This window comes from Camellia sinensis, chromosome 14 (assembly GCF_055761805.1).
Source record: "Camellia sinensis isolate YWXY chromosome 14, ASM5576180v1, whole genome shotgun sequence".
NCBI lineage: Eukaryota > Viridiplantae > Streptophyta > Magnoliopsida > Ericales > Theaceae > Camellia > Camellia sinensis.
Window position 1 is genome coordinate 12,095,089 of NC_138974.1, and position 70,312 is coordinate 12,165,400.

The 70,312-nt window shown below is 34.5% G+C and overlaps 7 protein-coding genes, 1 long non-coding RNA gene and 1 pseudogene across 10 annotated transcripts in view; all 9 read left to right on the forward strand.

Moving 5' to 3' along the window:
* The first annotated feature begins 1,697 nt into the window (after positions 1-1,697).
* On the forward strand, positions 1,698-3,406 carry LOC114299573 (glyceraldehyde-3-phosphate dehydrogenase, cytosolic). Its single transcript, XM_082906982.1, has 7 exons — positions 1,698-1,840; positions 1,940-2,000; positions 2,087-2,200; positions 2,389-2,527; positions 2,741-2,824; positions 2,939-3,028; positions 3,112-3,406. The coding sequence occupies exons 1-7, from the start codon at positions 1,742-1,744 to the stop codon at positions 3,158-3,160; spliced, it is 636 nt and encodes a 211-aa protein (XP_082763108.1). The 5' UTR covers positions 1,698-1,741; the 3' UTR covers positions 3,161-3,406.
* A 5,500-nt stretch (positions 3,407-8,906) lies between these two features.
* Positions 8,907-20,140, forward strand: LOC145807930 (histone-lysine N-methyltransferase ATXR3-like). Its single transcript, XM_082906975.1, has 16 exons — positions 8,907-9,045; positions 9,521-9,615; positions 9,701-9,836; positions 11,091-11,201; positions 11,312-11,412; positions 14,467-14,566; positions 14,689-14,784; positions 15,286-15,453; positions 15,542-15,667; positions 15,836-15,889; positions 18,308-18,436; positions 18,804-18,900; positions 19,028-19,076; positions 19,203-19,278; positions 19,383-19,439; positions 19,836-20,140. The coding sequence occupies exons 2-13, from the start codon at positions 9,539-9,541 to the stop codon at positions 19,045-19,047; spliced, it is 1,215 nt and encodes a 404-aa protein (XP_082763101.1). The 5' UTR covers positions 8,907-9,045; positions 9,521-9,538; the 3' UTR covers positions 19,048-19,076; positions 19,203-19,278; positions 19,383-19,439; positions 19,836-20,140.
* A 5,695-nt stretch (positions 20,141-25,835) lies between these two features.
* On the forward strand, positions 25,836-28,416 carry LOC145807932 (glyceraldehyde-3-phosphate dehydrogenase, cytosolic-like). Its single transcript, XM_082906979.1, has 5 exons — positions 25,836-25,908; positions 25,992-26,024; positions 26,114-26,214; positions 27,929-28,044; positions 28,139-28,416. Exons 1-5 carry the CDS (start codon positions 25,905-25,907, stop codon positions 28,248-28,250), a joined length of 366 nt encoding a protein of 121 aa, XP_082763105.1. The 5' UTR covers positions 25,836-25,904; the 3' UTR covers positions 28,251-28,416.
* A 702-nt stretch (positions 28,417-29,118) lies between these two features.
* Positions 29,119-40,225, forward strand: LOC114299574 (uncharacterized; annotated as a pseudogene).
* A 4,401-nt stretch (positions 40,226-44,626) lies between these two features.
* Positions 44,627-45,826, forward strand: LOC145807935 (glyceraldehyde-3-phosphate dehydrogenase, cytosolic-like). Its single transcript, XM_082906983.1, has 5 exons — positions 44,627-44,769; positions 44,869-44,929; positions 45,016-45,129; positions 45,318-45,456; positions 45,670-45,826. Exons 1-5 carry the CDS (start codon positions 44,671-44,673, stop codon positions 45,755-45,757), a joined length of 501 nt encoding a protein of 166 aa, XP_082763109.1. The 5' UTR covers positions 44,627-44,670; the 3' UTR covers positions 45,758-45,826.
* A 41-nt stretch (positions 45,827-45,867) lies between these two features.
* LOC145807936 (uncharacterized) lies at positions 45,868-46,335 on the forward strand. Its single transcript, XR_014351368.1, has 2 exons — positions 45,868-45,957; positions 46,041-46,335. It is a non-coding gene; the product is annotated as an uncharacterized LOC145807936 (long non-coding RNA).
* A 5,502-nt stretch (positions 46,336-51,837) lies between these two features.
* Positions 51,838-57,648, forward strand: LOC145807931 (histone-lysine N-methyltransferase ATXR3-like). Of its 3 annotated transcripts, none has more exons than XM_082906976.1 (7): positions 51,838-51,976; positions 52,453-52,547; positions 52,633-52,768; positions 54,023-54,133; positions 54,244-54,344; positions 57,386-57,485; positions 57,608-57,648. In XM_082906976.1, exons 2-7 carry the CDS (start codon positions 52,471-52,473, stop codon positions 57,635-57,637), a joined length of 555 nt encoding a protein of 184 aa, XP_082763102.1. In that variant the 5' UTR covers positions 51,838-51,976; positions 52,453-52,470; the 3' UTR covers positions 57,638-57,648. The 3 variants fall into 3 exon arrangements, with proteins under 3 accessions (XP_082763102.1, XP_082763103.1, XP_082763104.1); XM_082906977.1 differs by having other exon boundaries at positions 51,841-51,976; positions 52,391-52,547; XM_082906978.1 differs by lacking the exon at positions 52,453-52,547 and having other exon boundaries at positions 51,849-51,976; positions 52,596-52,768.
* On the forward strand, positions 57,638-63,056 carry LOC145806802 (histone-lysine N-methyltransferase ATXR3-like; the record flags this gene model as incomplete). The annotated part of the gene is made up of 10 exons (XM_082904615.1): positions 57,638-57,703; positions 58,205-58,372; positions 58,461-58,586; positions 58,755-58,808; positions 61,225-61,353; positions 61,721-61,817; positions 61,945-61,993; positions 62,120-62,195; positions 62,300-62,356; positions 62,752-63,056. Coding segments are annotated over 7 exons (660 nt in total), but the record flags the coding sequence as incomplete, so codon positions are not given.
* A 5,437-nt stretch (positions 63,057-68,493) lies between these two features.
* LOC145808006 (glyceraldehyde-3-phosphate dehydrogenase, cytosolic-like) overlaps positions 68,494-70,312 on the forward strand; it is a 2,437-nt gene continuing 618 nt past the window's right edge. Inside the window, exons 1-3 of the mRNA XM_082907289.1 lie at positions 68,494-68,570; positions 68,654-68,686; positions 68,782-68,882. Coding sequence (XP_082763415.1) covers positions 68,567-68,570; positions 68,654-68,686; positions 68,782-68,882 — 138 coding nt within the window. The 5' untranslated portion in view covers positions 68,494-68,566. The remainder of the gene's footprint in view (positions 68,571-68,653; positions 68,687-68,781; positions 68,883-70,312) is intronic.

Here is a 70,312-nt window from a genome sequence, read left to right on the forward strand (position 1 = left end):
GTTCCAGCGATTGAAAACGCGCCCCTACCATCAGGCTTCCTTCAGCCAAAATTCACTACATATGAAGGAAAGACGGACCCCTACTCACACTTGAGCCACTTTCGCCAAGTCATGGCTGTATACAGGCGAAACGAGGCCTTAATGTGCATACTCTTCCCGTCTAGCCTTGGCGACCTAGGCTTGATTTGGTTCGAGAAACTTCCTGAGGGCAGTATAGCCTCTTGGGCGCAATTGGCAGAAGCCTTCGTGACAAGGTTCCGAACTAACACTAAAACCCCGGTGGAGATCGATCAGCTACTCAAGTAGGTGTTGCATTGAAGTAGATTAATTCCACCTTTTTCTCTTTTTAAATTTGATTTTTCTCTTGAGCTTCTTATGGCCTAGATTTAGTAGCAAACTATTGAGATCTTGAATTTTTGCTAATTTTTCATTATGACATTGCTTTTATGGGACCATTGAATTATCTTATTAATTTTGGAAATGTTTTGTTGATGTTTTAAATTTCTTGATCATTTCTTAATACCTCAAGAAATATTTTTTTCCATGAGTCGTTGGTTTTTGTACTTATGTGAAGTTTACTTTGTCATGCAGACAAAAAATGCAACATGATTAGTTGCTCCAGCTATTGCCGCGAGTTTTGGTGCCTTAACACATACATTGGGCATCCTCGTCCCTGTGATAGGAGCAAGTGGATTATGTGTAGTTTTAGATAATCTCTTAATAGTAGTTAATATGTTTAGAAAGTTAGATACGCATAGTTTTGGATGGTTTAAACTTTTTGTACAATTTAGAACTTAAGGATGTAGTTTTCGAATGTTTAGAATGTATAGACAATTGTTGAATGTTTATAATTTATGGATATAGTTTCCTTTTAATGTTTCAAACAATATTTTTGTGGTTGATTGATATTATGTGATGCTTGTTTGTAATATTTGTTAGATTGTGCAAAATTGGTCAAATCGAACCTGTTGAATTTAAAAATAAAAAAATAAAAACTGCATATTCTACGGCAGGCATAATAAGTCGTATTACATATTTTACGGTGCGCAATCAGCGTCGTTATTTGTCTCACCAATTAACGGCGTGCAAAAGTAGTCGAAAAAATAACGACGACGTACAAAATCTGTCGTTAAATAGTTTTTAACGACGTACTCTAGCATGTCGTAAAAAAAGTAACAACGACGCATAAAATCTGTCGTTAAATAGTTTTTAACGGCGTACGAAGCATGTCGTTGAAAGTGAATGAATTTCCATGACTGGTCATAATATGACGCGTGTTGCAAGTCGTAGAAGGGTTTTAACGGCGTGCATTGCGCGCCGTAGAAACCTTTTTTTTTTGTAGTGTATGTTCCAAATGCAAGACATTTTGAACTTACTTCCCAAATTCAAATCGTTTTGAAAAGTCGTGTTTTGAGTTCTGGTTTGAAATCTTGTTTTGAAAACACGATTTCAAAATTTTTTACAATAAGTTAATCAAATCAGTAGATTACAATTCGAAAACATGACTCTGAGTTTGAAGTCGTGTTTTCATGTTATCAAAACACGAGTTCTCAAAACAATAAAGCAAGATAGATTTGAAAAGTAAGTTCAAAACTACTTCAGAGTTTTGGAAATGGCATGAATTTAGTAAAAATAATCCGGCTATTCGTTATACTGTTTCTGGTCAATGGGCTAAACTGTTTGGTGTAATTAGGGTGGTGCAAAGAAGGTGACCATTTCCGCCCCAAGTAAGGATGCCCCTATGTTTGTTGTGGGTGTTAATGAGAAGGAATACAAGCCCGATCTTGACATCGTCTCCAATGCTAGCTGCATTACAAACTGTCTTGCTCCCCTCGCCAAGGTTACACTGACACCAATTTAGAATCGGCTAGAATTGTTGGCTTAGTTAAAATTGGTGCATTGCTTTGCTTAAAATTTTCTATTTCAACAATTTTGCCAGGTTATTCATGATAGGTTTGGCATTGTTGAGGGTCTTATGACTACTGTTCACTCCATCACTGGTAAGTGCTTACATGGTTAGGTTGTTGCTTCGGGATATGATTTGTGATATCTTTTTCAATTTTCTCTCTTGTAAATCGTCACCCAGCCACTCAGAAGACTGTTGATGGGCCATCAAGCAAGGATTGGAGGGGTGGAAGAGCTGCTTCCTTCAATATCATTCCCAGCAACACTGGTGCTGCAAAGGTAGTCAGCAAATTATGTAAATGACACTGTCCTTATGTGTGAAAATTGTTGCCTGTATTTGATTTGATATCAATATCATTTGAGACGCGGAGTGTCAATGTGGTACTGTATTTTGTTCTGTTTTGTTCACTTTCATATTCTTATGGTGTTGAACTTTTTGATTAATTTGCATGTGTGTTTGCTTTCTTCTACTCTAACATGCAGTCGGAAAAGTTCTGCCAGCACTGAATGGCAAGTTGACTGGAATGGCTTTTCGAGTTCCGACAGTGGATATTTCAGTTGTGGATCTCACTGTGAGGCTTGAGAAAGGAGCTTCTTACCAGCAAATCAAAGATGCGATCAAGTGAGCGTTTATAGTATTCCTTCAAACTAGCTGCATTGTTTTATGTATTAGACAATCAAACTGAGATGCCTAGTAGATTTGTTTGATTGTATTTGTTTTTCAGAACAATAACACTTTAGTATGAAGTTTCTTTAACTGCCAATTCTCGTTTAGTGGTTGGGTTTTACTTCTGTTTTTTTCTGATCTTTGATTCTGTTTCTTGGTTAATTTCAGGGAGGAGTCAGGGGGCAAACTCAAGGGGATTATGGGGTACACTGAAGATGACGTTGTCTCAACAGACTTTGTGGGTGACAGCAGGTAGATTGTCCTACTGTTCTTTCCTTCCTAATGTTCTGGCTGATTAGGTTTGTGGGCAACACTCAGTGGATGTGATCTCATGAAATTGTTATTGAATTTGTGTGTTTTATGTAGGTCATGCATCTTTGATGCCAAGGCTGGGATTGCTTTGAATGAACATTTCGTGAAACTTATTGCTTGGTATGACAATGAATGGGGTTACAGGTAATTTCAGTACTCTATTTTACTCGCGTCGCTTGCACACAACGTTGCGTCGTCCCTTGACACAATCTTCTATGCTTTTGCAGTTCACGTGTGGTTGTCTTGATTGTGCACATGGCTTCTGTTCAAGCCTGATGCTAATCTCATGAGATGATAGAGGGTGACTTTGTTTTGCTTGTGTCGTACTGGTTAGTGTTTTAGGTCCCCTGAGGTTTTGGTTTGGAATAAACTGCGCAAGAGTCTTGTGTAGTCTTGTTTTGGATGTTTACTTATGGAGTCTTTGTGTTATCTTTGTTTCCCTTGTGTTCATAGGAAAAATAATCGAAAATTCTATAATATATGAAAAGTTGGTATAATATATTTGAGGAGTGTTTATTATAATCAATTGTTATTTTCCTGTAAAAGCTTTATTTACTATAGTTTTAGGATATGAGTTGGGTTTGGAATGATATTGAAATTTTCATATTCAATGATAACAATTTTTTGTGAGCTTTTGTGCCTTTCTGTATGCTCGGCTAGAGGACCACCAAAGGTTAAGCCTTCATATGAAATGTTAAGAAGGTTACAAGCTTATTGATGTATTCTCTACACATCTAAACTTTTTTTGTATGGTTCTGATGTGTAATCCATACCATCATGTCTTCGGTGGCGTGGTTTTAAGCATAGAAAGGATTGAGTTGGATTTTGTTCGATTTATTAGTTAACTTTTGCTGGTAAAAAAAGCAGGGAAGAAGAGGGAGAGTTAATTCAGTTGTGGTCAAAATGTTGTTTTACATTGTGTGAAAAGTGTGGTTTTACATTGTGTGAATTGGTTAACAAATTCATTTTCACACCCACCTTACTCTTTATTTTCTTCTTCTGTTTGATTGATGTCCGTGAAGCTGGATGGTGCAAAGGGTCTATTTGGTATAGCTTATACCTTCTTGCAAGGTGGACGTTGATAATTAAAAAGTAAAGAGCAAAGTTAGAAATATCATTCTCTCATTTTTTTTTAATAATTAGCTTTTTAAGTTATTTTTACTTAATTGCACAAAGCACTAGAACACAAAGTTTTAAATAAATAAATAAAAATTACAAGCAGTCTTTGTTGCACCAAATAGAGATTAACATTTTATCAAATAGAAATCAACATTTGTTTGCACGATCATAAAAACGGAAAATTATTTGATACTTTAGGATTGTTATGTGTCAGTGTTTCTAATTAATCATCAATTGTCATGCCTCATGTTACTCTCCTCATTGATAGAAATCAGTGAATTTCACTCTTTCCATCAATCACATTCAATTTAGGGTACCACATAGTGACACTTGAAACACCAAATGACTTCTCACAAGATATTGAATGCAACGTTTTGAAAAATGAATCAAACTAGCCAATTATGGTTATTAAACAAACTTCCCATTGTCCACCTTAGCAGTCTTATCATGGAGAAATCCTTGACAGCTGGAAAGGCCACACATGCTTTTCAAAAAATATAAAAAAATTTAAGGTAAATTACAAACACAATATCTGAGATTAGATTGAAATACGAATTACTTCCTATAGTTTTAAAAATTACATTCTAACTTCTGAAATTTCTAATTTCATAACAAATTACCCCTTTTATTAATAAATCATCAAGTCAATTAATAGTTTTTAATGGTGTTAAAAATATGTTTCTATTAATAATTCAGGTAATTTTATTATTATACAGGAGAGCAATTATAAATTTCATTTTTTTAATTAATCCTGTTAAATAAAAAATTCTAATAAGGGGGTATTTGTAATTTTTCAAACCACAGGGAACAATTTGTATTTTAAGCAAATTTCAGGAGTGTATTTGTAATTTACCCAAAAATTTAATGCCATAAGAAAAAATTACAAAACTAACTTGTATAAAAACTAACTGTGGTACTACATGTATCAATTAGTGTATCAACTAGTGTACTAACACTAGTTATGACATTATTATTAGCCTCACTCATTATACAAATTACAAGTACCAAAAATCTCTTAAATTATGCTATATCATCAATTGGTACATTAATTAGTACACAATTGATGCATATAGTATTATTCAAAAACTAATGACGCTGAAGTGAATTTATCAAAGTAAATAATATACCGAGATGATTGTTAATTGTAAAAATATTACCCTATATTATTTTAGTGAGAGATTCTTTATGAATTTTCTATAACAATTTTTTCTCTTTTAAAATTTTGCATTCGCTTAATATATCAAAAATGAGACAGTAAAAATTGACAACCCAAAATTATTAATAAAACCGAAATTGTAAGGCTAATTTCAAATTTCATGTAAAAAAAATCAATGGATCAAAAACATTTTTTTATTCTTTTGTTATTTTTACTTTGGATCAATATGCTAATCTCGTTGATTTTGTAATACAATTGATTTGGGAAAAGTCATTTTTTAAAGCCAAATTAATGTTCCTAAATTTTATTGCTTTAAATAGAGCCTTCAATAGTTTGTTATTAGAGCTGCTTAATATAACAATTTTGGTGCAAAAGTGATTCTTCAATAATTTGCCATTGGAGCTGTTAAATTTGGCAAATGCCAAATGTGTCAAATCATCCAAAACGAACTGTATCCTTCCTTTTTTTTCTTTTTTCCCTTCCTTTTTCATCCTTCCCAGCAAACCAACCGCGGTTGACAAGCTCTCTGTTTCTGCATAACTCAGCAAAATTTCATCCACCGGTCGACCACCCGGTCTTTCGGTTGATCGACCAGCCAAGACAGTTGTCCAACCTCGGCTTCAGTTGGGATTTGTCAAAAAGGCTTTGTATCATTGGAGCACTATTGCTATAATTTGACAATTTGCTATTATAGTATGTCTTTGGATATGCTATAATAACATTTACCATTAGAGATGCTCTTAGATTTAGTATTTATGTAAAATTGTGAAAAATACAAATTTTTGCACCTTTTTTTTTTCTTTTTATTTATTTATTTATTTTTTGTACTCAGACTTAGGATGGCCAATTATTTTGAGCTTCAAATTGTATGAAATTGTGTGCATTTGCCAAAGTTCATCTCAAATTTAATACGGACTTTTAAAATTTTCTCCAATTATACACAAAATTTGAAAATATGTTATTTAAATTTTAAAAACATTCCATCTGTGTTTGAGTTGCTCGGATTAGATCTGCCTAAATTTAACTCCTACATGTATAGAATGATTTGCTGGTGATTATTGATATATATGGTTTGATATAAATTTTTTTATTTTTTTATTTTTTTTATTTTAGGGTTTAGGATTTAGGATTTAATTTTTAAAATTTAATTTTTTTATTTTAGAGTTTAGGTTTAATTCTTAAATTATTTATTTATTTTTTGATATTTTTGCTACCAAAACAAGCTTATAGTATGGGTCGGAAGCTCAGGCTCAACAGGCTGATTTATAATTGGGCCATATTTTTAGTCCAATCTCCTTCCTTGTGATTTTGTGAAAAAAATGTATTTATAAACTTCTCATTCAATGATCGATTTTAGAACTCCATTTGTTTATTATTACATGTAATCGGGACGGTTTAATGCGGTTTATCTTAATTGATTATACTTTTTTTTATTCTAAAAGTTTTTGACAAATTATTTGATTAAACTTTTTCTTTTAATTTATTATGTAAAAATAATTTAAACTAAGAAATGAATACTTTAATTTTTATTTTTGATTATCAATTTTTAATTTATAATAAGTTGCACTGAACAAATTCGTGTTGTTTCATTTTGAGCTCATGTTTGATATATGACATGTCGAAAATATATATATGGTTTAGAAATATAAAGTATATGAATATATATATGGTTTGATATAAATTTTTTTATTTTTTTATTTTTTTATTTTAGGGTTTAGGATTTAGGGTTTAATTTTTAAATTTTTTTATTTTTTATTTTAGAGTTTAGGTTTAACTCTTAAATTATTTATTTATTTTTTAATATTTTAGAGTTTAAAAAAACATAGTAACAACATGAGAGAAAAAAAAAAAAAAAAAAAAAAATGGTGAAACTGTGCCGTTTTACGGCACAGCAGGATCAGCAGGAAGGGGGTGAACTGACTAAGGAAAAGAATCAAGTCGCGGCGATGATGCCGCCAATCACCATGAAATCCGCGACGTATGAGGCTTCCTTCCATCTCAGCTTCCCGCCGTCTGGTATAGTTGAGCCATACGGAGGTAATTTTGAATTTATTTTTATTTTTATTTTTATTTTCTGAGTTTCATATATAGGGGAGGGGAGGGGAGGGGAGGCAGCGATTGAAAGGGGAGGGGGAGGGGGAGGGAGCTTTGATACAGAGGGAGGGGGAGGGAGCTTTCATAACGCCACCGCCAATACCTCCTCCACCACCACCACCACCACCACCACCACCACCAACTCCTCCAATAGCACCACCACTACCTACACCACCACCGATACCCCCGCCAGTACCTATACCACCACCAACGGCCTCCTCCAACACCACCACTACCACCTATGCCCCCACCAATACCACCACCGCCACCACCAATACCTCCTCCAACACCACCACCACCACCTATACCACCACCAACGCCTCCTCCAACACCACCACCACCACCACCACCAACACCTCCTCCAACACCACCAACACCTCCCCCTATTCCACCACCAATACCCCTGCCACCACCTATACCACCACCAACACCTCCCCTTATTCCACCACCACCACCACCACCACCACCACTCAGCGAGGGGAGTGGAGTGAGGGGAGGGGAGTGACGTGAGTGAGGGGAGTGACGGGAGGGGAGGAGAGGGGAGTGACGCGAGTGACGGGAGGGGAGTGACGGGAGGACGCAAGTGAGGGGAGTGACGGGAGGGGAGGGAAGGGGAGTGACGTGAGTGAGGGGAGTGATGGGAGTGACGTGAGGGGAGTGACGTGAGGGGAGGGGAGTGACGGGAGTGTCGTGAGGGGAGGGGAGTGATGTGAGGGGAGGGGAGGGGAGTGAGGGGAGTGACGGGAGTGACGTGAGGGGAGGGGAGTGACTGGTGTGACGTGAGGGGAGTGAGGGGAGAGGAAGGGAGTGACGGGTGTGACGTGAGGGGAGGGAAGTGTCGGGAGTGACGTGAGGGGAGGGAAGTGTCGGGAGTGACGTGAGGGGAGGGAAGGGGAGTGACGTGAGTGAGGGGAGTGATGGGAGTGACGTGAGGGGAGTGACGGGAGGGGAGGGGAGTGACGTGAGGGGAGGGGAGTGAGGGGAGTGACGTGAGTGACGTGAGGGGAGGGGAGTGTCGGGAGTGACGTGAGGGGAGGGGAGTGACGGGTGTGACGTGAGGGGAGTGAGGGGAGAGGAGGGGAGTGACGGGTGTGACGTGAGGGGAGTGACGTGAGGGGAGGGGAGTGTCGGGAGTGACGTGAGGGGACGGGAGTGACGGGTGTGACGTGAGGGGAGTGAGGGGAGAGGAGGGGAGTGACGGGTGTGACGTGAGGGGAGTGACGGGAGTGACGTGAGGGGAGGGGAGGGGAGTGACGGGAGTGACGAGAGTGACGTGAGGGGAGTGAGAGGAGGGGAGGGGAGTGACGGGTGTGACGTGAGTGACGAGAGGGGAGTGAGGGAAGGGGAGGGAAGTGACGTGTGTGACGGGAGTGACGTGTGTGACGGGAGTGACGGGTGTGACGGGTGTGACGGGTGTGACATGTGTGACGGGAGTGACGGGAGTGACGGGTGTGACGGGAGTGACGTGTGTGACGGGAGTGACGGGTGTGACGTGTGTGACGGGAGTGACGTGTGTGACGTGTGTGACGGGAGTGACGTGTGTGACGGGAGTGACGTGTGTGACGTGAGGGGTGGGTTGGGGGGGTGGGGGGGTTGGGTTGGGGGGGCGGGGCGGGGGGGGCGGGGGGGCTGGGGGGTTGGGTTGGGGGGGGCGGGGGGGGTTGGGAGGATACAATTAGCAAGGGCAATTTTGCATGCTAGGTTTGTCTTGTGAACCGACAAATGATATCCTGCAACTCAAATCAAGTTAGTTCAAGGTGGCATTCACGATGGTACCTCATTCTATGACACGGTGAGCAGTCAGAGTGCAGTTTTTTTTTTTTTTTGGATATGCTATGGAGAAATATTACTGAACAGAGTAAGACAAGAAACACAAGAAAAAGGGAGGACAATGAATCCACCAAAAAGAAATGTGGAGAGCAAATTACAAATAACAAATAACAAATGGCTCTCCAATCTCTAGAAATAAAACACAAAGGTATCCTTTTGAAAGGAGATGACACCAAGGCCCAAAACAAAGATAAATGGCACTGGGAGTGCAGTCCACATGTAGTTTTGGGAATATGATACATTTTCTTAGTTTCAAAACTAGTTTTTTCGGAATATTTTCCATGTATTTTCTTATGCTTTATCCTATTACCCTAGAGAAGAGATTTGTATAACTTTGATGGAGCCATTTTCATTCTTTTATTATTATTTTTGTAGAACAAATATGGATTGAAATGCATTCACATATCTTCTAACTGGAGCTGGTTGCTTTGTACTAGAGTTCCTTAAAAAGTTTTATGTCGGAGGTGTCAGTGAAGGAGAGGGGTGTTTTTGCCATTGCTTTGTCAGGCGGTTCTCTCATTGGCTTGATGGGGTATTAATACTTTTGTTCCCCATTTTGTTTGGTTTTTCTTTTCTGCAGTCTTATGAGTTTGGTTTGTATATATGGTTGGGAGCAGAAAACTATGTGAAGCTCCTTATAACAAGACTGTTGATTGGGCGAAGTGGTACATATTTTGGGCAGACGAGCATGTTGTGGCTAAAAATCATGCTGACAGCAATTATAAGCTGGCCAAGGATGGCCTTCTATTAAAGGTATTTTTAGTCTCAATATATCCTCATTAGCTCAATTTATTTTTCTTTATGACTGAATGAGCAATCTTAAGGTATTATTATTATTTTATTTTATTTTTTTAAAGATGGCCTTGGGCTGTGATTGAATGAAAGCCACCCATGAATTGTTTTTGTCTGATTCAATTTCTTATGTTTGCTTACGTATATAGCTAGTCCCAGTATTTGTTTAGTACCACTGTGCAAATGAAGTTCTTTCTTTTGATCTGGTGATTTTTTTTTTGGCATTTGTTACGATTTCACATCGGTCAACAAAAGCCTTGGTTGTGTGCGTATAAGCCTCTTCAAGACCCTCTCCCTGCAAGTCAGTTTTCAATGGTGAGTTGTTCCCAAGTGGTTTGTATCATTTGGTATCAGAGTCAGCCACCACGTCAAGTATGAGATCGGATGCACCTATGCAGCATCTTGGGTGTCCTCCCCTTGCAAGACGGTTTTCAAGGGTGAGTTCTACCCAAGTAATTTGTGTCAGTACCTGATTTGGTGGTTTGTCAAAAATGCAGTATGAATCTGTATGTTCCCCTTTAGTCGAAGGGCTGTAAGTTCTTATTATTCTAGATAACTAACTCTTTGGTCCACAAAGTAGATACTGGGGAGATTCTTCACTGTTGCAGCATTTACCGAGTCCTCAATTCCAGGTTGCATATCATAGTAGGACAGTTTCTAGAGTATACATCACCATAGTTTTTCTAGTGAACTCATTTAACTAACTCCCCTTTTGTGCTTCAACCTTGATTGGGAACCTTTCTGTTGTGAATTTGGGGCTACTTATTGATTATATCTTGTCAGTGCCCTCAATTTCGGGGGCCAGAATGGGGAAGGCCTTTTTTGGCAAGTTTCTATTATGTAGAAAGTATGTGCTCCATTCTAATGATATCAGTTTCAGGCCTATCTTTTATATAGTTCTGCTATAGTTTGATGTGGATATTCAGTTTGATAAATTTGTCTACTAGTAAATATTGTTATTGTTGTTGTATTAAAATTACTTAGATTAACATTAGCTTTGAGGATGAACCATCAATAGAGCATTTTTTATTGTCGTTCATTGGACAGTTACACTTGAATTGCCCTGGCAAGCAAACAGCTTAGGCCTTTGGCTGATAGTCATTCCTTCTTCATGTTCCCCTTTTTCAAAAGCAAAAAGTGCTTCTTGAGTTACGTAGTAGCTAGGAAACCTAGTTTGATTGGGGAAGCAAATACTTTTCCTTTTTATGGTTATAGGTTTGTCCTGGTTGGAAATGGTTTGAGAAGCAAGATGGGATTCGTTCTTTGCAAAAAAGTTCTAAAGATCCAGCGCCAGAGTTCTACAACATTTATCTTGAGCGGCCAAAGGTGCACTTTATGCTTTACTTGAACAAATTTTGTGCTTGAGTTGTTACGACCTTGTGTTTCTTCTTGATTGTTTGAACTTGTTCATTTGATCGTGTGCTCTTATTTGCCAGGGTGATGCTGATGGGTATGATTTAGTTGTTGTTGATGCGATGCACAAAGCAAACTACGCAAGTCGAATTTGTCATTCATGTCGCCCTAATTGTGAAGCAAAGTAAGTGATATATACTTGTATTCATGTCCCCTCTCTGTGAAATGCATGGCTGTATGATTGCTTATCCACGAATTTTTGATGGTGTTTTTTGTTGCACACATTATTAGAAAGTGTATCTCCAAAGAGGAAAAATACAAAATTTTAGAAGTAACTATTCAACTTATCAATAGTGAGCATGTATATATTGTTGCTTAAAATGAACTTGAAGTTTTGTCTCCAATTACACCCATTAAAAGCCGGTCTAAACCTGTCCAAATTCATAAATGGGTTGCATTTTACAAACCCAATTAAAATTGGGCTTAAATGGGTTGGACATGGTATCCGTTTAAACCATTTAAACGGATACCACTTCCTCCACCACACCAACACTATCATCTCCATTACAACTCCACCACCACTGTCGCTGCCACTCCACCAGCACCAGCACCAGCACCAGCACCAACACCACCATTGCTGCTGCCACCGCTACTCCACCTCCCCCAGCAGCACCAGCACCAGCACCAGCACCAGCACCAGCACCAGCACCACATAGTCTGAGAATAGCTTGAGAACCTGAAGACAAACCCAGTAAATCCTATAATGAAGCAGAGGATCGAGAAAGAAGTAGAGGGAGAGCAACCTTAAGCAATGTAGAACACCCAATCTATTAGCTCGGAGAATAACATCCTCTATGTTCTTGTTGATTTAATCTAGAGCCTGTGTTTCCATTTTTTCATTGTTCATTTTTGCTGTAATATTCTCAAAAAGTAAAAATAGCAAGAAGTTTGCAAAGATTAATTATTTTTATATTATTATTATTTATATGAAAATCTTTTTAAAAAAATCAAAATAAGTTGTTTTTTTATTTTTATTTTTTTATTATTTAAAATTCACTGAATAAATTTGTTGTAATTTTTGAAATAAAAATTAATGAAGTAAATGTGTTGTTCATGTTCATTTGTTCAGTCCAAAGCAACCCGTTTAAGCCCGTTTATTATATGGGCAGATTTGGGCTGAGTTGTTTTAAATGCATAACCTATTTTGACCGGCCTAAACCTGCCTGTTTGGCTCCTCTAATATGTAATCGGTTGTACACTACTTGAAAACGACTCTTTTGCTTGGAAACAAAATGTTCTTGGAAATTCTTGCTCCCATTGGACCATTTGTGTGTTGAATAGCATTAAAACATCATCTTTGCGTTCGTGTTGTGGGTGGCTAAGAAGCACGGACACTTCTAAAAATGTGGCGTGTTCGTGTGGGACACTTCTTGGCGTGTCTGACACTCATCCAAATGGGTCTTAGTTTTTTTTAAAAAAAATTTAGTCCCATACACTCTTGGGACACTTGGAGGACACACGTTTCCATTATTTAAACACACGCGTTCATTGGTTAGACACATGAAACTAATTATAAGTTTAAACAAAATAACTTAGAATATGATGATAAAAAGAAAAACAATGTCAATTTATAGAAATTAGTGTTATATTATATTTGTTTATTTTCTTGGAATGATATTTTCATATATATATGACATATAACAAATATGTAAAATTTTATATTTTGTGCGCACATGCCCGTGTTTTGCATTTTTTGAAAAACATTTTTTGAAAATTTCCGTGTCCGTGATTCTTAGTGGGTGTATGCTTTTGTTGGTATTCAAAAAATTTATACAGGTAACCCCTAGGAGAGATAAAAACTAAAAATTGGTTAGCAAATTGAATCTCTTGAATTTTTCATTTTTGCATCTTGGAATTTTGTTGATTTTTGTGATTGTTTGAAGCTATGAATTATAGCTATTATTGTCAAATCACGAATGGAATTGTGAATCTTATTGCTAAAATAGTTAATCGGGAATAGTAAGATTCATTTCATTTAATATGATTATATGATATATATAATTTTATATATTTATATACATGTTTAGTAGAGAGTTTTCATTGAATAGTACATAGCATACTTATAGAAATAATCCGAAATTTGTATTATATAAATTACTCAACATCATCCATTGCCTTTCGAAGAGAAATGGGATATGTTGTTTGAAGCCAATTGTGTACATAAATCAAATGGATCAACTATGTGTCCTGTACTAAAGGCCAACTCAGAAGCAATGAAGTCAATTCTGTGCACAAATCAGAATCTCTAGCATCATGGGAGATATGAATTACGGAATGAATCAAGTATGTGTCTTCCAAAACAAAAGGCTGAGAAACAACTGTATAGATGGGTATTGTCGACCACACTCTTTACTTCGAAGAATTGACCTTCCATGATCCCAATATATCTAAATTCTCTTCATTAGAAGCTTCACACAAGTTGGCCAAGTATTTATCTTCTTCAGACTTACACATGCTAGTATATTTCTCCTCCAAAAAAAATCTAAATTGAGAAGCAATTAGAAGACGTAGATTATCACAATCATCATCCACCTTCGTCCCAGAAGCTTCACTCAAATTAGACATTTGGACACTTATTGAATCATCCGCCTGTCATCTCACTCACCACTTTTTCAACTAATTGTAAGAAACAAAATTTCAAACATTTAAATTTCTTTAGGGGATCAAGAACCATAACAACATAAACAAGTAGATTGATTTTCTCCCCATTCCTCCAATACTTGTCAAATTTTGCTTTCATATTTTGTGCTATTGTAGACAGAAGCTTATTGCCCTTTTTGGTTAATTGCTCTATCTTGGTTTGAGTGACAAACATCTTATCAAAGAAGTAATTAGAAGTAACAAAAAGTGACCCCGAAAACCATTTAGTTGTATTGTATAATTGTTTCAAGAACTTGCAAAAAAAAAAAAAAAATCCTGCAATTATTCGAATCTCATTGTTGGGGCTCTCCTTGACTTCTTCCTCCCACTTTTCCCATCCTCATCTCCATCCCCACCGTCACCCCTAGTCTGTTTGATGGATTTATGTTTGTTTGTTTGCTTCTTCTTCTTCTTTTTTTTTTATTTATTTTTTTTTAACAAGTTTTCTCTATATCATTTGATAAAATTTTCCCTTCATGATTGACTAGTTGTGCTTGTCTGAATGTTGCATACTCATTCCTCCTTTCTGTGAAAGCAGAGTTACTGCTGTTGATGGTCAGTACCAGATTGGAATCTATGCAGTACGCCCAATTGAATATGGTGAAGAGATCACATTTGATTATAATTCTGTTACGGAGGTGTGTGTTTTGAGCTTGTTAAGCTTTTATTTTTATTTCTATTCTGGGTGATAATTTGTGTGATTGTTAATAGAAACTATTATAATATTGCTGGCAATGTATGTCTGCTTATTATGCTGCAGAGTAAAGAAGAATATGAAGCATCAGTTTGTTTATGTGGGAGCCAAGTTTGCCGTGGGAGCTACTTGAATCTGACGGGTGAAGGAGCCTTTCAGAAGGTACGGGCTTGAATATGTTTTTCTTAACTGTAATTTCCAAATCTGAATATCACATCAAGTTTTGTCAACTGGACAAAACAAAAGCAAAAGGAAAGGAAAAGAAAGTTTTAGTTGGTCCCGTGGAGTTTGGGGTTCAACCGGCCTTGTACAAGGGGCTTGCTTCATTAGAATTCTGGCTGTTGTAAGCTCATTCCATTTTTGGAGGATTCGCTCCTTGTTCCTGCGGCTGATGAGCTTCAAGCTCTGCCCCCCTTACTCAACTCTTAATCTATAATGAATTCCTTTCCCCTTTCCGAAATAACACGGCAAGCTTCAGAACCAGTGGTATTGCACAATCCTATCTTTCCTTAAAGTAAGCTCAGAGTGGGAGCAGTTTCTACAGCAAACCATCCATGTTTATTTACTTTTAGTATTTTCATGTGGTGGTAAATGTGGTTATTCCTTTCCTATTGAAATTAAGTCAGTTATATTTTCATTTAACTTTATTCTAATATTCACTAGGTTCTGAAGGATTGGCATGGAATACTGGATCGACATCACTTGTTGCTAGGGGCTTGTGAATTAAATTTTGTATCTGAAGAAGATTATATTGACTTGGGTAGGGCTGGTTTGGGAAGTTGTTTACTTGGGGGATTGCCGGGTTGGCTGATTGCTTACTCAGCTCGTCTGGTATATATCTATGCTATATCTAGCTTGCATTTATGGGTTTAGCCTTTTAAAAGATTCTGTTCATCTGAAACATTCATCTTATGTGAAGGTGAGATTTATCAATTTTGAACGAACTAAGCTTCCTGAGGAGATTTTGAGGCATAATTTGGAAGAAAAGAGGAAATACTTTGCAGATATCTCCATTGAGGTTGAAAAAAGTGATGCTGAGGTCCAGGTGAATATTACTGACAGCACCCCCTCCCTTCCAACAACACACATACACACTAAGTTCTCCCTTAGTCTTTGTTTTCCATGTGAACTTAGGATTAGAGTAATATATTGAGAGGCATTCTTGCTGTTAACTGTTGTTGATATTTATCCCTTTTGTTTTTGTATGAGACAGGCAGAGGGAGTCTACAACCAAAGGCTTCAGAATTTGGCTCTTACTCTTGACAAGGTATGTTGTTTTTAAATACATTTATGTTTCATAAGAATGGGAGCATGTTTGTTATTGAGTTTCAGACACTAAATGTGACTACTTAAAAACATCATATCTGAATGAATGATGTATGAACTATCAAAGATGGTGCCTGTGTAAATGAACCATAATTTCAACACAAGGAGTTGGGTCCTTCCAGTCCAGACGGTGAATTAGAAAAAAAAATTGATAATATTCTTAATTTTACAAAATAGGACTTATTGGTTCAAAACATCTTCTATTTTGGGAAGTGGGTTAAAAGCCACTATCCAACTTTCGACCCGCTTGTCTCTCTCACAAAAAAATCAAAAATAACTAAAAAATAACTTTTAACCATCTTCGCAAAACACCCTAGATAAAACTTGAGTTACCATAGCATTTATAAATAGGACTTTTAAGTAATTAACTCAAGTTTTTATTGTATTTTTTTGGTTCTGGAGACCCATTGAAATTTTTATATTGATTTTTATTTTTTATGATGTATGAATGGCATTTTGTATAAGAATTTTGTTTATATATCATTAATCAAAAATTAAAACTCAACAATTGCTCCCCTGCCCCAACTTAGCTCTGCTCTGCCTTTGGCTGCATGGGTGTGGTGTGGAAGGGTTAAAAAAAGTTAATGAAATATCAATTTCTTAAAATTACAGACAGTGGAATCAATGTGAAATAACTATGGTCATATACTCATTTGTGTTGTATGGAAATCCAACTCCTTTTGCAATTTTTTTTTCTTTTTTCTTTTTCATCTGGGATTTAGTGCAACTGAGCAGATGATTATAGACAAAAAGGGTTATGATTGTCTTTAATATGGATTTAGTTAAATTGTCTAGGTTTTGATCAAGTGAATGGTACATACCATGAGATAAAACTGTGGTCCATGTAACTCCGCATTGAACCAACTCAGAATCAGCAGCAAAGGCGATTGCTAATATGTTGTTGGACTTAAAAGAGTATATACACGTTCACAAAATTTGAGTTTAATGGCTAATATCGTTTTTTTTTTTTATCGACTTTACTTAATGAAAATAGATAAATAATTTAGATTAAAAACAAATCAAAAGATTATAAAGTGACAAAATAAAAAATTTAGGATTTATTTGGATACAAAGATCAAATATTGAGATTTTTTTTTTAAAATTTTTATTCTAAAATTTATAATTTAGATAAAGAGTGTGGATTGTCTATGGCTCGTGGACTATTTGAATTTGTAAGATCCACCACATATTCTATTTTAATAATTGTCAATTTTTTAAATCCTAGATTTTCATTTTCTTTTTTCTTTTTGACACTATCTCCAACGTCACAATTCCCACCTATTTATTACTACACTACATATTCACAAACCCTTTCTATCTTGGACCCACTCACTTCATTCAAACCATCTCTTCCTCTTCATCTTTTTCTTCATCTTCATCAATGAACTCAGGTGGAGAGAAAGCTTCCATGGATTTGGTTCCACCAGCCGACAATCTATGCTACGTTCGTTGCAACTTCTGCAACACTGTTCTTGCTGTAATAACTACTCAATTTCACACTCTTAAAACCCTCTATATATGTGCAAGATCTAGTTTCTATATAAAAGAAGCTAGCCAACAACATAGATCAATCTATGTCTCATCTATCTATCTATTCATTATCCAACCATGTTATCTATCTCTTTCAACGACGACTTCAGTATCACCCTTGCTACAATGGGCAAGGCAAACAAAAATAATCAAAGGAGGGGTCGAATTTTGTGTTCTGAAACTTGTCCCTTTCAATCAATAAAACCCTTTTTAATCTTCTGTTGATTTAATTTAATTTGTTTTATTTTATTTTACTTGTGTGTGTGGATGTATTACTGATTATTTATCACTTTTTTGTGTCACCTCCTAGGCTCCTATATAATAGTTATGATTAGTTTCCTTGAAGATAATTTATTAAGAAATTAATGCAAACAAATGATATCTTATCAAGTAGATCAGTGATATAAATAAATGATATATAAGAGACCCTTTTTTTTTAAAAAAACTTTTTCTGACTCATTTTTTAATACAACAGTGATCCTATTCTTTGTTGCTTTCTAAATACACTAATTTGTTGTTTTGGTGCTTTTATCTCGTAGAGAAAATGCTTATAAAATGTGTGTATATATAGAGATCACACTACGTATGTAATTGAAACTCTCAATACAGAGATCATGGGTGGTTGAAAGTGAAAAGAGAATCCAGTAGTGAACATAAGTTATTTTTTTACTTTTTATATCTTTACAATAACTTCTAAGCAAATATAAATATTTGAGAAAAATTTAATATTGCTGTAATTTTTCGGAAATCAAAATTATTTGAGTTATGTGCTTTATATAATTGTATAGATATATAAACTCTCTCTATCTCTCTCTGGCTATTTTCCTAGGTTGGGATTCCATGCAAAAGGTTGTTAGACACTGTGACAGTGAAATGTGGCCATTGCAGTAACCTCTCTTTTCTTAGCACAAGACCTCCACTTCAAGGACAATATTTTGATCATCAAACAAGTCTTCAGGTTAACTCTACATACTGCGTACAGCTCTTCTTCTTCATACAACATCACTTCTTGTTATAGCACCTATAGTCTTATGGTAGTTGTGGCAGTTGCTTTATCCCTAACAGTGGCCTTTGTGTACCATATTTTTTGAGTTTTTTGCTTCCCAAAAAAAAAATCTACCAACACATAAATCGGTCATAAAACATGACACAAAATATATAAGTTGACCTACCAACAAATCTTGTAAAATTTTGTCTCTTTAATGGGTATTCTGTATCTAATTTTATAATTGATTTCTGTACTTGTAGTAGACCTGAAAAAAGAAAAAGATATAATGAAGGAAAAAAATTTCCCTAATGAATGTTGTCTATCGCCATCGGTGTAGGGTTTTGGCTGTGAAATCAAGAAGGGCCAGTCTTCGTCCTCATCTTCATCGACATCAAGCGAGCAAGTGTCTCCCAAAGCACCCTTTGTTGTAAAACGTAGATCATCAATATATATCCCTCAATTTTTTTTCTTTTTTCTTTTTTTTTGGTGTTAATTTACTTACAATCAAGTAAATTGATCTCATAACTTCTGGTTTATGTTTGGATTGTTTTGCATTTGCAGCACCGGAGAAAAAGCACTGACTTCCATCTGCCTACAATCGATTCATGAAGTGAGAAAAAATCTACAAAACAAATGATTTTTCACCCACTTTTATTGCTAAACCTAATTGTTTTTGTTGTTTGATACTGTTTTTAAGTCTGAAATGTTGCATTTTATGTATGTTCTGCAATGAAAGAGAGGAGATACAGCGTATCAAAATGGCCAATCCTGAGAAACCACACCGAGAAGCTTTTAGCGCCGCTGCTAAAAATGTAAGTTATCTTTTCAAAGTGTTTTGGTTCATGATGATCACTAAACAAAAATGCTTCTTTATTTTGTTACATTTCTAATTTTATTCTAATTTTATGTGAAATAGTGGGCCAGGTACATTCCAAATTCACCAGCCGGGTTGATGTCTGAGGGCACTAACAATGTGAGGAAACATTTTTCATTTTATTAATCTTTAATTCTAGGCCAGCTATACAAATATTGATAAGAATTTGATTTGCAGTGATGCTATGCACAATATAGATATATATACAAAAATCAATATGTTTATAAGAAAATAAGTTCTATAAAAATCTTGGCACGATATATCCCAAATTTGTAAGTGTTCATTACACTTTTCTGTGCACATAAGGTTACTATTTGCTCTCAATGTATACTAGAGAAGCTATACGTTACTAAGATTTTGATTTGCAGTAATGCTATGTTCACATAACAAAAATCGCAAAAAAAGTACACCGAAAAAAAAAAAAATTCAATACGTAACCAAGATTCATTGTTCTTCTATACACATAACATTATTGATGCTTGTTTGGTGTTGCAGGAATGAAGTAGTAAGAAATTGACAAGTCCTTGATGCTGAACAATTGAAGACAACTTAGGTACTTCAGTTAGGTAGTTTGGTTTCGCCTTCTCATGATTTACTTACTTTGCATCAAGCTCAATGGTATTTATTACTAGATTATGAAGTACTGCAAGAGAGTTTAAATATGTGATATTTGACATTAAGAAGTTTAGCTCTATTCTAATCATTGTGTGCTATCTAGTGCTGTAAAAGTTGTACTGTACAACCTTTGAATCCTTTCAATTAGTCCCTTAATTGGCTTTGGAAAGTGCAGGAAAAACATGTATGCTAGTATATAATCTTTCTTTATTAGTATATAATATGTAATAGCATAACTCTGCTAGCTCAAATACCTAGAAGTACACTAAAATGTGCTTTTGATTAATTACCTTTTTTAATACATCCTCTTTCAATTTGAAAGAATTTTTTTTTGAAATCATATTGGCATTGCGTCAACAAACACTACCTCTGATTTTTTAAGCCATATTGTCTCATGAATTTAATACTCTAAGGGCATGTTTGTTTGGGTGGACATGAGCTTGGGATTGGATTAATAGTCCAATAAAATTATTAATCCGATGTTTGGTTAAACAATTGAAGTACGGATTAATTATTTTAAACTTGACTATTAGTTAAGACAGGATACATAATCCAACGAATTCGTAGTCTTAGGACTATTAGTCATGGGAATGCTAATCCAGTCCGCCCAAACAAACATGACCTAAGGGTATGTTTGATTGAGAGGATTAGAATATGAGATTGAAATTATTAATCCGTAGATCCAATAATCCTGTGTTTGTTTTGAAATTTTGTTTCAGGATGATTAATCCAACAAATTTGTAGAATTAGTATTAATAGGGTAGGGGGATTATTTATCCTGAACTGAGAAATAAAATAAAAAAACACTTTTACCTTTGACTAAAAATTAAAACACTTATTATTTTTATATAATTTTATATTTTAGAAAGCTAAAAATAATTTTTAAAATTTTAGAAATATTTTTTGATATTTATTTTATCAAATTAATTTATATTTTAAAAAAAATTAAAAAACAAACTAAACATGACCTTTGTATTTTGCATTTTGTATTTTGCTTTTATTTATTTATTTATAATTTTATTCAAAACCACGTTTATGAAGAAATTTCGATAAAGTAAAGATTGTGAAGAAACATTGATGGAGGATAAGATTAGAAAAAAAGATAAATATAATTGTAATCCTATATTTATATGTTTTCTTATCCAATGTAAATCAAACAATAGACAAGGGGATAATTTATTATAGTAATCCAATTGGATAGTGAATATTACATTACTTTGATGAGATTATTAATATTTTCACTATTAGTCTTATGAATCAAACATAGCCTGAGGGGAAAAAATGATAATTGTTATATCCTTTCATTCTGCAATGAGTTGAAGTTGATGGATGTACATACTTAAGACGCTAAGGGTTCAATTTTTTTATATTTTTTATATTTTTTTATGAATATAGATATTAGTATGCCAAATGAGGAGGTTGGGATTCTCACCAGATGAGATCGGGTGAGACTACCCTGTCTCAAACCATTTTTTTACTATACAATCACTCTAACTTGATCATGCGATGGAGAGTGTCTTCTTGTCCCAAGCTACACCGTCACGGTCTCTCTTACTTGATCGTGTGATGAAGAGTGGCCTGGGACAGAGGAAGAGGGAGATATAGTTTTGGACAGAAGATCCCTTCCTTGATGAGTATCTCCTACCAAAAAGAAATAGAAGATATGCAATTCTTTTTGGGCTGACGTGGAGCCCAAACTAAATTTTAACTGTGTCCGTGGAGTCAATTTTGGGCCTAATGAATGGCATAGGCCTGTATTATCTCCAGGCTTATGTAGAAGTTTAAAATACATAACAATGGCCTGTTTGCTATAACTTATTATAAATTTAAAATTGATAATAAAAAAATTAAAGTCAAAAGTAAAATTTTCAACTTACGGATAATTTATTTATTTACGTTATTTTCAATAAATATGTTGTATATATAAGTTGCACAAAATATAGAATAAAATAAGTTATAAGTACCTCAAATAAGTACACTTTTTGACGAGGGATTGTTTGGAGTTGTTAAAATTATATTTTTTAAAAGTATATTTTTAAGATATATGACAACAAGATTTTTTTTTTTCAAAAATAGACCCTACCAATAAATTTTATAAAATCTTATCCAAGTGTTTTCTTAATTCAGTTGTGTAAACTATTATCAACACCACACATATATAAACCCCCCCCCCCCCACCCCCCTCCCAAAAAAAAAAAAAAAAAATTATACAAGATTTTGTGAAAAAATAGTAATAAAAAAAATAAAATTGGAGAACATGTGTTATGAAGATTGTGATTGATCGAGCGAATGGAACACACACGACCTTATATTGGGAAATTGAGAAGACAATAAAAGATACGAGATTTGATAATTGATTTGCAATACATAAAAATGAACACAATATAATTTTTGTTTTATTAATCACAAAAAGAGATTAAGTTTAAAACGGATATCCCGTAAACTATAGACTTCAAGGCAAGGCAATAGAAATTTGCCATATCATACAAATCAGAAGAAGCATTCAAGATTTTTTCATCTACTATTTTATCTGATACCTCTCAACCCTACTCCTTCACCATAGTCACCAACACAGAATCCCAAACCAAACTAGGAAACATCCAGAGATTGTTTGTTGTCTTCTTCCCTACCTGCTCTCTTACTCTCTTCCCTACCCACGGGTTTTGATGTGATTGATTTCAATCAAAAAAGAGTTTCGTTTGGATTTATGCCCAGTCGAGATATCTTATTCCGGTTTAATCAAAATTGACATAAACTTCTCAATCAAAATCCATCCTCTATTTTTATTTTTATTTTTATTTTTATTTTATTTTATTTTATTTATTTATTTTTCCGATATGGGATTGTAAAATAAAAAGTAAATGGAAGCTAACCAATGAAAATTTTCTTAATTATTTAAAATTTAAAAAATTTAGTAATTTTAGATGAGGGTTTGAAACTTCTAGAAAGTTGCTCTCTTAAAACTCTCTTTATAAGATTTATTTTATATAAGTGAAATAATTTTTTTTTTCGATGTGGGATTATAATACTTTATATAAGTGAAACAACTCTCTTTTTTTTTTTTTTCTTTTTCAAAATTTGGGATTGTAATTATTTTGAAGTTAAATATTATGAGAGTTTCAAAATTTCATACATAATTTTAGAATGAGGGTTTGGAGCTCGTAGAAGGCTTCTCCCAAAAATCCAATTTTCCTTGTATAATATATAGATAGATAGTGAAACAAACTTTGCTTTTTCTTTTTCTCCCGATGTGAGATTATAAAATAAATCATAAACTAATTAGAGTTTTATTTTTATATGGTTAAATGAAAGTTAGCCAATTGAAATTTTTTTAATTTTTTAAAATTAATAAAATCAATATGAGAAATCGCGATTAAACCGGCAAATCGGTCAAACCCAAAATGGTTCAGCCTAATCGGTTAGGTCAAATGACCAACCAACTTATACAAAAAATAATTAATTAAAACTTTTAAATGTTATTTTAATTTTATTAAAATTTAAACTGTTTTGAGTTGAAGTATACACAATACTACACTATTAAGATTTCACTTTATATAAGTGAAACAACTCATTTTTTTTTTTTTCTGATGTGAGATTATAAAATAAAAATTAATAATTATTTGGACGGAAAGTTTATTTTTAATCAAGCAATCTCAGCTTTTCAATATGTAATCATATCAATCTTTAGTTTATTTCGAACCAAACAAATCTAATCAATATATTTTAATAAAATCGCTAAAATTGCGATTAAACCAACAAATCAATCAAATCAAAAATGATTTAACCTAATCGGCTAGGTCACTTTTAAAATTTAAACTATATTGAATTGAAACATGTACAACACTACAATATTAAATAGGATGTGAGCATAAAATTCACTTTATATGAATAAAATAACTCATTTTTTTCCTTCTTGCTAATGGAGATTTTCTTAATTGTTTAAAATTAACAAAATCAAGAAAATTAGTATGAGATATTGAGGCTCCGTTTGGTAAGCATCTTAAAGTATAGTTCTACCCATTGATTTGAGTGTGTTGTTTGTTTGGAGTTTTCAAATAATAATTTTACACAAATTTCTCAAAACTCAATTAAAAACATAATCATTAGACCATCTCTAACGGTTCACCAAACCTGGCATCAAATTTGAAATTTGGTGAAAAAGACACTTTTTGAAACTCCAACGGTTTCACCAAACTGATATCAAATTGAGAATTGAATAAAAAAATCATCAAACTGAGAACAGGATACAGATTTCAACAAATTACTGTTTGTGACCGTTGGAGGAGAGGAACTGGTCAACCAGCCAGTTGCCCGGCCGGTTGACCAATCGGTCGACCACTTAATGGTTCAAACAGTTCAAATGGGTAGGTTCAAACAATTAAAATATATATATATATATATATATATTTTTGCCTTACCGGTCGACCAGCCGGTCGACCACTGAAAGGTTCAAACAGTTCAAATAGGTAGGTTCAAACAATTAAAAAAAGAAAATTTTTTTTTTTTTTGCCTTACCGGTCGATCTGCCGGTTGTCCCTGGAGCAGATTTGATGAAAATCAACCATTGGAGCATTCTATATCAAATTGAGAAAATGGTCATTTTTGTACTCAGATTTGGTGAAAAATTAGGTGAACCGCTGGAGATGCTCTTACTTTTCAAAACTCATAACTAAACACATAATTCAAAACTCTTTTTAAAACACAATTCAAATAAATATTTTAATTTTTTAAATATTTTTAAAATATTTTAATTTTTTTAAGATTTTAAATTTTAATATTTAAACGATTTTTTTAGTTTTTTTTTTATTTTTTGAATATTTTTAAATATTTTAATTTCAAAATATTACGATTTTAATTTTTTAAATTTTAAAATATTTTATAAAAATAAATTCAAACTCTATTTTATAAAAATATTTTTAAATATTTTAATTTTTTTGTTATGTCTTTAGTTACGATTTGAGTGTAGAGTTGTGAAAGTAGTATAGAGTTTCGAGTTATGTGTTTGGTTATGAGTTTTAAAAATAATTTCTTAATTGAGTTTTATTTTATGTGTTTAGTTACGATTTAAGTGTAGAGTTATTTTTAAATTTAAAATATTAACATTTTAAATTATTTAAATTTTTATGATTTAAATTTTTTGAATATTTATTTTAATTTTTTGCTTATTAAATTTTTTAGATTATTTAAATTATTTAAATATTTATGATTTAAATTTTTTGAATATTTATTTTGGAAAAAAATTATTTCCTTTGTAGTATTTTCAATTAAAAAATTGATTAATGTTATTTTCTGTTAATAATAATTTTTTTAATCGAATTTTAAAAAGCGTTTGGTTATGAGCGTTGATCAGAATTTTTAATGGTGTGAAAGTAGTGTGTTTTGTTATGAGTTATATAATTTGAATTAAGTTTTGAAAACTCTTTCTAAAACTCATAATCAAATAAATTTTCTTACTTCACATGTCAAATCAAACTTTCAAAATTCAATTCCACACTCAATTCAAAACTCAATTTAACACTCTATTTAAAAATTATAACCAAACAAATTTTCTATACTCAAATCATAATTACACAACTCACAAACTCAAAATACAACTCATACTCTCAAATTATATTTACAAAACTCTACCAAACGCAACCTTAATTTTGTTAGTAAAATTTTAACATTTTAATCCTAACCACGTTTTCTGAAGAAATTTTTTTTTTTTTACTTAAAAACATAAATTTACTTAAAAGCGTAGTTTGTTTCCACGTTCTCTTAATTAAAAATGTGGTTTAATTACGTTTTTACGGTTTTATAAATTTTTAAAATTCCATCCGAACTATGCCTAATTTGAAAAATCACTTGGTATTTTAGCTTATTTTGGGAAAAGCCCTCACTTTCTGCTTCCCAACTCATTTTCCCTATCTAAAAAAAACAAACCCTTTGTTCCTCTGTCTCTCTAAACTAATGGGTAATCACTTTTCTTTGTAATTGTCTCGTAAAATTTGTTATTGTGTATCAATGTCTAATTTTAGTTGGTGAGTTGTCTTGTAAGTTCTGATAAGAAGATCAAGATCGGTATCAATGGTAGTGTTTCTCTCTTGCTTTAAGTTTTTTTTTTTTTTTTGGGAGTGGAAAGTTGTTGAATTAATTGATCTATGTTGAAATATATTTAGGGTTCGGAAGAATTGGTCGTCTGGTAGCCAGAGTTGCTCTGCAGAGAAACGATGTTGAACTGGTTGCTGTTAATGATCCCTTCATCACCATTGATTACATGGTATGTGTGTTTGTATATGCATGCTTATACATATGCTTTTACTCTGTTTGAATGGGGTGATTTGGTGAGAAATAATAAGAAATTATGAGAAATGGAATTCTTTTCTCATGTTTGGTTTGTAAGTTGGGTGAGAAATGAGGAGAAAGGAAGGTTTATGATGTGTTTGGTTAGAAGATTTTAGCAGGGATTTGGAAATAATAAAAAAAAAAAAAAAAAGAGAGTGAAATATGAATAAAATATACTTATTTTTTTACATAATTTCATGCATCTTTTTCCTTTTTAAATCCAATGTCAAATCTTTCAATCAAACATAGCATTAGTGATGGGTGTGGTTTTGTTTTTAAATTTTTTTTTTTTTTATGACTTTTATATTAGTTACAAAATGATATACAGAGAAGAGAAGTAGAGGGGTGATGTAACCTAAATAAGTTGATGTGTAAAGAAATAGAGATGATGTGGCCTAAATAAGTTAGTAAAACCCCGTTTGGCATGCCCATTTGGGCTAAAATAGCCATATAAGACAAAATAGATTATTTTAGCCAAATAGGATAAAATGTAACATTCAACCCATAATTATTTTATTTTTTCACTCACAAAAGTCAAAAAAGTCAAAAAGCCTATTCCAAATGAGGCTTTTTAACTCCAGGTTAAAATAGTCAAAAAGTCAACCCGCATCCCAAATGAACCCTAAGTTGATTTTTTATATATATATATTGCAAAAAAGAAATCTCACTCGTGTCCCTTTCACATGCTTTGCATTCTTGCCTATCCAAGCATGATTGTTTTGCTTTCTTACCTATCATGTTTGGTGAGAAAACACAAATAATTTCTTTTCTTACTTACATGAGAGATCACAATATTTTTTTTTTCTTTTCTTACCATACTATCTACTTTTTGATCTTTATGGTAATGGCTAGGTAAGATAAAAATATTTGGAGAAAATATCATTGTTATGGGTTTTTAGGAATCAAAATTGCGTGACAAAGTGTTCATATCAAATGACTTGTCTGCGTTATATATAGTATAGATATATAGATATTAGAAGGTTTTGCACACTCTTGATGGCTTTAGCACACTCTTGATGGCTTTACTATAAAAATGGTTTAATTTTTTTACTTTTTATTGATCTTTTAATTGTCCCTCTAACCCCCTTAACTCCGAGTCAAGTAGTTATTGGCCTAGTCATATAGGTATAACTTTGTTTTGAAAAGTACAGTGTGTTAAGTGTGATTTTAACTTGACTCAAAGTCTTGGGTTATTTGCAACAATTAAAAGGTTTGTGACAAAGTGGGATTTGACGTAAAATATAAGGGTGCAAAATATAACTTATCCAAAAAAAAAAGTAGATGAATTAAAACAATTTCAATTTAAATAAAAAAGGGACGTAGTTGCTGGGAAATTTGATAATAAAAAAGTTGTCACTGGTTTGTAGATTTTATATAATAGAATAGACTAGATGATGTGTATATATGATGAGTGAGCTATGAAAATCAATCAATTCATATTTTACTTACTAACCCAAAAAATTATTGTAGACAAAGAGAAAGAAAGTTGAAGAAGTTATAAAAATTTGAAATTTAAATAAAAAGTGAAGCAATTGTAGGGTAATTTGACAATGAAAAATCTGTGACAAAGCTTCATTGATTTGTAGGCTTTATGTAATAGAATATATGTATGACTGCTAAGTGCGATTTTGTTATTGTGATATGTGCAGACATACATGTTCAAGTATGACAGTGTTCATGGCCACTGGAAGCATTCTGATGTTAAGGTTAAGGATTCAAAGACCCTTCTTTTCGGGGAGAAACCGGTCACTGTTTTCGGCATCAGGTATTTATGCCATTTCTAGCACCACTTAACTTTCCTGCATTTGAATCATAATGAAATCAGAGTCATTCTCGGCATATTTTGCATGAATTTTCAGGAACCCTGAAGAAATCCCCTGTAGGGAAACTGGTGCCGAGTTTGTTGTGGAGTCCACAGGAGTGTTCACTGACAAGGAAAAGGCTGCTACCCACTTGAAGGTTCAATTTTGATTGCCTTTTTTGTTTATTGATTTTTATGCATCAGTTGGATTGTATGATTCTTTTGATTTTGTTCGCTGTATACGATGATCTGTGACTAAAGTTTGATTGGTGTATATGTAATAAAAAATACACGAACATGCTCTTCAAATGATTGTTAATCAGGTCAACTTATTTGTGTTTTTTTTACCAAACCTGAGTTATAACAAAAAGTTTGATTGGTGTATATGTAATAAAAAAATACATGAAAATGCTCTTCAATGATTGTTAATCAGATCAACTTATTTGTGTTTTTTACCAAACTTGAGTTATAACAAAATTTATCACTACAACAAAACTGACTTTTTACGGCACCACATCAACGACATATAATAAATGCACGCCGTAGTTTCTCACTTTTACGACTTACTTTTTTTGCATGTCGTAAATACTTTTCTAACTATGGCGGGTCTATTGCGTAGGCCGTGAATGGTAATAACGATGATTTTTTTACGGCTTGCAATGCACGCCGTAAATAATAAAACTTTCTACGACATGCATATAGCGTGCCGTTAATACATTAATTATACACGACGCACGTACGCCAGCCGTGAAAAGTGAATTCTTTTCACGACGCACACAACGCCCACCGTTAAAAGTATTGCACTTTTTACGACGCACACATTGTCTGCCGTTAAAAGTATTTCCTTTTTACGACGCACAATGTATGTCGTGAATTGTATGATTAAAATAATTTTAAAAAAAAGCGCCAAAATGAAAGTTGCGGCGCCAATTTTTTTTTCCCCCAAAATAACTTTACCCAGCTGACTCTGTTCCCATGTTTCTTTTTTCAAACCCATTCTTTGTTCTCATATTCCTCTTATAATCTCTTCCATTTCTCATGCGAATTGATCGAATCCCAAATCTCGCCGGGCCTTTCTTGCTAGGTGAGCTCTTCCCAAATATCTCAGCTATCTCTTGCCATCTCACAGGTATATGTATCGTCAAAGAAAGCATGGAAGCAAGAAGCAATGGGATAACCAGACGCTTCACAGCTTATATCTAATTCCATCTAATTTTCTTACAAATTCAAAGGTGAACAACATTTTTCTCAAAACTTTAGGCTTCATGCTTTGTTTGAATTTGAAACCGTAATGAAACACTTAAATTTAATTTTTTTTTTACTGTCTATTAGGTGAAAAAAAAATGAAGAGCTTCTTGACTATGAAGAAGAGGAAGAGAAAGTCCCTGAATCCGTTACCACCAAAGCCAGTTTTCTTTGCATTAAGGTAATTATTTTTATTTTTTTTACGCTTTAAGGGTTTAGTTTGTGGATTTAACATGTACCATGTCTTATTTTTCAATTGTGTGTGTGTGTGTGTTTTTTTTTAAAATTTATTTATTATTATTTTCGTTTCTATCGCTGGAATGCAGCACATGCAAGTAATAATTTTCAATAATCCTTTGCATATGGCAGGTCTGAAAGGCTTAAATTTGGCCACAACAGTTAGTTTATTAAGTTTATGATAATTTTCTGTGTTTAATCTTACCACCTTTCAAAGTTGCACACCATGTATTTGAAAATTTGTTCCAGTCATGAGATGTATCAAAAAATTATAGCCACATGTGATTGTGAAACTGGTAGTCAGATGTCCCTAAATGTGAGTTCAATCAGTGAAATTTCTTGGTCTTTTTTTTACAGTCTCTTAGACTATTTAAGAAAGTTGAATGTATAACGTATTATGTTTCTTTGGTTATATATGGTGGCAGCAGGTGGAGTTTGGAGCCTATGGCAATGGTTGTAAAGTGCTTTGAAAATTTATGAAACTACCCAAAGGAGGAGGAGGACCAATCCAGTTTGGAAAGTAATTCAAACAGTTTCTGTTTGTTTCTTTTTCCCTTTTCTTCAGTTTGTTTTGAATTTTTTGGATGGGCTTTTAAGTGATGACTCTGAACCTTCTTTTTTGTTGTTTTTATTATTAGGTTTAGCTCTGGTTTTCCTCCCTTCTTCTGTAAAAAATAAAAAATAAAAACTGGTATTTTGTTTTGATTTTCTATAATTTTAGTTGGTTCCACTGTAGTTCAAGTTAAGGTCATTTGTGGACACTTTGCTCAGGATTACAAAGTTAATTACAGTTTTTATCAACTCAAATTCACATTCCTTTGTGAGTTTATTTGGTGGTGGTGTTATGGTTATGTTGTCTTTTGTATTCATCATGTTCATACCTTCCTTTGCTCTATGATTGAATTAATTTAATTGATAAGTACTTGTTGAAGGGCTTGCAGGCTTTGGATTCATTTTCTTTCTTTTCAACAGAGTAATTTAGTTTGTTGTGGGCTTAGTATTTGAGGATGGGTGATCACTTTGTATTGCTGGTTGATCGTTTGCTTACTGAATCGACTTTGGAAGCTGCAATCGAGAGCTTGAACTTTTCAAAGCAGACAACAACCTCAGGAACTGAAGACATCAAAATTGATATCTTTCACGTGACATACATTCAATAGATTGTTCAATCCCAAGGAAGATTGTAGAATACAGGATATGTTGTTCAAAATTGTGAAATTAAATAAATAGATTTATGAAGAAAACAAATTATATACCAAGAACATATGCTGATAATTACAACTAAATTTCAACAGAAATACACAATAAACAATAAAGGGTAAAGAGACAAAATCGAAGCCTGCACGGAAACAGTTTCCTTAAAACAGATTTCGCCGCCTCACGGGTCGAGTGCTTGAGGAAACCCGGCGTCTGTCTCCCAGGATACGACGGTCAAAACCAGCTATGGCAGAAGCACTATCTGTCTAGCTTAGCGAACAAAACAATGGCAGCACTCTCTCACAATAAGAACTATCAAGCAAACTGACTTGTAAAATGGAAGCAAAAATTTCTATATTGAAACTTGACAGGAGGGTCTCAATTTATACATGTATAGGGGAGAGAGGAAAAGCCTCCAGCCTTTAAGGCTAGTCATTAAATCACCAAGCATCCATAGCCCCTTTCCATAAAATGAAAAGTATGGATGCCCAAAGGATTCACACCCTTTAGCCAAGAAAAAAGATTTAAATACTCTTTAAAATCCTATTCATGAATCTAACATCATGAAGCAATTTCTTATTCAAAACCCAATGGTTTTTGGCTCACTTGGACCCAACACAAAAAATGGTTAGGACCCACTTTAATATTTAATTAAAGTCACCACACTTTAATATTAAATTAAAGTCCCCAAAAATCATTTTTTCCAACAATCCCCCACATGAATAAAAATTGACCGAATGACTCAACAAACGGACATCGTTCAACAATAAAGACTCTGAGAGAGAGTACAACGGACTAACCCTGACATCAGAGAAGGTAGCTTTTGGCTTTGAACCTCTCCCAGTGAAAACCTATCGAGTTTACTGGCAGATCAGTGAATAAGACATCTTGAACTGCTCTACCGTTTATGTAAACTGAGACAATAGATCTTACACGGGAATTACTCCTACCACCATTATGTTCTCACTGGTGTGCCCTGTGTGGCCCTGGACACTAGCCTGGTTCAGCGAGTGGTTTCAAAGAATCTTGGCCTGCCCAATTCTTCTAGAAGCGGCCCCACTTCAAACTCATATAGGTGACTCTACTAAAGTATCCTGCAATACTTAGCTCAACAGCTTAACACATAAGAGTCATTAAAAGCTCAGCTTATCCTCTACACTTGCAGGTATCACTAATAGAAGGAATGGATAGAGGTTTAACCTCCTCAGTGACATACCACCGTTACATGCAATTAGGTTGTCCCATTGAACCTAGATCTTGGGAACTCCAGTCAACTAGGTTGGGTTTCCATTCCGGTAACTTCCAAAGGCCTTAACCCCATTCCTTTTGACGACGTTTCGACTAACACTCGACTTAACCCTTTGGTTAGCGGATCCGCAATGTTGTCCTTAGACTTTACATAGTCTAAAAAGACAACTCCATTCGAGAGTAGTTGTCGTATGGAATTATGTCTACGACGGATATGTCTAGACTTTCCATTATACATATTACTCTGTGCCCTACTAATTGCAGATTAACAATCACAATGAATACAAATAGCTGGCACAGGTTTAGACCAACGTGGAATATCTTCAATGAAATGGCGAAGCCATTCTGCTTCTTCTGTTGCTTTATCCAAAGCAATAAACTCTAATTCCATCGTTGATCTAGATATACACGTTTGCTTGGAAGATTTCCAAGACACGGCTGCCCCACCAAGAGTGAACACAAATCCACTAGTGGACTTTGAGTCCTTTATATCTGATATCCAATTCGCGTCACTATATCCTTCAAGCACCGCTGGATATCGAGTATAATGCAGCCCATAATCCCGAGTGTAGCGTAAATACCTTAACACCCGCACAATGCCCTTCCAATGAGAAGCATCAAGATTACTTGTGTATCTACTAAGCCTGCTAACCGAGTAAGCTATATCTGGCCTAGTACAACTCATCAGATACATTAAACTTCCAATTACCCGAGAATATTCTAACTAAGAGACACTCTCTTTATTATTCTTGGTAAAGTGTAGACTTAAGTCTACAGGTGTCGATGACACACTCGTATCTGATCCACTAAACTTCTCAAGTATCTTATCAACATAATGAGACTGAGAAAGTACAATTCTGCCAGAGATTCTGATAATCTTAATTCCCAGAATAACATCTGCAATGCCTATATCCTTCATGTCAAATTTAGAGTTTAACAACTTCTTGGTAGTTTTGATCATTTCATCGTTACTACCTATAATGAGCATATCAACAACATATAGACACAAAATGACATAACCTCTGTCAGTGTCTTTGACATAAATACACTTGTCACATTCGTTGATTCGAAACCCATTTGACAACATTACATTGTCAAACTTCTCATGCCATTGTTTAGGCGCTTGCTTCAAACCATACAAAGATTTGACAAGTTTACAGACTTTCTTGCTTTGTCCTGGAGCTGAAAACCCTTCAGGTTACTCCATGTAGATTTCTTCATTCAAATCCCCATTTAAGAAAGTTGTCTTTACATCCATTTGGTGTATCTCAAGATTGCGCAAAGCTGCTATCGCAATCACTATGCGAATGGATGTTATCCTAGTTACAGGTGAGTACGTATCAAAGTAATCCAGGCATTCTCGTTGCCTGTACCCTTTGATAACGAGCCTCGCCTTATACTTGTCAATAGACCCATCGGCCTTCATCTTTCGTTTAAAAATCCATTTGTAGCCTAAAGGCTTACAACCTGGAGGTAAATCTACCAACTCCCAGGTGTGGTTCTGTAAGATGGAGTCAATCTCACTTTTGATCACTTCTTTCCATAAAGGACTCTCAGGAGAAGTCACAACTTCGTGGAAAGTTTGAGGTTCGTTCTCAACCATATAAGTCAAGAAGTCTGGACCAAAAGATTTGGATGTCCTAGCCCTCTTACTCCGTCTGGGCTCTTCTAAAACCTCAATTTGATCATCACCTGGATCATCAACATGATCATCCTCACTAGCAAGCTCATCAAATTGCTCCAAAGACCTTGGAACCCCTGCATCGGTTCGGCAAGGAAAAATGTCTTCAAAGAAACATGCATTCCTTGACTCCATGATGGTATTCCTGTGTATGTCTGGAATTTCAGACTTATGAACAAGAAACCGATATGCACTACTATTATGTGCATAACCAATGAATATACAATCCACAGATTTTGGGCCTATCCTAACCCGTTTGGGTGTAGGAATCGCCACTTTTGCAAGACACCCCCACATTCGTAAGAATTTATACGAAGGCTTAACGCCTTTCCATAACTCATACGGCGTCTTGTCCACCTTCTTCTGGGGTACTTTATTCAGAATGTAATTTGCAGAGAGAATTGCTTCCCCCCACAAGTTCTGTGGCAATCCAGAACTTATCAACATTGCATTCATCATTTCCTTTAGCGTCCTATTCTTCCGCTCAGCAATCCCATTAGACTGAGGAGAATAAGGCGCCGTGGTTTGGTGGATAATCCCAGATTGAGCACAAGTCTCAATAAACGGAGATTCATACTCACCACCACGATCACTTCTTAGAGCCTTAATCTTGCGGCCTACTTGATTTTCAACTTCATTCTTATAAAGAACAAACTTGTCAATCGCCTCATCTTTGCTTTTGAGCAAATAGACATAACAATACTTAGTGCAATCATCAACAAAAGTGATGAAGTACTTATTGCCACCACGTGATTGTATAAATTTTAAGTCACACACATCACTATGCACTAAATCCAACGGTTCTGAACTTCTTTCAATAGAATGAAACGAAGATCTTGTCAACTTCGCTTCAACACAAGTTTCACACTTGTGTTTCGGATTAATCTTAAAAGATGGTATGTGATCTAACTTGATTAATCTACGTAAAGATTCAGAGTTCACATGTCCTAGTCTACCATGCCACAAATTGGAAGACTCAAGCATGTAAATAGAAGAAGATGCACCTTTATTCATCTTTGGGATAACAGTCATAACATTGAGTTTAAACATACCCCCCAACATATAACCCTTACCCACATACAATCCGCTTTTGGTAAGAACGACCTTGTCGGACTCAAAAACCATGCGAAAACCATGTTTACTAAGAAGAGACCCTGAGAAAAGATTTTTACAAATGTCCGGAACATACAGGACTTCGTTCAAGGTCAGCTCCTTTCCTGACGTCAACTTCAGGACCACCTTTCCTTTCCCCTCAACAATCGAGGTAGCAGAGTTTCCCATAAACAACTTCTCACCGTTTGTAACCGGTTCGAAAGTTGTAAACAGTTTCTGCTCGGAGCAGATGTGGCGTGTAGCCCCAGTATCAATCCACCAGCTTGTTGTTCAAACATTTTTGAAATTAAATAAATAGATTTATGAAGAAAACAAATTATATATCAAGAACATATGCTGATAATTACAACTAAATTTCAACAGAAATACACAATAAACAATAAAGGGTAAAGAGACAAAACCGAAGCCTGCACGGAAGCAGTTTCCTTAAAACAGATTTCGCCGCCTCATGGGAGGAAACCCGGCGTTTGTCTCCCAGGATACGACGGTCAAAACCAGCTACGGCAGAAGCACTATCTATCTAGCTTAGCGAACAAAACAATGGCAGCACTCTCTCACAATAGGAACTATCAAGCAAACTGACTTGTAAAATGGAAGCAAAAATTTCTATATTGAAACTTGACAGGAGGGTCTCAATTTATACATGTATAGGGGAGAGAGGAAAAGCCTCCAGCCTTTAAGGTTAGTCATTAAAACACCAAGCATCCATAGCCCCTTTCCACAAAATGAAAAGTATGGATGCCCAAAGGATTCACACCCTTTAGCCAAGAAAAAAGATTTAAATACTCTTTAAAATCCTATTCATAAATCTAACATCATGAAGCAATTTCTTGGCAATTTCTTATTCAAAACCCACTGGTTTTTGGTTCACTTGGACCCAGCACAAAAAATGGTTAGGACCCACTTTAATATTTAATTAAAGTCACCATACTTTAATATTAAATTAAAGTCCCCAAAAATCATTTTTTCCAACAATCCCCCACATGAATAAAAATTGACCGAATGACTCAACAATCGAACATCGTTCAACAATAAAGCTTGTTGGATTATTAGTGATACCTGCAAGTGTAGAGGATAAGCTGAGCTTTTAATGACTCTTATGTGTTAAGCTGTTGAGCTAAGTATTGCAGGATACTTTAGTAGAGTCACCTATGTGAGTTTGAAGTGGGGCCGCTTCTAGAAGAATTGGGCAGGCCAAGATTCTTTGAAACCACTCGCTGAACTAGGCTAGTGTCCAGGGCCACACAGGGCACACCAGTGAGAACATAATGGTGGTAGGAGTAATTCCCGTGTGAGATCTATTGTCTTAGTTTACATAAACGGTAGAGCAGTTCAAGATGTCTTATTCACTGATCTGCCAGTAAACTCGATAGGTTTTCACTGGGAGAGGTTCAAAGCCAAAAGCTACCTTCTCTGTTGTCGAGGTTAGTCCGTTGTACTCTCTCTCAGAGTCTTTATTGTTGAACGATGTCCGTTTGTTGAGTCATTCGGTCAATTTTTATTCATGTGGGGGATTGTTGGAAAAAATGATTTTTGGGGACTTTAATTTAATATTAAAGTATGGTGACTTTAATTAAATATTAAAGTGGGTCCGAACCATTTTTTGTGTTGGGTCCAAGTGAGCCAAAAACCATTGGGTTTTGAATAAGAAATTGCCAAGAAATTGCTTCATGATGTTAGATTCATGAATAGGATTTTAAAGAGTATTTAAATCTTTTTTCTTGGCTAAAGGGTGTGAATCCTTTGGGCATCCATACTTTTCATTTTGTGGAAAGGGGCTATGGATGCTTGGTGTTTTAATGACTAGCCTTAAAGGCTGGAGGCTTTTCCTCTCTCCCCTATACATGTATAAATTGAGACCCTCCTGTTAAGTTTCAATATAGAAATTTTTGCTTCCATTTTATAAGTCAGTTTGCTTGATAGTTCCTATTGTGAGAGAGTGCTGCCATTGTTTTGTTCGCTAAGCTAGACAGATAGTGCTTCTGCCGTAGTTGGTTTTGACCGTCGTATCCTGGGAGACAGACGCCGGGTTTCCTCAAGCACTCGACCCGTAAGGCGGCGAAATCTGTATTAAGGAAACTGCTTCCGTGCAGGCTTCGGTTTTGTCTCTTTACCCTTTATTGTTTTTTGTGTATTTCTATTGAAATTTAGTTGTAATTATCAGCATATGTTCTTGGTATATAATTTGTTTTCTTCATAAATCTATTTATTTAATTTCACAATTTTGAACAACAAGCTGCTTCCGTGTAGGCTTCGGTTTTGTCTCTTTACCCTTTATTGTTTATTGTGTATTTCTGTTGAAATTTAGTTGTAATTATCAGCATATGTTCTTGGTATATAATTTGTTTTCTTCATAAATCTATTTATTTAATTTCACAATTTTGAGCAACAAGCTTAAAACAGATTTCGCTGCCTCACGGGTCGAGTGCTTGAGGAAACCCGGCGTCTATCTCCCAGGATACGACGGTCAAAACCAGCTACGGCAGAAGCACTATATGTCTAGCTTAGCGAACAAAACAATGGCAGCACTCTCTCACAATAGGAACTATCAAGCAAACTGACTTGTAAAATGGAAGCAAAAATTTCTATATTGAAACTTGACAGGAATGTCTCAATTTATACATGTATAGGGGAGAAGGGAAAAGCCTCCAGCCTTTAAGGCTAGTCATTAAATCACCAAGCATCCATAGCCCCTTTCCACAAAATGAAAAGTATGGATGCCCAAAGGATTCACACCCTTTAGCCAAGAAAAAAGATTTAAATACTCTTTAAAATCCTATTCATGAATCTAACATCATGAAGCAATTTCTTATTCAAAACCCAATGGTTTTTGGCTCACTTGGACCCAACACAAAAAATGGTTAAGACCCACTTTAATATTTAATTAAAGTCACCACACTTTAATATTAAATTAAAGTCCCAAAAATCATTTTTTCCAACAGGATATGCCAGGATGAGGATGACGATTCAAATATGGAGACACCTTGCTCTTGCTGTGGCAGCTTGAAGGTTAGCTGCATATGAATTGTTATGATTGCGTCTCTAATTAGAAACTTTCTAATTGTTTTAAAATTTTGACCTCGTCATTTTGTGAATTGACATATCATTTTGTCCTTTTTAAATGTTTTGTAATTATTTGTACAAAATCATGTTATACTTCTCATGAATCTTTGTCTGATCGGATTTGATTAAACTGGTCTTGATGAGCCTCAGTGGAACCTTTTGGCTCTATTTAATTATTTTGTGAATTTATTGTTTAAAATCATGCTATCATCACCTGTGTACCCTATAGCATTTGATTATAGATGTGATCCTCAAATGGAGTATGGATTTCACTTTCCCATTTGTTATTGAAGGTATGGCAATAAACGAGAAGAGTCTAGTAGAGTATTGAGTTGTTCAAGCTTTATCTGAAAACATAACGAGCTTCAAAAATATGTTCAAGTTTGGTTTGTTTATTCTCAAATGAGCTTCAATCAAGCCCATCATAACCTGAGCTTGAATATATTTGGTTTTTTATACAATTTAATAGTGCACATATGTTTATCGAGTCGAGTATGAGCCAAACCCAAATATTAACAAGTTCAAAAATTTGTTCAAGCTTGACTTGTTTACATAATAGTCAACCTCGAACAAGCTTTTGATGAGTTGAACATAAGTCGAGCGCGAGTAGCTTGGTTCGTTTTACAGCTCTAGTTGAAGGTTACTATTGGGGGAAATAGATTTTTTGTTCCCTTTTCATTCAATGCATTACCCAATAGTACCCTCAATTTCTCTGTTGAGCAATTCTGCTTGATTTTTGCAGTATGTTCATCGCAGATGCATACAAAGATGATGTAACAAGAAAGGTGACAGTGTGTGTGAGATATGTCACCAGGTGGGTTAATTCCGTTTCAATTCTGCTTTTAATCTTATGAATGTGTTTTTTCTTTTTATAAAACTATTTTGAGTTTACATTGGGAACTATTTCTTTATACAATTGTTTCCTCTGTCAAATTGGAAATTTTTTTTAACAGAGTCTTTGTTCATTTTTTGGTAGTTTATTTATTGCCAAATGTTTGTTCATTGCAGCCATTCAAACCAGGCTATACAGCACCTCCTCCTATGTTTCAACTTGGGAGTATTCCAATGAACTTTAGGTACTTTTGTGATTCAAGTTTCTTTTTTTGTTTTTAATATTTTATTTTCGTATGTTTTTGTTAGATATAGTCTGTGGTTTGAATGTTTTTATCAAAGGAAATTGGGAGATCTCCAGAAGGGACCCGAATAACCCTTGCTTTATAGCTATGGTGACAACTGAGCCTAATTTTGTTGATCCAGACTATGATGAGTATGCTGCTTTTGAATCAAGAAGTCTGTTTTGCTGTCATTCTGTTGCTGCAATTGTGATTAATCTCCTTCTCTCTCTCTCTGTGGGTGTGTGAGCGCTTGTGTATGTTCTGTTCATAACAATATCTAAAGCAGGGAAATATGTCTCCTTGGCTACTTGATTTTGACGTTAGCATTTTGACAGCTTCTCTCATTTCTAGTCTGCAGTTCATGGTTCTTCTGATCTTACGGCATACCCTTCCCATATTAGTTAATGGGGCACAGGACTACTCTTTCCCATTGTTCTTGGTAAGACAATACTTAGTTCATATCGACACACACACAAAGTAGAATATTGACAGTTATGAGACTCATTGTGATATAAAACTCACACTGTTGCATTCTATGGCAGTTGTTGCTTTTGCGAACTACTGGAATTATTGTGCCAATAAACATTATGGTGAAGGCAGTGAATGCCATCAAATGTTGCCAACGCCAACGGGTGAGTACATAGTTTTTTTATATTACAGTAGTACCCTTTCTCACCTTCTCACCAATTAGGTTCCGTTTAGTTGTCAACAACTTTGTATAAGAAAGTCGTTCCCAAAAAATTTTGTATGGAACTCCATTTCATACTGTAACTGCTAACTGATGTTCTCATTAATTTAAAAAAAAATTAACCAAATTTCCCTTTTAATAAATATGGGGCTATAAAATATGAATTTCTTTTTATTCCAATAACAAGATAAGCTAATTTGTTATTTTTATGTGACAGATTAATTCTGTGGCTACAATTGCACAATTCACGCGTCAATCATTGAACGATAATACTACAGCTGACAAAAGTGACTATCTTTGGTATTCACTAAGGCATTAAAAACCTTTTGTTATAAAAATTTGTGATCTGAATCCAATGGCTTTGATATGTTTGATATCTTAATAACAATTCCTAGATACCTTTGCAGCACTAACATTCAAAGTGGGTCCCAAACAGTTCTTCATGTGGAATCACTTGGCCATGCCCTTCATGCTTTTATTGGAATCACTTGGCCATGCCCATTTTCCAATTCATATTTTCCTGTGTGCTTCGATTTATTACATCAGTTTATTACATGAGTTTATTATTTTCCTGTGTGCTTCAGTTTATTAAATCTGTTATTGTTTTCTGTGAGCTTTAGTTTTCTTTCCCTCTTCATCTATTTTTTTTTTTTTTATAAAATAAGTAAAAAAACTTAATTTTCATGACACACCCATCCAATGATTTCTAATATATAAAAGAAGAATATCAGTTGGTGTTATCTTATTTTCACATGGTGTTGATTTTAGTTTAATTCCAAAAATGTTGGATTAGGTATATATATATATTATTAAAAAAAAAATATTTATGTTAAGTTGTCTTTCTTTAGTTTGTGGAAACAACTGAGATGTTTATATACTTGATCCCTTCGTATAAGAGAAAAATCAGAGCTCAATAAAAAATAAAAATAAAAAATGTATTCTTTTAACTATCCTTGCTGGAAAGTGGAGTTTGTCATAAATGCCCTATGGAGATCAAACCATTGTTATTATTTGAGAATCTCAACTTTTGTTGGAATTTTTTAAATTTTGTGAGACTTTTCCATTCATTGAATTTTGCATTTTATAACACTTCACTTGATGCTTCAAATAGAACATATAGTTGTTGAACAAAGCCAATTTTTTTAATTTCTGTTATTATTTTCTGTGAGGGAAAACAAAATTGTTTTTTTACAAAATCTGTTATGTAAAATTGTTTTTTCACATCAGTTTATTGCTTTCCAAAATAGTTTATTACATTAGTTTCTTGATTTCCTGTATGATCCAAAGATTTAGTTATGGAATTATTGGGATTACATCAGTTTATTACTTCCTCGTCTGCTTCAGTCATGAAAATTTGTTTATTTTGCCTCTCCCTTGTCTGCTAGCTTGTGATTGAATTAGATACTAGTGAAAAATTAGAGAAGAAAAAGATTAGCTTAGGGATTATTCTTATAGTTCCTTATCTTATGTATTTGCTACTAAGTACTCAGGTAGAATTACATCGCATTGTCCCAAAAAGCGCCTAAAGCTACTAAAACTTACCTAAATTTCTTCTATAATAGATTGAAAGTTTCTTTTTAAACGTGTATATAATATATAGACTCTAATTTGACTTGGACTATTTATTTTGGAACTTACAATATAAAACCTATACAAACCTAAACCTTATACATAGAGATCCTTTAACATAATTGAGAGGGTAATTTTTGGTAAAAATTGGGCCGAGCTATGAGATGGTCATAGTGGCCCACAATACAAAGGGCTGAGTAAAAAAGGCCGTAAAAGTTACTCCGGCCCAAAAGAGGTATGGAATTACTCTGGCCCAAGATATGTATAAAAGTTACTTCGGTCCGGAAGCAACTTGAAGTTAGACCGGTCTTGGAGTTATACCGGTCTTGGAGTTATACCGGTCGCGAATCGTTAGTTCGGTCTAAACCGTACCATGAGTTCTACATGAAAAGCCGAGATAGGAAAGAGTAAAAGGAATAACCGAACTAAGGATAGTTCGGCCTACTCTGTGGCTCAGCATAGCCAGGTTTATCTCGGTCGTATGGTAGTTCGGCCATGGCAAAAACCATCCCACTTGGTTTAAGCAGTGGGGGGGGGGGTGTAAAAGGATAAGCATTATCCTTTGGGAGTATGAATCCTAGGAGGACTCTGCATGGAGGAATAAAAGTCCTACTAGGATTGTGCCACTCGAAACCTATAAGAAGCTCACAAACATCACCTTGGAGGAGGTAACACAACACATAATTTTGCTTTCTGAATACATTGAGCTTTGTCTATTTGTCAAGTTTGCTGACTTAGGCATCGGAGAGGTTTCCGACACACACCCGCCGGCTAGCTCACGTTTATATTTTCAGGCGACAAAGCGACGTCGTACGGAGGAGCGCAGACTTAATCAACGGGATTATACGAGAAGGTATATTTCTTTCCCGTACAATTAGCGCCGTCTGTGGGAATAACAAACAGAACAAAACCTCTTGATTAAAGCTTCTCCCCTTTACGATCAATGGCACACATTGAAGAATTGCCGCAGTCCGTCGTCGACGGGCTAACTCCAGATGGGGGCGCAAGCCGTGAAGGATTACCCTCTGTCCCTCCCATGGCGGACTTGGAGCCCCAACGACATAACACCAGGAGGGATGCTAGGGGGAGGTGAACTAACAGCCCCCGTCACTCTCGTTCTCAAAGTCCTGACAGGTAAAGGCAGAGGATTGACCCCCAAGCTCTGGAAGATCGCGTGAAAGAGCAAGATGAATTAATAAGAAAGATGGTGGCGGACATGGAGGCCTTGAAACGCCAGATGAAGAAAAAAGAAGTGGCAACAGGAGAGGGGCGCAAAAATAAGACGCCCCCTCGCCACTCCGAAAATCGTAGTAGGAATACTACACCCTCGCAAGGAGAGAGCAGAAGCCTCAGGACAGGCGACACTCAATCCTGGTCTTCCAGAACTCGTCACTCCAGGTCTGAGAGGACGGGATCTGAAAGATCATACACTGAAGGAAGCACACATTGGCCCTCGCATTCGCACTAAACCAGATCTAGACAGACGGAATTACCCAGATCATCCGACTTACGAACCGTGCTCGAAGAGAAAGCACGATGCAAGGAGGATGCCAGGGCGCGGGATCCGCACAGAGTTTCTGCCTTACAGCGGTTGGCTCCTCGGACGCATGGAAGCGTCGAGGTTGGAATGCCAATACCGCGCCCTGCCTACGAACCAACGGACAAGGCATTGGCAAGGCTGCAGACTTCGCCGTTTGTTCCAGCGATTGAAAACGCGCCCCTACCATCAGGCTTCCTTCAGCCAAAATTCACTACATATGAAGGAAAGACGGACCCCTACTCACACTTGAGCCACTTTCGCCAAGTCATGGCTGTATACAGGCGAAACGAGGCCTTAATGTGCATACTCTTCCCGTCTAGCCTTGGCGACCTAGGCTTGATTTGGTTCGAGAAACTTCCTGAGGGCAGTATAGCCTCTTGGGCGCAATTGGCAGAAGCCTTCGTGACAAGGTTCCGAACTAACACTAAAACCCCGGTGGAGATCGATCAGCTACTCAAGTAGGTGTTGCATTGAAGTAGATTAATTCCACCTTTTTCTCTTTTTAAATTTGATTTTTCTCTTGAGCTTCTTATGGCCTAGATTTAGTAGCAAACTATTGAGATCTTGAATTTTTGCTAATTTTTCATTATGACATTGCTTTTATGGGACCATTGAATTATCTTATTAATTTTGGAAATGTTTTGTTGATGTTTTAAATTTCTTGATCATTTCTTAATACCTCAAGAAATATTTTTTTCCATGAGTCGTTGGTTTTTGTACTTATGTGAAGTTTACTTTGTCATGCAGACAAAAAATGCAACATGATTAGTTGCTCCAGCTATTGCTGCGAGTTTTGGTGCCTTAACACATACATTGGGCATCCTCGTCCCTGTGATAGGAGCAAGTGGATTATGTGTAGTTTTAGATAATCTCTTAATAGTAGTTAATATGTTTAGAAAGTTAGATACGCATAGTTTTGGATGGTTTAAACTTTTTGTACAATTTAGAACTTAAGGATGTAGTTTTCGAATGTTTAGAATGTATAGACAATTGTTGAATGTTTATAATTTATGGATATAGTTTCCTTTTAATGTTTCAAACAATATTTTTGTGGTTGATTGATATTATGTGATGCTTGTTTGTAATATTTGTTAGATTGTGCAAAATTGGTCAAATCGAACCTGTTGAATTTAAAAATAAAAAAATAAAAACTGCATATTCTACGGCAGGCATAATAAGTCGTATTACATATTTTACGGCGCGCAATCAGCGTCGTTATTTGTCTCACCAATTAACGGCGTGCAAAAGTAGTCGAAAAAATAGCGACGTACAAAATCTGTCGTTAAATAGTTTTTAACGACGTACTCTAGCATGTCGTAAAAAAAGTAACAACGACGCATAAAATCTGTCGTTAAATAGTTTTTAACGGCGTACGAAGCATGTCGTTGAAAGTGAATGAATTTCCATGACTGGTCATAATATGACGCGTGTTGCAAGTCGTAGAAGGGTTTTAACGGCGTGCATTGCGCGCCGTAGAAACCTTTTTTTTTTGTAGTGTATGTTCCAAATGCAAGACATTTTGAACTTACTTCCCAAATTCAAATCGTTTTGAAAAGTCGTGTTTTGAGTTCTGGTTTGAAATCTTGTTTTGAAAACACGATTTCAAAATTTTTTACAATAAGTTAATCAAATCAGTAGATTACAATTCGAAAACATGACTCTGAGTTTGAAGTCGTGTTTTCATGTTATCAAAACACGAGTTCTCAAAACAATAAAGCAAGATAGATTTGAAAAGTAAGTTCAAAACTACTTCAGAGTTTTGGAAATGGCATGAATTTAGTAAAAATAATCCGGCTATTCGTTATACTGTTTCTGGTCAATGGGCTAAACTGTTTGGTGTAATTAGGGTGGTGCAAAGAAGGTGACCATTTCCGCCCCAAGTAAGGATGCCCCTATGTTTGTTGTGGGTGTTAATGAGAAGGAATACAAGCCCGATCTTGACATCGTCTCCAATGCTAGCTGCATTACAAACTGTCTTGCTCCCCTCGCCAAGGTTACACTGACACCAATTTAGAATCGGCTAGAATTGTTGGCTTAGTTAAAATTGGTGCATTGCTTTGCTTAAAATTTTCTATTTCAACAATTTTGCCAGGTTATTCATGATAGGTTTGGCATTGTTGAGGGTCTTATGACTACTGTTCACTCCATCACTGGTAAGTGCTTACATGGTTAGGTTGTTGCTTCGGGATATGATTTGTGATATCTTTTTCAATTTTCTCTCTTGTAAATCGTCACCTAGCCACTCAGAAGACTGTTGATGGGCCATCAAGCAAGGATTGGAGGGGTGGAAGAGCTGCTTCCTTCAATATCATTCCCAGCAACACTGGTGCTGCAAAGGTAGTCAGCAAATTATGTAAATGACACTGTCCTTATGTGTGAAAATTGTTGCCTGTATTTGATTTGATATCAATATCATTTGAGACGCGGAGTGTCAATGTGGTACTGTATTTTGTTCTGTTTTGTTCACTTTCATATTCTTATGGTGTTGAACTTTTTGATTAATTTGCATGTGTGTTTGCTTTCTTCTACTCTAACATGCAGTCGGAAAAGTTCTGCCAGCACTGAATGGCAAGTTGACTGGAATGGCTTTCCGAGTTCCGACAGTGGATATTTCAGTTGTGGATCTCACTGTGAGGCTTGAGAAAGGAGCTTCTTACCAGCAAATCAAAGATGCGATCAAGTGAGCGTTTATAGTATTCCTTCAAACTAGCTGCATTGTTTTATGTATTAGACAATCAAACTGAGATGCCTAGTAGATTTGTTTGATTGTATTTGTTTTTCAGAACAATAACACTTTAGTATGAAGTTTCTTTAACTGCCAATTCTCGTTTAGTGGTTGGGTTTTACTTCTGTTTTTTTCTGATCTTTGATTCTGTTTCTTGGTTAATTTCAGGGAGGAGTCAGGGGGCAAACTCAAGGGGATTATGGGGTACACTGAAGATGACGTTGTCTCAACAGACTTTGTGGGTGACAGCAGGTAGATTGTCCTACTGTTCTTTCCTTCCTAATGTTCTGGCTGATTAGGTTTGTGGGCAACACTCAGTGGATGTGATCTCATGAAATTGTTATTGAATTTGTGTGTTTTATGTAGGTCATGCATCTTTAATGCCAAGGCTGGGATTGCTTTGAATGAACATTTCGTGAAACTTATTGCTTGGTATGACAATGAATGGGGTTACAGGTAATTTCAGTACTCTATTTTACTCGCGTCGCTTGCACACAACGTTGCGTCGTCCCTTGACACAATCTTCTATGCTTTTGCAGTTCACGTGTGGTTGTCTTGATTGTGCACATGGCTTCTGTTCAAGCCTGATGCTAATCTCATGAGATGATAGAGGGTGACTTCGTTTTGCTTGTGTCGTACTGGTTAGTGTTTTAGGTCCCCTGAGGTTTTGGTTTGGAATAAACTGCGCAAGAGTCTTGTGTAGTCTTGTTTTGGATGTTTACTTATGGAGTCTTTGTGTTATCTTTGTTTCCCTTGCGTTCATAGGAAAAATAATCGAAAATTCTATAATATATGAAAAGTTGGTATAATATATTTGAGGAGTGTTTATTATAATCAATTGTTATTTTCCTGTAAAAGCTTTATTTACTATAGTTTTAGGATATGAGTTGGGTTTGGAATGATATTGAAATTTTCATATTCAATGATAACAATTTTTTGTGAGCTTTTGTGCCTTTCTGTATGCTCGGCTAGAGGACCACCAAAGGTTAAGCCTTCATATGAAATGTTAAGAAGGTTACAAGCTTATTGATGTATTCTCTACACATCTAAACTTTTTTTGTATGGTTCTGATGTGTAATCCATACCATCATGTCTTCGGTGGCGTGGTTTTAAGCATAGAAAGGATTGAGTTGGATTTTGTTCGATTTATTAGTTAACTTTTGCTGGTAAAAAAAGCAGGGAAGAAGAGGGAGAGTTAATTCAGTTGTGGTCAAAATGTTGTTTTACATTGTGTGAAAAGTGTGGTTTTACATTGTGTGAATTGGTTAACAAATTCATTTTCACACCCACCTTACTCTTTATTTTCTTCTTCTGTTTGATTGATGTCCGTGAAGCTGGATGGTGCAAAGGGTCTATTTGGTATAGCTTATACCTTCTTGCAAGGTGGACGTTGATAATTAAAAAGTAAAGAGCAAAGTTAGAAATATCATTCTCTCATTTTTTTTTAATAATTAGCTTTTTAAGTTATTTTTACTTAATTGCACAAAGCACTAGAACACAAAGTTTTAAATAAATAAATAAAAATTACAAGCAGTCTTTGTTGCACCAAATAGAGATTAACATTTTATCAAATAGAAATCAACATTTGTTTGCACGATCATAAAAACGGAAAATTATTTGATACTTTAGGATTGTTATGTGTCAGTGTTTCTAATTAATCATCAATTGTCATGCCTCATGTTACTCTCCTCATTGATAGAAATCAGTGAATTTCACTCTTTCCATCAATCACATTCAATTTAGGGTACCACATAGTGACACTTGAAACACCAAATGACTTCTCACAAGATATTGAATGCAACGTTTTGAAAAATGAATCAAACTAGCCAATTATGGTTATTAAACAAACTTCCCATTGTCCACCTCAGCAGTCTTATCATGGAGAAATCCTTGACAGCTGGAAAGGCCACACATGCTTTTCAAAAAATATAAAAAAATTTAAGGTAAATTACAAATACAATATCTGAGATTAGATTGAAATACGAATTACTTCCTATAGTTTTAAAAATTACATTCTAACTTCTGAAATTTCTAATTTCATAACAAATTACCCATTTTATTAATAAATCATCAAGTCAATTAATAGTTTTTAATGGTGTTAAAAATATGTTTCTATTAATAATTCAGGTAATTTTATTATTATACAGGAGAGCAATTATAAATTTCATTTTTTTAATTAATCCTGTTAAATAAAAAATTCTAATAAGGGGGTATTTGTAATTTTTCAAACCACAGGGAACAATTTGTATTTTAAGCAAATTTCAGGAGTGTATTTGTAATTTACCCAAAAATTTAATGCCATAAGAAAAAATTACAAAACTAACTTGTATAAAAACTAACTGTGGTACTACATGTATCAATTAGTGTATCAACTAGTGTACTAACACTAGTTATGACATTATTATTAGCCTCACTCATTATACAAATTACAAGTACCAAAAATCTCTTAAATTATGCTATATCATCAATTGGTACATTAATTAGTACACAATTGATGCATATAGTATTATTCAAAAACTAATGACGCTGAAGTGAATTTATCAAAGTAAATAATATACCGAGATGATTGTTAATTGTAAAAATATTACCCTATATTATTTTAGTGAGAGATTCTTTATGAATTTTCTATAACAATTTTTTCTCTTTTAAAATTTTGCATTCGCTTAATATATCAAAAATGAGACAGTAAAAATTGACAACCCAAAATTATTAATAAAACCGAAATTGTAAGGCTAATTTCAAATTTCATGTAAAAAAAATCAATGGATCAAAAACATTTTTTTATTCTTTTGTTATTTTTACTTTGGAGCAATATGCTAATCTCGTTGATTTTGTAATACAATTGATTTGGGAAAAGTCATTTTTTAAAGCCAAATTAATGTTCCTAAATTTTATTGCTTTAAATAGAGCCTTCAATAGTTTGTTATTAGAGCTGCTTAATATAACAATTTTGGTGCAAAAGTGATTCTTCAATAATTTGCCATTGGAGCTGTTAAATTTGGCAAATGCCAAATGTGTCAATTCATCCAAAACGAACTGTATCCTTCCTTTTTTTTCTTTTTTCCCTTCCTTTTTCATCCTTCCCAGCAAACCAACCGCGGTTGACAAGCTCTCTGTTTCTGCATAACTCAGCAAAATTTCATCCACCGGTCGACCACCCGGTCTTTCGGTTGATCGACCAGCCAAGACAGTTGTCCAACCTCGGCTTCAGTTGGGATTTGTCAAAAAGGCTTTGTATCATTGGAGCACTATTGCTATAATTTGACAATTTGCTATTATAGTATGTCTTTGGAGATGCTATAATAACATTTACCATTAGAGATGCTCTTAGATTTAGTATTTATGTAAAATTGTGAAAAATACAAATTTTTGCACCTTTTTTTTTTTCTTTTTATTTATTTATTTATTTTTTGTACTCAGACTTAGGATGGCCAATTATTTTGAGCTTCAAATTGTATGAAATTGTGTGCATTTGCCAAAGTTCATCTCAAATTTAATACGGACTTTTAAAATTTTCTCCAATTATACACAAAATTTGAAAATATGTTATTTAAATTTTAAAAACATTCCATCTGTGTTTGAGTTGCTCGGATTAGATCTGCCTAAATTTAACTCCTACATGTATAGAATGATTTGCTGGTGATTATTGATATATATGGTTTGATATAAATTTTTTTATTTTTTTATTTTTTTATTTTAGGGTTTAGGATTTAGGATTTAATTTTTAAAATTTAATTTTTTTATTTTAGAGTTTAGGTTTAATTCTTAAATTATTTATTTATTTTTTGATATTTTTGCTACCAAAACAAGCTTATAGTATGGGTCGGAAGCTCAGGCTCAACAGGCTGATTTATAATTGGGCCATATTTTTAGTCCAATCTCCTTCCTTGTGATTTTGTGAAAAAAATGTATTTATAAACTTCTCATTCAATGATCGATTTTAGAACTCCATTTGTTTATTATTACATGTAATCGGGACGGTTTAATGCGGTTTATCTTAATTGATTATACTTTTTTTTATTCTAAAAGTTTTTGACAAATTATTTGATTAAACTTTTGCTTTTAATTTATTATGTAAAAATAATTTAAACTAAGAAATGAATACTTTAATTTTTATTTTTGATTATCAATTTTTAATTTATAATAAGTTGCACTGAACAAATTCGTGTTGTTTCATTTTGAGCTCATGTTTGATATATGACATGTCGAAAATATATATATGGTTTAGAAATATAAAGTATATGAATATATATATGGTTTGATATAAATTTTTTTATTTTTTTATTTTTTTATTTTAGGGTTTAGGATTTAGGGTTTAATTTTTAAATTTTTTTTTTTTATTTTAGAGTTTAGGTTTAACTCTTAAATTATTTATTTATTTTTTAATATTTTAGAGTTTAAAAAAACATAGTAACAACATGAGAGAAAAAAAAAAAAAAAAAAAAATGGTGAAACTGTGCCGTTTTACGGCACAGCAGGATCAGCAGGAAGGGGGTGAACTGACTAAGGAAAAGAATCAAGTCGCGGCGATGATGCCGCCAATCACCATGAAATCCGCGACGTATGAGGCTTCCTTCCATCTCAGCTTCCCGCCGTCTGGTATAGTTGAGCCATACGGAGGTAATTTTGAATTTATTTTTATTTTTATTTTTATTTTCTGAGTTTCATATATAGGGGAGGGGAGGGGAGGGGAGGGGAGGCAGCGATTGAAAGGGGAGGGGGAGGGGGAAGGAGCTTTGATACAGAGGGAGGGGGAGGGAGCTTTCATAACGCCACCGCCAATACCTCCTCCACCACCACCACCACCACCAACTCCTCCAATAGCACCACCACTACCTACACCACCACCGATACCCCCGCCAGTACCTATACCACCACCAACGGCCTCCTCCAACACCACCACTACCACCTATGCCCCCACCAATACCACCACCGCCACCACCAATACCTCCTCCAACACCACCACCACCACCTATACCACCACCAACGCCTCCTCCAACACCACCACCACCACCACCACCAACACCTCCTCCAACACCACCAACACCTCCCCCTATTCCACCACCAATACCCCTGCCACCACCTATACCACCACCAACACCTCCCCTTATTCCACCACCACCACCACCACCACCACCACTCAGCGAGGGGAGTGGAGTGAGGGGAGGGGAGTGACGTGAGTGAGGGGAGTGACGGGAGGGGAGGAGAGGGGAGTGACGCGAGTGACGGGAGGGGAGTGACGGGAGTGACGGGAGGACGCAAGTGAGGGGAGTGACGGGAGGGGAGGGAAGGGGAGTGACGTGAGTGAGGGGAGTGATGGGAGTGACGTGAGGGGAGGGGAGTGACGGGAGTGTCGTGAGGGGAGGGGAGTGATGTGAGGGGAGGGGAGGGGAGTGAGGGGAGTGACGTGAGGGGAGTGACGGGAGTGACGTGAGGGGAGGGGAGTGACGGGTGTGACGTGAGGGGAGTGAGGGGAGAGGAAGGGAGTGACGGGTGTGACGTGAGGGGAGGGAAGTGTCGGGAGTGACGTGAGGGGAGGGAAGTGTCGGGAGTGACGTGAGGGGAGGAAAGGGGAGTGACGTGAGTGAGGGGAGTGACGTGAGGGGAGTGACGGGAGGGGAGGGGAGTGAGGGGAGTGACGTGAGGGGAGGGGAGTGAGGGGAGTGACGTGAGTGACGTGAGGGGAGGGGAGTGTCGGGAGTGACGTGAGGGGAGGGGAGTGACGGGTGTGACGTGAGGGGAGTGAGGGGAGAGGAGGGGAGTGACGGGTGTGACGTGAGGGGAGTGACGTGAGGGGAGGGGAGTGTCGGGAGTGACGTGAGGGGACGGGAGTGACGGGTGTGACGTGAGGGGAGTGAGGGGAGAGGAGGGGAGTGACGGGTGTGACGTGAGGGGAGTGACGGGAGTGACGTGAGGGGAGGGGAGGGGAGTGACGGGAGTGACGGGAGTGACGTGAGGGGAGTGAGAGGAGGGGAGGGGAGTGACGGGTGTGACGTGAGTGACGAGAGGGGAGTGAGGGAAGGGGAGGGAAGTGACGGGTGTGACGGGAGTGACGTGTGTGACGGGAGTGACGGGTGTGACGGGTGTGACGGGTGTGACATGTGTGACGGGAGTGACGGGTGTGACGGGAGTGACGGGTGTGACGGGAGTGACGTGTGTGACGGGAGTGACGGGTGTGACGTGTGTGACGGGAGTGACGTGTGTGACGGGTGTGACGGGAGTGACGTGTGTGACGGGAGTGACGTGTGTGACGTGAGGGGTGGGTTGGGGGGGGGTGGGGGGGTTGGGTTGGGTTGGGGGGGCGGGGGGGCTGGGGGGTTGGGTTGGGGGGGGCGGGGGGGGGGTTGGGAGGATACAATTAGCAAGGGCAATTTTGCATGCTAGGTTTGTCTTGTGAACCGACAAATGATATCCTGCAACTCAAATCAAGTTAGTTCAAGGTGGCATTCACGATGGTACCTCATTCTATGACACGGTGAGCAGTCAGAGTGCAGTTTTTTTTTTTTTTTTGGATATGCTATGGAGAAATATTACTGAACAGAGTAAGACAAGAAACACAAGAAAAAGGGAGGACAATGAATCCACCAAAAAGAAATGTGGAGAGCAAATTACAAATAACAAATAACAAATGGCTCTCCAATCTCTAGAAATAAAACACAAAGGTATCCTTTTGAAAGGAGATGACACCAAGGCCCAAAACAAAGATAAATGGCACTGGGAGTGCAGTCCACATGTAGTTTTGGGAATATGATACATTTTCTTAGTTTCAAAACTAGTTTTTTCGGAATATTTTCCATGTATTTTCTTATGCTTTATCCTATTACCCTAGAGAAGAGATTTGTATAACTTTGATGGAGCCATTTTCATTCTTTTATTATTATTTTTGTAGAACAAATATGGATTGAAATGCATTCACATATCTTCTAACTGGAGCTGGTTGCTTTGTACTAGAGTTCCTTAAAAAGTTTTATGTCGGAGGTGTCAGTGAAGGAGAGGGGTGTTTTTGCCATTGCTTTGTCAGGCGGTTCTCTCATTGGCTTGATGGGGTATTAATACTTTTGTTCCCCATTTTGTTTGGTTTTTCTTTTCTGCAGTCTTATGAGTTTGGTTTGTATATATGGTTGGGAGCAGAAAACTATGTGAAGCTCCTTATAACAAGACTGTTGATTGGGCGAAGTGGTACATATTTTGGGCAGACGAGCATGTTGTGGCTAAAAATCATGCTGACAGCAATTATAAGCTGGCCAAGGATGGCCTTCTATTAAAGGTATTTTTAGTCTCAATATATCCTCATTAGCTCAATTTATTTTTCTTTATGACTGAATGAGCAATCTTAAGGTATTATTATTATTTTATTTTATTTTTTTAAAGATGGCCTTGGGCTGTGATTGAATGAAAGCCACCCATGAATTGTTTTTGTCTGATTCAATTTCTTATGTTTGCTTACGTATATAGCTAGTCCCAGTATTTGTTTAGTACCACTGTGCAAATGAAGTTCTTTCTTTTGATCTGGTGATTTTTTTTTTGGCATTTGTTACGATTTCACATCGGTCAACAAAAGCCTTGGTTGTGTGCGTATAAGCCTCTTCAAGACCCTCTCCCTGCAAGTCAGTTTTCAATGGTGAGTTGTTCCCAAGTGGTTTGTATCATTTGGTATCAGAGTCAGCCACCACGTCAAGTATGAGATCGGATGCACCTATGCAGCATCTTGGGTGTCCTCCCCTTGCAAGACGGTTTTCAAGGGTGAGTTCTACCCAAGTAATTTGTGTCAGTACCTGATTTGGTGGTTTGTCAAAAATGCAGTATGAATCTGTATGTTCCCCTTTAGTCGAAGGGCTGTAAGTTCTTATTATTCTAGATAACTAACTCTTTGGTCCACAAAGTAGATACTAGGGAGATTCTTCACTGTTGCAGCATTTACCGAGTCCTCAATTCCAGGTTGCATATCATAGTAGGACAGTTTCTAGAGTATACATCACCATAGTTTTTCTAGTGAACTCATTTAACTAACTCCCCTTTTGTGCTTCAACCTTGATTGGGAACCTTTCTGTTGTGAATTTGGGGCTACTTATTGATTATATCTTGTCAGTGCCCTCAATTTCGGGGGCCAGAATGGGGAAGGCCTTTTTTGGCAAGTTTCTATTATGTAGAAAGTATGTGCTCCATTCTAATGATATCAGTTTCAGGCCTATCTTTTATATAGTTCTGCTATAGTTTGATGTGGATATTCAGTTTGATAAATTTGTCTACTAGTAAATATTGTTATTGTTGTTGTATTAAAATTACTTAGATTAACATTAGCTTTGAGGATGAACCATCAATAGAGCATTTTTTATTGTCGTTCATTGGACAGTTACACTTGAATTGCCCTGGCAAGCAAACAGCTTAGGCCTTTGGCTGATAGTCATTCCTTCTTCATGTTCCCCTTTTTCAAAAGCAAAAAGTGCTTCTTGAGTTACGTAGTAGCTAGGAAACCTAGTTTGATTGGGGAAGCAAATACTTTTCCTTTTTATGGTTATAGGTTTGTCCTGGTTGGAAATGGTTTGAGAAGCAAGATGGGATTCGTTCTTTGCAAAAAAGTTCTAAAGATCCAGCGCCAGAGTTCTACAACATTTATCTTGAGCGGCCAAAGGTGCACTTTATGCTTTACTTGAACAAATTTTGTGCTTGAGTTGTTACGACCTTGTGTTTCTTCTTGATTGTTTGAACTTGTTCATTTGATCGTGTGCTCTTATTTGCCAGGGTGATGCTGATGGGTATGATTTAGTTGTTGTTGATGCGATGCACAAAGCAAACTACGCAAGTCGAATTTGTCATTCATGTCGCCCTAATTGTGAAGCAAAGTAAGTGATATATACTTGTATTCATGTCCCCTCTCTGTGAAATGCATGGCTGTATGATTGCTTATCCACGAATTTTTGATGGTGTTTTTTGTTGCACACATTATTAGAAAGTGTATCTCCAAAGAGGAAAAATACAAAATTTTAGAAGTAACTATTCAACTTATCAATAGTGAGCATGTATATATTGTTGCTTAAAATGAACTTGAAGTTTTGTCTCCAATTACACCCATTAAAAGCCGGTCTAAACCTGTCCAAATTCATAAATGGGTTGCATTTTACAAACCCAATTAAAATTGGGCTTAAATGGGTTGGACATGGTATCCGTTTAAACCATTTAAACGGATACCACTTCCTCCACCACACCAACACTATCATCTCCATTACAACTCCACCACCACTGTCGCTGCCACTCCACCAGCACCAGCACCAGCACCAGCACCAGCACCAACACCACCATTGCTGCTGCCACCGCTACTCCACCTCCCCCAGCAGCACCAGCACCAGCACCAGCACCACATAGTCTGAGAATAGCTTGAGAACCTGAAGACAAACCCAGTAAATACTATAATGAAGCAGAGGATCGAGAAAGAAGTAGAGGGAGAGCAACCTTAAGCAATGTAGAACACCCAATCTATTAGCTCGGAGAATAACATCCTCTATGTTCTTGTTGATTTAATCTAGAGCCTGTGTTTCCATTTTTTCATTGTTCATTTTTGCTGTAATATTCTCAAAAAGTAAAAATAGCAAGAAGTTTGCAAAGATTAATTATTTTTATATTATTATTATTTATATGAAAATCTTTTTTAAAAAATCAAAATAAGTTGTTTTTTTATTTTTATTTTTTTATTATTTAAAATTCACTGAATAAATTTGTTGTAATTTTTGAAATAAAAATTAATGAAGTAAATGTGTTGTTCATGTTCATTTGTTCAGTCCAAAGCAACCCGTTTAAGCCCGTTTATTATATGGGCAGATTTGGGCTGAGTTGTTTTAAATGCATAACCTATTTTGACCGGCCTAAACCTGCCTGTTTGGCTCCTCTAATATGTAATCGGTTGTACACTACTTGAAAACGACTCTTTTGCTTGGAAACAAAATGTTCTTGGAAATTCTTGCTCCCATTGGACCATTTGTGTGTTGAATAGCATTAAAACATCATCTTTGAGTTCGTGTTGTGGGTGGCTAAGAAGCACGGACACTTCTAAAAATGTGGCGTGTTCGTGTGGGACACTTCTTGGCGTGTCTGACACTCATCCAAATGGGTCTTAGTTTTTTTAAAAAAAAATTTAGTCCCATACACTCTTGGGACACTTGGAGGACACACGTTTCCATTATTTAAACACACGCGTTCATTGGTTAGACACATGAAACTAATTATAAGTTTAAACAAAATAACTTAGAATATGATGATAAAAAGAAAAACAATGTCAATTTATAGAAATTAGTGTTATATTATATTTGTTTATTTTCTTGGAATGATATTTTCATATATATATGACATATAACAAATATATAAAATTTTATATTTTGTGCGCACATGCCGTGTTTTGCATTTTTTGAAAAACATTTTTTGAAAATTTCCGTGTCCGTGATTCTTAGTGGGTGTATGCTTTTGTTGGTATTCAAAAAATTTATACAGGTAACCCCTAGGAGAGATAAAAACTAAAAATTGGTTAGCAAATTGAATCTCTTGAATTTTTCATTTTTGCATCTTGGAATTTTGTTGATTTTTGTGATTGTTTGAAGCTATGAATTATAGCTATTATTGTCAAATCACGAATGGAATTGTGAATCTTATTGCTAAAATAGTTAATCGGGAATAGTAAGATTCATTTCATTTAATATGATTATATGATATATATAATTTTATATATTTATATACATGTTTAGTAGAGAGTTTTCATTGAATAGTACATAGCATACTTATAGAAATAATCCAAAATTTGTATTATATAAATTACTCAACATCATCCATTGCCTTTCGAAGAGAAATGGGATATGTTGTTTGAAGCCAATTGTGTACATAAATCAAATGGATCAACTATGTGTCCTGTACTAAAGGCCAACTCAGAAGCAATGAAGTCAATTCTGTGCACAAATCAGAATCTCTAGCATCATGGGAGATATGAATTACGGAATGAATCAAGTATGTGTCTTCCCAAACAAAAGGCTGAGAAACAACTGTATAGATGGGTATTGTCGACCACACTCTTTACTTCGAAGAATTGACCTTCCATGATCCCAATATATCAAAATTCTCTTCATTAGAAGCTTCACACAAGTTGGCCAAGTATTTATCTTCTTCAGACTTACACATGCTAGTATATTTCTCCTCAAAAAAAATCTAAATTGAGAAGCAATTAGAAGACGTAGATTATCACAATCATCATCCACCTTCGTCCCAGAAGCTTCACTCAAATTAGACATTTGGACACTTATTGAATCATCCGCCTGTCATCTCACTCACCACTTTTCAACTAATTGTAAGAAACAAAATTTCAAACATTTAAATTTCTTTAGGGGATCAAGAACCATAACAACATAAACAAGTAGATTGATTTTCTCCCCATTCCTCCAATACTTGTCAAATTTTGCTTTCATATTTTGTGCTATTGTAGACAGAAGCTTGTTGCCCTTTTTGGTTAATTGCTCTATCTTGGTTTGAGTGACAAACATCTTATCAAAGAAGTAATTAGAAGTAACAAAAAGTGACCCCGAAAACCATTTAGTTGTATTGTATAATTGTTTCAAGAACTTGCAAAAAAAAAAAAAAAAAATCCTGCAATTATTCGAATCTCATTGTTGGGGCTCTCCTTGACTTCTTCCTCCCACTTTTCCCATCCTCATCTCCATCCCCACCGTCACCCCTAGTCTGTTTGATGGATTTATGTTTGTTTGTTTGCTTCTTCTTCTTCTTTTTTTTTTATTTATTTTTTTTTAACAAGTTTGCTCTATATCATTTGATAAAATTTTCCCTTCATGATTGACTAGTTGTGCTTGTCTGAATGTTGCATACTCATTCCTCCTTTCTGTGAAAGCAGAGTTACTGCTGTTGATGGTCAGTACCAGATTGGAATCTATGCAGTACGCCCAATTGAATATGGTGAAGAGATCACATTTGATTATAATTCTGTTACGGAGGTGTGTGTTTTGAGCTTGTTAAGCTTTTATTTTTATTTCTATTCTGGGTGATAATTTGTGTGATTGTTAATAGAAACTATTATAATATTGCTGGCAATGTATGTCTGCTTATTATGCTGCAGAGTAAAGAAGAATATGAAGCATCAGTTTGATTATGTGGGAGCCAAGTTTGCCGTGGGAGCTACTTGAATCTGACGGGTGAAGGAGCCTTTCAGAAGGTACGGGCTTGAATATGTTTTTCTTAACTGTAATTTCCAAATCTGAATATCACATCAAGTTTTGTCAACTGGACAAAACAAAAGCAAAAGGAAAGGAAAAGAAAGTTTTAGTTGGTCCCGTGGAGTTTGGGGTTCAACCGGCCTTGTACAAGGGGCTTGCTTCATTAGAATTCTGGCTGTTGTAAGCTCATTCCATTTTTGGAGGATTCGCTCCTTGTTCCTGCGGCTGATGAGCTTCAAGCTCTGCCCCCCTTACTCAACTCTTAATCTATAATGAATTCCTTTCCCCTTTCCGAAATAACACGGCAAGCTTCAGAACCAGTGGTATTGCACAATCCTATCTTTCCTTAAAGTAAGCTCAGAGTGGGAGCAGTTTCTACAGCAAACCATCAATGTTTATTTACTTTTAGTATTTTCATGTGGTGGTAAATGTGGTTATTCCTTTCCTATTGAAATTAAGTCAGTTATATTTTCATTTAACTTTATTCTAATATTCACTAGGTTCTGAAGGATTGGCATGGAATACTGGATCGACATCACTTGTTGCTAGGGGCTTGTGAATTAAATTTTGTATCTGAAGAAGATTATATTGACTTGGGTAGGGCTGGTTTGGGAAGTTGTTTACTTGGGGGATTGCCGGGTTGGCTGATTACTTACTCAGCTCGTCTGGTATATATCTATGTTATATCTAGCTTGCATTTATGGGTTTGGCCTTTTAAAAGATTCTGTTCATCTGAAACATTCATCTTATGTGAAGGTGAGATTTATCAATTTTGAACGAACTAAGCTTCCTGAGGAGATTTTGAGGCATAATTTGGAAGAAAAGAGGAAATACTTTGCAGATATCTCCATTGAGGTTGAAAAAAGTGATGCTGAGGTCCAGGTGAATATTACTGACAGCACCCCCTCCCTTCCAACAACACACATACACACTAAGTTCTCCCTTAGTCTTTGTTTTCCATGTGAACTTAGGATTAGAGTAATATATTGAGAGGTATTCTTGCTGTTAACTGTTGTTGATATTTATCCCTTTTGTTTTTGTATGAGACAGGCAGAGGGAGTCTACAACCAAAGGCTTCAGAATTTGGCTCTTACTCTTGACAAGGTATGTTGTTTTTAAATACATTTATGTTTCATAAGAATGGGAGCATGTTTGTTATTGAGTTTCAGACACTAAATGTGACTACTTAAAAACATCATATCTGAATGAATGATGTATGAACTATCAAAGATGGTGCCTGTGTAAATGAACCATAATTTCAACACAAGGAGTTGGGTCCTTCCAGTCCAGACGGTGAATTAGAAAAAAAAATTGATAATATTCTTAATTTTACAAAATAGGACTTATTGGTTCAAAACATCTTCTATTTTGGGAAGTGGGTTAAAAGCCACTATCCAACTTTCGACCCGCTTGTCTCTCTCACAAAAAAATCAAAAATAACTAAAAAATAACTTTTAACCATCTTCGCAAAACACCCTAGATAAAACTTGAGTTACCATAGCATTTATAAATAGGACTTTTAAGTAATTAACTCAAGTTTTTATTGTATTTTTTTGGTTCTGGAGACCCATTGAAATTTTTATATTGATTTTTATTTTTTATGATGTATGAATGGCATTTTGTATAAGAATTTTGTTTATATATCATTAATCAAAAATTAAAACTCAACAATTGCTCCCCTGCCCCAACTTAGCTCTGCTCTGCCTTTGGCTGCATGGGTGTGGTGTGGAAGGGTTAAAAAACGTTAATGAAATATCAATTTCTTAAAATTATAGACAGTGGAATCAATGTGAAATAACTATGGTCATATACTCATTTGTGTTGTATGGAAATCCAACTCCTTTTGCAATTTTTTTTTCTTTTTTCTTTTTCATCTGGGATTTAGTGCAACTGAGCAGATGATTATAGACAAAAAGGGTTATGATTGTCTTTAATATGGATTTAGTTAAATTGTCTAGGTTTTGATCAAGTGAATGGTACATACCATGAGATAAAACTGTGGTCCATATTACTCCGCATTGAACCAACTCAAAATCAGAAGCAAAGGCGATTGCTAATATGTTGTTGGACTTAAAAGAGTATATACACGTTCACAAAATTTGAGTTTAATGGCTAATATCGTTTTTTTTTTATCGACTTTACTTAATGAAAATAGATAAATAATTTAGATTAAAAACAAATCAAAAGATTATAAAGTGACAAAATAAAAAATTTAGGATTTATTTGGATACAAAGATCAAATATTGAGATTTTTTTTTTTAAATTTTTATTCTAAAATTTATAATTTAGATAAAGAGTGTGGATTGTCTATGGCTCGTGGACTATTTGAATTTGTAAGATCCACCACATATTCTATTTTAATAATTGTCAATTTTTTAAATCCTAGATTTTCATTTTCTTTTTTCTTTTTGACACTATCTCCAACGTCACAATTCCCACCTATTTATTACTACACTACATATTCACAAACCCTTTCTATCTTGGACCCACTCACTTCATTCAAACCATCTCTTCCTCTTCATCTTTTTCTTCATCTTCATCAATGAACTCAGGTGGAGAGAAAGCTTCCATGGATTTGGTTCCACCAGCAGACAATCTATGCTACGTTCGTTGCAACTTCTGCAACACTGTTCTTGCTGTAATAACTACTCAATTTCACACTCTTAAAACCCTCTATATATGTGCAAGATCTAGTTTCTATATAAAAGAAGCTAGCCAACAACATAGATCAATCTATGTCTCATCTATCTATCTATTCATTATCCAACCATGTTATCTATCTCTTTCAACGACGACTTCAATATCACCCTTGCTACAATGGGCAAGGCAAACAAAAATAATCAAAGGAGGGGTCGAATTTTGTGTTCTGAAACTTGTCCCTTTCAATCAATAAAACCCTTTTTAATCTTCTGTTGATTTAATTTAATTTGTTTTATTTTATTTTACTTGTGTGTGTGGATGTATTACTGATTATTTATCACTTTTTTGTGTCACCTCCTAGGCTCCTATATAATAGTTATGATTAGTTTCCTTGAAGATAATTTATTAAGAAATTAATGCAAACAAATGATATCTTATCAAGTAGATCAGTGATATAAATAAATGATATATAAGAGACCCTTTTTTTTTAAAAAAACTTTTTCTGACTCATTTTTTAATACAACAGTGATCCTATTCTTTGTTGCTTTCTAAATACACTAATTTGTTGTTTTGGTGCTTTTATCTCGTAGAGAAAATGCTTATAAAATGTGTGTATATATAGAGATCACACTACGTATGTAATTGAAACTCTCAATACAGAGATCATGGGTGGTTGAAAGTGAAAAGAGAATCCAGTAGTGAACATAAGTTATTTTTTTACTTTTTATATCTTTACAATAACTTCTAAGCAAATATAAATATTTGAGAAAAATTTAATATTGCTGTAATTTTTCAGAAATCAAAATTATTTGAGTTATGTGCTTTATATAATTGTATAGATATATAAACTCTCTCTATCTCTCTCTGGCTATTTTCCTAGGTTGGGATTCCATGCAAAAGGTTGTTAGACACTGTGACAGTGAAATGTGGCCATTGCAGTAACCTCTCTTTTCTTAGCACAAGACCTCCACTTCAAGGACAATATTTTGATCATCAAACAAGTCTTCAGGTTAACTCTACATACTGCGTACAGCTCTTCTTCTTCATACAACATCACTTCTTGTTATAGCACCTATAGTCTTATGGTAGTTGTGGCAGTTGCTTTATCCCTAACAGTGGCCTTTGTGTACCATATTTTTTGAGTTTTTTGCTTCCCAAAAAAAAAATCTACCAACACATAAATCGGTCATAAAACATGACACAAAATATATAAGTTGACCTACCAACAAATCTTGTAAAATTTTGTCTCTTTAATGGGTATTCTGTATCTAATTTTATAATTGATTTCTGTACTTGTAGTAGACCTGAAAAAAGAAAAAGATATAATGAAGGAAAAAAATTTCCCTAATGAATGTTGTCTATCGCCATCGGTGTAGGGTTTTGGCTGTGAAATCAAGAAGGGCCAGTCTTCGTCCTCATCTTCATCGACATCAAGCGAGCAAGTGTCTCCCAAAGCACCCTTTGTTGTAAAACGTAGATCATCAATATATATCCCTCAATTTTTTTTCTTTTTTCTTTTTTTTTGGTGTTAATTTACTTACAATCAAGTAAATTGATCTCATAACTTCTGGTTTATGTTTGGATTGTTTTGCATTTGCAGCACCGGAGAAAAAGCACTGACTTCCATCTGCCTACAATCGATTCATGAAGTGAGAAAAAATCTACAAAACAAATGATTTTTCACCCACTATTATTGCTAAACCTAATTGTTTTTGTTGTTTGATACTGTTTTTAAGTCTGAAATGTTGCATTTTATGTATGTTCTGCAATGAAAGAGAGGAGATACAGCGTATCAAAATGGCCAATCCTGAGAAACCACACCGAGAAGCTTTTAGCGCCGCTGCTAAAAATGTAAGTTATCTTTTCAAAGTGTTTTGGTTCATGATGATCACTAAACAAAAATGCTTCTTTATTTTGTTACATTTCTAATTTTATTCTAATTTTATGTGAAATAGTGGGCCAGGTACATTCCAAATTCACCAGCCGGGTTGATGTCTGAGGGCACTAACAATGTGAGGAAACATTTTTCATTTTATTAATCTTTAATTCTAGGCCAGCTATACAAATATTGATAAGAATTTGATTTGCAGTGATGCTATGCACAATATAGATATATATACAAAAATCAATATGTTTATAAGAAAATAAGTTCTATAAAAATCTTGGCACGATATATCCCAAATTTGTAAGTGTTCATTACACTTTTCTGTGCACATAAGGTTACTATTTGCTCTCAATGTATACTAGAGAAGCTATACGTTACTAAGATTTTGATTTGCAGTAATGCTATGTTCACATAACAAAAATCGCAAAAAAAGTACACCGAAAAAAAAAAAATTCAATACGTAACCAAGATTCATTGTTCTTCTATACACATAACATTATTGATGCTTGTTTGGTGTTGCAGGAATGAAGTAGTAAGAAATTGACAAGTCCTTGATGCTGAACAATTGAAGACAACTTAGGTACTTCAGTTAGGTAGTTTGGTTTCGCCTTCTCATGATTTACTTACTTTGCATCAAGCTCAATGGTATTTATTACTAGATTATGAAGTACTGCAAGAGAGTTTAAATATGTGATATTTGACATTAAGAAGTTTAGCTCTATTCTAATCATTGTGTGCTATCTAGTGCTGTAAAAGTTGTACTGTACAACCTTTGAATCCTTTCAATTAGTCCCTTAATTGGCTTTGGAAAGTGCAGGAAAAACATGTATGCTAGTATATAATCTTTCTTTATTAGTATATAATATGTAATAGCATAACTCTGCTAGCTCAAATACCTAGAAGTACACTAAAATGTGCTTTTGATTAATTACCTTTTTTAATACATCCTCTTTCAATTTGAAAGAATTTTTTTTTGAAATCATATTGGCATTGCGTCAACAAACACTACCTCTGATTTTTTAAGCCATATTGTCTCATGAATTTAATACTCTAAGGGTATGTTTGATTGAGAGGATTAGAATATGAGATTGAAATTATTAATCCGTAGATCCAATAATCCTGTGTTTGTTTTGAAATTTTGTTTCAGGATGATTAATCCAACAAATTTGTAGAATTAGTATTAATAGGGTAGGGGGATTATTTATCCTGAACTGAGAAATAAAATAAAAAAACACTTTTACCTTTGACTAAAAATTAAAACACTTATTATTTTTATATAATTTTATATTTTAGAAAGCTAAAAATAATTTTTAAAATTTTAGAAATATTTTTTGATATTTATTTTATCAAATTAATTTATATTTTAAAAAAAATTAAAAAACAAACTAAACATGACCTTTGTATTTTGCATTTTGTATTTTGCTTTTATTTATTTATTTATAATTTTATTCAAAACCACGTTTATGAAGAAATTTCGATAAAGTAAAGATTGTGAAGAAACATTGATGGAGGATAAGATTAGAAAAAAAGATAAATATAATTGTAATCCTATATTTATATGTTTTCTTATCCAATGTAAATCAAACAATAGACAAGGGGATAATTTATTATAGTAATCCAATTGGATAGTGAATATTACATTACTTTGATGAGATTATTAATATTTTCACTATTAGTCTTATGAATCAAACATAGCCTGAGGGGAAAAAATGATAATTGTTATATCCGAGTTGAAGTTGATGGATGTACATACTTAAGATGCTAAGGGTTCAATTTTTTTTTATTTTTTATATTTTTTTAATGAATATAGATATTAGTATGCCAAATGAGGAGGTTGGGATTCTCACAAGATGAGATCGGGTGAGACTACCCTGTCTCAAACCATTTTTTTACTATACAATCACTCTAACTTGATCATGCGATGGAGAGTGTCTTCTTGTCCCAAGCTACACCGTCACGGTCTCTCTTGATCGTGTGATGAAGAGTGGCCTGGGACAGAGGAAGAGGGAGATATAGTTTTGGACAGAAGATCCCTTCCTTGATGAGTATCTCCTACCAAAAAGAAATAGAAGATATGCAATTCTTTTTGGGCTGACGTGGAGCCCAAACTAAATTTTAACTGTGTCCGTGGAGTCAATTTTGGGCCTAATGAATGGCATAGGCCTGTATTATCTCCAGGCTTATGTAGAAGTTTAAAATACATAACAATGGCCTGTTTGCTATAACTTATTATAAATTTAAAATTGATAATAAAAAAATTAAAGTCAAAAGTAAATTTTTCAACTTACGGATAATTTATTTATTTACGTTATTTTCAATAAATATGTTGTATATATAAGTTGCACAAAATATAGAATAAAATAAGTTATAAGTACCTCAAATAAGTACACTTTTTGACTAGGGATTGTTTGGAGTTGTTAAAATTATATTTTTTAAAAGTATATTTTTAAGATATATGACAACAAGATTTTTTTTTTTCAAAAATAGACCCTACCAATAAATTTTATAAAATCTTATCCAAGTGTTTTCTTAATTCAGTTGTGTAAACTATTATCAACACCACACATATATAAACACCCCCCCCCCCCCACCCCCCTCCAAAAAAAAAAAAAAAAAAAAATTATACAAGATTTTGTGAAAAAATAGTAATAAAAAAAATAAAATTGGAGAACATGTGTTATGAAGATTGTGATTGATCGAGCGAATGGAACACACACGACCTTATATTGGGAAATTGAGGAGACAATAAAAGATACGAGATTTGATAATTGATTTGCAATACATAAAAATGAACACAATATAATTTTTGTTTTATTAATCACAAAAAGAGATTAAGTTTAAAACGGATATCCCGTAAACTATAGACTTCAAGGCAAGGCAATAGAAATTTGCCATATCATACAAATCAGAAGAAGCATTCAAGATTTTTTCATCTATTATTTTATCTGATACCTCTCAACCCTACTCCTTCACCATAGTCACCAACACAGAATCCCAAACCAAACTAGGAAACATCCAGAGATTGTTTGTTGTCTTCTTCCCTACCTGCTCTCTTACTCTCTTCCCTACCCACGGGTTTTGATGTGATTGATTTCAATCAAAAAAGAGTTTCGTTTGGATTTATGCCCAGTCGAGATATCTTATTCCGGTTTAATCAAAATTGACATAAACTTCTCAATCAAAATCCATCCTCTATTTTTATTTTTATTTTTATTTTATTTTATTTATTTATTTTTCCGATATGGGATTGTAAAATAAAAAGTAAATGGAAGTTAACCAATGAAAATTTTCTTAATTATTTAAAATTAAAAAAATTTAGTAATTTTAGATGAGGGTTTGAAACTTCTAGAAAGTTGCTCTCTTAAAACTCTCTTTATAAGATTTATTTTATATAAGTGAAATAATTTTTTTTTTTTATGTGGGATTATAATACTTTATATAAGTGAAACAACTCTCTTTTTTTTTTTTTTTTTTTTTCAAAATTTGGGATTGTAATTATTTTGAAGTTAAATATTATGAGAGTTTCAAAATTTCATATATAATTTTAGAATGAGGGTTTGGAGCTCGTAGAAGGCTTCTCCCAAAAATCCAATTTTCCTTGTATAATATATAGATAGATAGTGAAACAAACTTTGCTTTTTCTTCTTCTCCCGATGTGAGATTATAAAATAAATCATAAACTAATTAGAGTTTTATTTTTATATGGTTAAATGAAAGTTAGCCAATTGAAATTTTTTTAATTTTTTAAAATTAATAAAATCAATATGAGAAATCGCGATTAAACCGGCAAATCGGTCAAACCCAAAATGGTTCAGCCTAATCGGTTAGGTCAAATGACCAACTAACTTATACAAAAAATAATTAATTAAAACTTTTAAATGTTATTTTAATTTTATTAAAATTTAAACTGTTTTGAGTTGAAGTATACACAATACTACACTATTAAGATTTCACTTTATATAAGTGAAACAACTAATTTTTTTTTTTCTGATATGAGACTATAAAATAAAAATTAATAATTATTTGGACGGAAAGTTTTTTTTAATCAAGCAATCTCAGCTTTTCAATATGTAATCATATCAATCTTTAGTTTATTTCGAATCAAACAAATCTAATCAATATATTTTAATAAAATCGCTAAAATTGCGATTAAACCAACAAATCAATCAAATCAAAAATGATTTAACCTGATCGGCTAGGTCACTTTTAAAATTTAAACTATATTGAATTAAAACATGTACAACACTACAATATTAAATAGGATGTGAGTATAAAATTCACTTTATATAAATAAAATAACTCATTTTTTTCCTTCTTGCTAATGGAGATTTTCTTAATTGTTTAAAATTAACAAAATCAAGAAAATTAATATGAGATATTGAGGCTCCATTTGGTAAGCATCTTAAAGTATAGTTCTACCCATTGATTTGAGTGTGTTGTTTGTTTGGAGTTTTCAAATCATAATTTTACACCCATTTCTCAAAACTCAATTAAAAACATAATCATTAGACCATCTCCAACGGTTCACCAAACCTGGCATCAAATTTGAAATTTGGTGAAAAAGACACTTTTTGAAGCTCCAATGGTTTCACCAAACTAATATCAAATTGAGAATTGAATAAAAAAATCATTCAAATTGAGAACAGGATACAGATTTCAACAAATTACTGTTTGTGACCGTTGGAGGAGAGGAACTGGTCAACCAGCCGGTTGCCCGGCCGGTTGACCAATCGGTCAACCACTTAATGGTTCAAACAGTTCAAATAGGTAGGTTCAAACAATTAAAAATATATATATATATATATATATATATTTTTGCCTTACCGGTCGACCACTGAAAGGTTCAAACAGTTCAAATAGGTAGGTTCACACAATTAAAAAAAGAAATTTTTTTTTTTTGGCCTTACCGGTCGATCTGCCGGTTGTCCCTGGAGCAGATTTGATGAAAATCAACCATTGGAGCATTCTATATCAAATTGAGAAAATGGTCATTTTTGTACTCAGATTTGGTGAAAAATTAGGTAAACCGTTGGAGATGCTCTTACTTTTCAAAACTCATAACTAAACACATAATTCAAAACTCTTTTTAAAACTCAATTCAAATCAATATTTTAATTTTTTAAATATTTTTAAAATATTTTAATTTTTTTAAGATTTTAAATTTTAATATTTAAACGATTTTTTTAGTTTTTTTTTATTTTTTGAATATTTTTAAATATTTTAATTTCAAAATATTACGATTTTAATTTTTTAAATTTTAAAATATTTTATAAAAATAAATTCAAACTCTATTTTATAAAAATATTTTTAAATATTTTAATTTTTTTGCTATGTATTTAGTTACGATTTGAGTGTAGAGTTGTGAAAGTAGTATAGAGTTTCGAGTTATGTGTTTGGTTATGAGTTTTAAAAATAATTTCTTAATTGAGTTTTATTTTATGTGTTTAGTTACGATTTAAGTGTAGAGTTATTTTTAAATTTAAAATATTAACTTTTTAAATTATTTAAATTTTAACGATTTAAATTTTTTGAATATTTATTTTAATTTTTTACTTATTAAATTTTTTAGATTATTTAAATTATTTAAATATTTATGATTTAAATTTTTTGAATATTTATTTTGGAAAAAATTATTTCCTTTGTAGTATTTTCAATTAAAAAATTGATTAATGTTATTTTCTGTTAATAATAATTTTTTTAATCGAATTTTAAAAAGCGTTTGGTTATGAGCGTTGATCAGAATTTTTAATGGTGTGAAAGTAGTGTGTTTTGTTATGAGTTATATAATTTGAATTAAGTTTTGAAAACTCTTTCTAAAACTCATAATCAAATAAATTTTCTTACTTCACATGTCAAATCAAACTTTCAAAATTCAATTCCACACTCAATTCAAAACTCAATTTAACACTCTATTTAAAAATTATAACCAAACAAATTTTCTATACTCAAATCATAATTACACAACTCACAAACTCAAAATACAACTCATACTCTCAAATTATATTTACAAAACTCTACCAAACGCAACCTTAATTTTGTTAGTAAAATTTTAACATTTTAATCCTAACCACGTTTTCTGAAGATTTTTTTTTTTTTACTTAAAAACATAAATTTACTTAAAAGCGTAGTTTGTTTCCACGTTCTCTTAATTAAAAATGTGGTTTAATTACGTTTTTACGGTTTTATAAATTTTTAAAATTCCATCCGAACTATGCCTAATTTGAAAAATAACTTGGTATTTTAGCTTATTTTGGGAAAAGCCCTCACTTTCTGCTTCCCAACTCATTTTCCCTATCTAAAAAAAACAAACCCTTTGTTCCTCTGTCTCTCTAAACTAATGGGTAATCACTTTTCTTTGTAATTGTCTCGTAAAATATGTTATTGTGTATCAATGTCTAATTTTAGTTGGTGAGTTGTCTTGTAAGTTCTGATAAGAAGATCAAGATCGGTATCAATGGTAGTGTTTCTCTCTTGCTTTAAGTTTTTTTTTTTTTTTTTTTTTTTGGAGTGGAAAGTTGTTGAATTAATTGATCTATGTTGAAATATATTTAGGGTTCGGAAGAATTGGCCGTCTGGTAGCCAGAGTTGCTCTGCAGAGAAACGATGTTGAACTGGTTGCTGTTAATGATCCCTTCATCACCACTGATTACATGGTATGTGTGTTTGTATATGCATGCTTATACATATGCTTTTACTCTGTTTGAATGGGGTGATTTGGTGAGAAATAATAAGAAATTATGAGAAATGGAATTCTTTTCTCATGTTTGGTTTGTAAGTTGGGTGAGAAATGAGGAGAAAGGAAGGTTTATGATGTGTTTGGTTAGAAGAATTTAGCAGGGATTTGGAAATAAAAAAAAAAAAAAAAGAGAGAGTGAAATATGAATAAAATATACTTATTTTTTTTACGTAATTTCATGCATCTTTTTCCTTTTTAAATCCAATGTCAAATCTTTCAATCAAACATAGCATTAGTGATGGGTGTGGTTTTGTTTTTAATTTTTTTTTTTTTATGACTTTTATATTCGTTACAAAATGATATACAGAGAAGAGAAGTAGAGGGGTGATGTAACGTAAATAAGTTGATGTGTAAAGAAATAGAGATGATGTGGCCTAAATAAGTTAGTAAAACCCCGTTTGGCATGCCCATTTGGGCTAAAATAGCCATATAAGACAAAATAGATTATTTTAGCCAAATAGGATAAAATGTAACATTCAACCCATAATTATTTTATTTTTTCACTCACAAAAGTCAAAAAAGTCAAAAAGCCTATTCCAAATGAGGCTTTTTAACTCCAGGTTAAAATAATCAAAAAGTCAACCCGCATCCCAAATGAACCCTAAGTTGATTTTTTTTATATATATTTTGCAAAAAAGAAATCTCACTCGTGTCCCTTTCACATGCTTTGCATTCTTGCCTATCCAAGCATGATTGTTTTGCTTTCTTACCTATCATGTTTGGTGAGAAAACACAAATAATTTCTTTTCTTACTTACATGAGAGATCACAATATTTTTTTTTTCTTTTCTTACCATACTATCTACTTTTTGATCTTTATGGTAATGGCTAGGTAAGATAAAAATATTTGGAGAAAATACCATTGTTGTGGGTTTTTAGGAATCAAAATTGCGTGACAAAGTGTTCATATCAAATGACTTGTCTGCGTTATATATAGTATAGATATATAGATATTAGAAGGTTTTGCACACTCTTGATGGCTTTAGCACACTCTTGATGGCTTTACTATAAAAATGGTTTAATTTTTTTACTTTTTATTGATCTTTTAATTGTCCCTCTAACCCCCTTAACTCCGAGTCAAGTAGTTATTGGCCTAGTCATATAGGTATAACTTTGTTTTGAAAAGTACAGTGTGTTAAGTGTGATTTTAACTTGACTCAAAGTCTTGGGTTATTTGCAACAATTAAAAGGTTTGTGACAAAGTGGGATTTGACGTAAAATATAAGGGTGCAAAATATAACTTATCCAAAAAAAAAAGTAGATGAATTAAAACAATTTCAATTTAAATAAAAAAGGGACGTAGTTGCTGGGAAATTTGATAATAAAAAAGTTGTCACTGGTTTGTAGA

Excerpts from the sequence above, each read along its gene's own strand:
- LOC145807931 (XM_082906976.1), top strand. The coding sequence starts at position 52,471 with ATGTCGGAGGTGTCAGTGAAGGAGAGGGGTGTTTTTGCCATTGCTTTG. Across the intron at positions 52,769-54,022 it reads AGGATGGCCTTCTATTAAAG|GTTTGTCCTGGTTGGAAATG; the intron begins GTATTTTTAGTC and ends TTATGGTTATAG. Across the intron at positions 54,345-57,385 it reads CGCCCTAATTGTGAAGCAAA|AGTTACTGCTGTTGATGGTC; the intron begins GTAAGTGATATA and ends CTGTGAAAGCAG.
- LOC114299573 (XM_082906982.1), top strand. The coding sequence starts at position 1,742 with ATGTTTGTTGTGGGTGTTAATGAGAAGGAATACAAGCCCGATCTTGAC. Across the intron at positions 1,841-1,939 it reads GTCTTGCTCCCCTCGCCAAG|GTTATTCATGATAGGTTTGG; the intron begins GTTACACTGACA and ends CAATTTTGCCAG. Across the intron at positions 3,029-3,111 it reads GACAATGAATGGGGTTACAG|TTCACGTGTGGTTGTCTTGA; the intron begins GTAATTTCAGTA and ends ATGCTTTTGCAG.
- LOC145807930 (XM_082906975.1), top strand. The coding sequence starts at position 9,539 with ATGTCGGAGGTGTCAGTGAAGGAGAGGGGTGTTTTTGCCATTGCTTTG. Across the intron at positions 11,413-14,466 it reads CGCCCTAATTGTGAAGCAAA|AGTTACTGCTGTTGATGGTC; the intron begins GTAAGTGATATA and ends CTGTGAAAGCAG. Across the intron at positions 18,437-18,803 it reads ATCATCAAACAAGTCTTCAG|GGTTTTGGCTGTGAAATCAA; the intron begins GTTAACTCTACA and ends CCATCGGTGTAG.
- LOC145807935 (XM_082906983.1), top strand. The coding sequence starts at position 44,671 with ATGTTTGTTGTGGGTGTTAATGAGAAGGAATACAAGCCCGATCTTGAC. Across the intron at positions 44,770-44,868 it reads GTCTTGCTCCCCTCGCCAAG|GTTATTCATGATAGGTTTGG; the intron begins GTTACACTGACA and ends CAATTTTGCCAG. Across the intron at positions 44,930-45,015 it reads TACTGTTCACTCCATCACTG|CCACTCAGAAGACTGTTGAT; the intron begins GTAAGTGCTTAC and ends ATCGTCACCTAG.
- LOC145807932 (XM_082906979.1), top strand. Across the intron at positions 26,215-27,928 it reads TCATCACCATTGATTACATG|ACATACATGTTCAAGTATGA; the intron begins GTATGTGTGTTT and ends TGATATGTGCAG. Across the intron at positions 28,045-28,138 it reads GTCACTGTTTTCGGCATCAG|GAACCCTGAAGAAATCCCCT; the intron begins GTATTTATGCCA and ends ATGAATTTTCAG.